The sequence below is a fragment of the Indicator indicator genome, chromosome 5, assembly GCF_027791375.1.
Source record: "Indicator indicator isolate 239-I01 chromosome 5, UM_Iind_1.1, whole genome shotgun sequence".
NCBI lineage: Eukaryota > Metazoa > Chordata > Aves > Piciformes > Indicatoridae > Indicator > Indicator indicator.
Genome location: NC_072014.1, coordinates 23,249,668 through 23,310,615, shown reverse-complemented (window position 1 = coordinate 23,310,615; position 60,948 = coordinate 23,249,668). Strand labels below are relative to the sequence as shown.

At 38.0% G+C, this 60,948-nt stretch overlaps 1 protein-coding gene across 1 annotated transcript; it reads right to left on the bottom strand.

The window, feature by feature from the left end:
• Positions 1 to 406: 406 nt before the first annotated feature.
• On the bottom strand, positions 407 to 41,522 carry COBLL1 (cordon-bleu WH2 repeat protein like 1). Its single transcript, XM_054381228.1, has 13 exons — positions 41,479 to 41,522; positions 40,744 to 40,923; positions 31,402 to 31,603; positions 30,271 to 30,499; positions 26,656 to 26,750; positions 26,287 to 26,526; positions 17,400 to 17,544; positions 16,045 to 16,113; positions 10,334 to 10,592; positions 7,719 to 7,804; positions 3,812 to 5,418; positions 3,033 to 3,215; positions 407 to 582 (listed from the first exon to the last, which is right to left on the bottom strand). Exons 1-13 carry the CDS (start codon positions 41,520 to 41,522, stop codon positions 496 to 498), a joined length of 3,426 nt encoding a protein of 1,141 aa, XP_054237203.1. The 3' UTR covers positions 407 to 495.
• Positions 41,523 to 60,948: the final 19,426 nt, after the last annotated feature.

Genomic DNA, 60,948 nt, shown 5'->3' with positions numbered 1-60,948 from the left:
CTACTTTCAGCTGGAAGAACAAAACCTTATTTTTTTAACAGAAACAAAGTATTGCATATAATTAATATTTTCTACTAATTACAAATTTAATTTAAGTAATATGGAGGCAGCATGTGGATTTAAATTCATACAATCTGTTAGACTAATACACAATTGAAAATTAATGATCTGCAATTCTTAGATTGCTTAAAATCTGTAATTTCAGCATAGTGCCACATATTGCTAAAATAAAAAATTTTTCTCATTTTAACATAAGCAAAAATCATCTGCACCTGCTCTTAAACCTTTTTAGCAGCATAGTCAGAAAAAGGCAAAAACGTTACTGTAATTTACATATTCTAATAATCTAAGGCATCAAAGGACTTGTCTTGAAATTCCTGTAAGAATTGACAAAAATATATTAACATATACTTGCATTTACACTTTCAAAAATTTTAGTTAGTATTAAATTGGCCTAGAAAGCAGGAGTAAAGTGCAAAGTATTTGGTATAATATTTAGTGATTAGCTTTCGCTTCTGTGGAATACAAATGAGTAGGTCTGGCTCTTCCATTGACAGACACGGTGTTTGATGGAGGACCAACCTGGAGGCAGGGGGAGAAAACAAAGAAAGTAAAAAAAATATGACCTAGCCTTTCAGATTATTCTCTCTGTAGCATGTTACATAGTATTACTTGAAGGAAACAAATAATGTTACTTCCATTAGCATTTTTCTCATTGCAAAGCCTCCTATATGATTTCTGAACAAAGCACATATGCAACAGAGGAGGAAATAAATTAAAACGTACTTTAGTCTACCTAAAAATTCTCTGTATAACTATTGAAAACATGTATAACTGCTAGTCCTTCCCCAGACTTCCTTGCAAAGAAATATTTGGACAAAAAATTTAAAAATCATTAAACCAAACACTTTTTGTTTAATATTGAATAGAGCTGATTTATTACAAAACCTTGTAACATTCCTTTATATCATGGTAATGCTTCTTTCATCAGGAACAAACTGACTTCTAAAATAGATATCGAAGACCTGATTTTCAGCAGAGCTGCATAAACCAACAACTTCAACTGGAGTCAAGGGGAGCTGCTGATGCTGCATGCTCATGTGAGCCACATACCACAGCACAGTTTACTACACATAATGGAAACATTCTGAAGAGGAAAAAATGGTTAAAAAGAAACCTCGCTTGATCCATTTTGAGTTAGCAGTTATTGAGAGCCCTACTGATCAGAAAAGGCCAGCAGTTAAAAAGACTGTGGATCTCAGCACTGTACTCACAACATACTAAGTAAAATAGGGGGGGGAAAAATAAAGAATGTGGCTACTGGTGCCAGCGTTTTATTTTCTTAATGATTCTCTCACAAAGCTGGAAGAAAGGAGAGTATGGTAAGAGGTAAAAAGAGAAGCAAGCACCTGACACAGCTCTTTCACAATTCAAACGGATCAGGTTATTACTCCTTTCACAGAGTGCAGCATGACAGTGGAATCTGAGGTGAATGCTTTTAAAAAGTCCTTTTCATACTGGAAAGACCTTCTAGGTCCTAACAAGTTATTGAATCAAAATGCTTCGTTTCTCTTTCCTATTACTGCCAGTTCTCCATGTAAAATATAAGATGAGACCATGTTTTTATTAAAATCTCTTTCTGCTGTCAGACATACCTGCACCACATGCACAATTTTATGTTTTGCAAAATTGCTGTGGGCTCTTCACTGCATTTTCTGTGCGTTTCAGGGCGGGGTTTGAAGGCTGTTTCAGGTTTCTGTGTTTCAGAATGCTTTTCTTCCTGCTTCCTACAGCATCTCCATTATTGCAATTTCTCCTTAAAAAGTATAGCTCTCTCCTCAGCCCCAGCCTCAATATATACTACACTAAAAAAGAACATCTCCCATCCATAGAAGAGAAATGGAGGTGAAAAAGGACTTCAGTTACCATCTTTCTCTTCTTACCCATGCCATGCTTGTACTGAGACTGATAAAGACTATATATATGTCAAATCTACCCTAAGAGCACTTCTATTAGAAATTTCTTCATTTTTATTCTAATAGAAACAGACCAATTTTGAAAAACACATTAATAGCTTTATTTTTTAAAATAGTTAAAAGTTACTGTGCTAACAGCTATGCCTATGATCATCTTCCATAGAATCATAAACCAAAGTTCACACACTATGCAAAATAACTAAGTTCAGTATTATTCAGAATGTAATTATGCATTGAAGGAAAAAAAAATCCCCAAACAATAAAAATATATGCAAAAAAAATCCAAATAGTATTTCTGGTAGAACAGAAAGGTTTGACCTCTAAAGGACTCTGAACAATATAACATTTTCTTAATCTCATTCTGTTTTTCAGGTGGCTGTGGTTAGAGACATGTAATTAGAAATAATACTGAAGTGTATTATGCACCACTTTTAGAGGACAAAACTACTTGTGCACACATGTAACATTTCTGGGAAACTGAATCTTCCTATTCAATATAAGAAATTATGTAAGGTCTACAAGCTGCAGAGAGGTTGTTGCAGTGCTATGCTGAGACAAAACCTTATGTATGAAATTGATTGTTCTAATACGTGATCATCCTCAGAGATTTTGAAATTAGGACATCAGAGATTTCTATGACTTCTAATAAATACAAATCCACAATCTTCAGAACTTCTGTGTGTTATCTGCCTGCAGAAGAAAGCAGCTACTTCAGGTCTAGGGGATAGATGCTTAATGTGTCTAAACCCATACCACTTTCGAAGCATATAAAACATAGATAAGTGAACCTATTCCTGATTTTATGAAGGACAAACTTAATTGATAACTTTGAGATTTCTAATTAAGTTCAGAAATATTTCTGATTGGATTTGTAACGTTCGAAAATAAGGACATGAAACTGTGCATGCACATTCACCAGTTAGTTCTGCAAAACTCAACTCTTTTCCTCGCCTCCCTTGCCGTGGTTTGTGCCAAAGCTAACAGGCGTTAACTTGGTAATTTCAAAGGAAGTGCCATGAGTTCACTGTTACGGATGCAATGATGAAAAGAACTCACCCTTTTCAATTTGGCAGCAGCTTCTCCAGACCGGATTGCAGCCAGTAAGCTCTGGTGGATCTGTTCTGGGTCAGAGCATTGGAACATCATCGCAGTTTGTCTCTTAGTGACAAGGGGTGGGTGGTCAGTGGAAGCACCTGACTGCGCCTGACTCTTCTGCTCATTATCCACATTGCTGCTTTTCTATATAAAGGGAGAAAGTGGGAGGAAAAACTGAGTAAGTCAAAAATAAAAAATTAAGTCAACCTGGAACAAGGCTGCAAATCAAAACTGCTACCATTTTAGTGTTTGCTTCATTCAAGATTTCAGAGATCAGCCACGTTTCCACTATACCGTGGAGCTTTTCTCTCAGATAACTATACTAACAAAATTTTACAACCCCATTCAAGCTGTGCTTGTGCCATGATCACTTAAAGCCAAAACTCTGAATTATATTTAAGAACACCAAGAACCATAACAAAACCCCCATAAGCACTCAAAAAATAAAAATAAGTATACATAGCATAAATTATTCTATTTTATCCACTATTCTTTGAAACAGGGTATGCTAATCATGGCAAGAAATAATTATTTCCAACGAGGTTGTTTTCACTTTAACTTTTCCTGTATTCCTTTAATGTACTCTGTACAATGCTGTGCTACTGCTAGACACCACAAGATTTTCATGCTGGTTAAATACAATGCTTTCCAATCAGGGAGCAGTTCAGAGAGTATCCTCTAGACTAGTCACTAGAAGACAGTGGACAGACAAGTTAACCAATATTAGAAATAAAGCTTACCTTATCTGTTAGACTATTTTGTGACCCCTGTAAGGAATGGGTTTTCACTTCAGGCACGAAGGTAGCTGAGGAGAATTCAGCTGCCGAAGTGGAAGAGGAGAGCTCAACAGAAAAATCCTCTTTCATTGCCTGGCTGGTGATTGTACGTGTCTTATTGAATGACTGGGACCTTTTGACTGCAGATGAGACAGCGAGAGCAAAAGGGGATGGTCTTGAACTGGAGTATGGCTTTGGAACTGCAAAAGTTCTTAGAGTTCTTAGGTTCAATGGTGCTGGCAGACAGGAGGGAAAACTTGAAGGTTTATTGCTTGCAACATGATCAGGGGATTCGATTTTTTTTCCATCATCAACTTTTTCTTCATCTTCTGGAGGAGAGGAAGTACTTGTTTTAAGTAAAGACAAAGTTGCATCAGATGATGAAACTTTTTTCCCCATCTCTGTATTCTTAGCTTTGTTTGGAATGGAATTAGGAGCACAAACAGTACTTCTGGCAATTGCAGATGTTACATAATGACCTGAAGCTCTTCGTTGCATCTGCAGATAAAAAGAACTAGGCTTCATTGTAGGGCTTAATGCATTTGATTTGTCCTGAGTCTCGGAAGAAGCATTTGTATTATCCAAGCTTAGCATCAGTGGGACATGCTGTTTGGAAGATTCTGCTTCTGTCCAATTGCTTTCAGTAGTAGTCTCATCTCTAGACATCACAATGGGTTCAGAAATGCTGTTCACTCTGTGCAGCAGATCGTTTTCTACTGCAGGTTCATTTTGTGAACCAACCTGTAAATGACTTGGACTTTTTGGAAGATGAGGAATTTCAGCTTGCTCTATCAACTCTTTGGGGTTTCCATGCTTCAGAGAGTTTTCCAAAGTAGGTACCTCCTGATCCTTACAATCTGAGGGAATTTCTGATTCCCAGCTCTTCATTATTTCTAAGGATTTTGGAGGCACTATTTTGTAAGTTGTCATTCCAATTTTTGGTATGTAATCCCTTGTAATTTCATTAGCAGGCTTGGGTTTAGGTTTGCTATCCTGTCTATAATAAGGGTAACCTTTTACAGGAGAGCCATCTGGGGTTTTTGCAGTTGTTTCTGGTGAAGCAGAACTACTGCCATTTATGCAAACGTGACTCTGGTCTTTTATGGGGATTACTTTTGCATGGGTAACTTCTTGTCTCTCAGAATTTTGTTCTGTTGTAGTATCTTTATCCTCTTGTATTCCATGCATCACCTGAAGAAGGGGGTTGTTTGTGTCCATATTGTGTTGAGGGAACAGTCCTCTGAATGTGGATGATTCACAATCCTGAAGAATACTAATTTCTTTCTGTGTCGTCCTTCCCAAATTGCTATCTGGTGGACCTGTCTGGATGGCAACATCCTGAGTTTTCACTGTGTCCAAGCTACTTCGATTTGTTTTCTGATCTCGCTTTTCTGGAATCAGATGAGGATAATTCCTGTGACTTACAGAGATGTCATTTTTACATGCTTGGCAGTTTGATAGTCTGTCAACTTCAAGCTTGTTATTTTCTCTAAAATCTACTGTTTTAATTTTAGCTGTCTGAAGTTCTTCTCTTTCTTCTGTTGTTGGAAGGAGTTTTGTATCACTGTGATCTTTAAGTTAAAGAGAAATTGCAGAATAAATACAAATGCCAAAAAGATTCAACCTTCCCCCATACATCATGAAGCATTTAACTATGAAGACTGGTTCCTCACTGATACAAAAATTTTCCTGAACGGTTATTTTTAAAGACTATTTAAAGATATACATATCTTTGAGTACAGTATATTGCCAAATACATTGCCAAATATCAGTATTCTAACTCAGGTGTTCTTCCTTAATAACTAAGTGGCTACTGGTGCCATGCATCAACTTTCTAGAATAGGTTTTTCTATCATTATTTGAAAGTGCTGATGAATTTTGATTACGTAGGCATCAGAGACTGAAGAGCTCAAGGCATATTCGGTGACATGGACAGAGGCATTGAGTGCACCCTCAGCAAGTTTGCTGATGATACCAAGCTGTGTGGTGCAGCAGACACGCTGGAGGGAAGGGATGCCATCCAGAGGGACCTTGACAGGCTGGAGAGGTGGCACAAGCCAACCTCATGAGGTTCAACAAGACCAAGTGCAGGGTCCTGCATCTGGGTCAAGGCAATCCCAAGCACAAATACAGGCTGGGCAGGGACTGGCTGGAAAGCAGCCCTGAGGAGAGGGACTTGGGGGTGCTAGTGGAAGAGAAGCTCAACATGAGCTGTCAATGTGCACTTGCAGCCCAGAAAGCCAACCAGATCCTGGGCTGCATCAAGAGAAGTGTGGCCAGCAGGTCAAGGGAGGTGATTCTCCCCCTCTACTCTGCTCTGGTGAGACCCCACCTGGAGTACTGCTTCCAGTTCTGGAGCCCCTATTACAAGAGGGATATGGACATGCTGGAACGTGTCCAGAGAAGGGCCACCAGGATGATCAGAGGGCTGGAGCACCTCTTCTATGAGGACAGACTGAGAGAGTTGGGGCTGTTCAGTCTGGAGAGGAGAAGGCTCTGAGGTGACCTTATTGTGGCCTTCCAATATGTGAAGGGGGCCTACAAGAAAGCTGGGGAGGGACTTTTTAGGCTATCAGGTAGTGACAGGACTAGGGGGAATGGAATAAAGCTGGAAGTGGGGAGATTCAGGCTGGACGTGAGGAAGAAGTTCTTCCCCATGAGAGTGGTGAGAGCCTGGAATGGGTTGTCCAGGAAAGTGGTTGAGGCCCCATCCCTGGAGGTGTTTAAGGCCAGGCTGGATGAGGCTCTGGCCAGCCTGCTCTAGTGTGAGGTGTCTCTGTCCATGGCAGGGGGGTTGGAAGTAGATGATCCTTGTGGTCCCTTCCAACCCTGACTGATTCTATGATTCTATTCAGTATTAAGTTACATGCAATTTTTGTTTAGTTTTATACGTTTGTGGCTTCTGTTCTTTAGTTTTAACATTACAATTGTTATTTGTCAACCACACCGTATGTATTTGACAAAGAAATGACTGGAAAACAGATGGACAAAAGCAATTTTCAAACTGTTTAGCAAGTCTGATAATTCCATTTTCTACCCCTGGAGTAAATACGTAGTTCTCTCCAAAACACAAAAATATTTGGGTTAAATAATTTTAAATACTGTATTAGGGAAAAAAAATTCTTCAAGAATAATCATTTGGCATGGTATTAAAAAAAAAAAAAAAAAGTCCTAATTTGAAACATGCTATAAAATGGCAATTAAAACTTATATCACATAGAAACAGAATTCATGCATTATGTTGTTATTATTTCTAAACAGAGGTGTGCTGAATATAAAAGACTATGGAAGACCTAATATATAAATCTGAAAATCCATGTCACAAAAAGGTAGAACAAATTGGTCAGGCCATTAAATCCACAGAAACGTTTATGATCCATTAGATACACAGGATGTCATAATTTCATTTCAAATCAGCGTGTCACTTTGCTCTACCAGTGTTTAAAGACATTTGCATTTTCTTGCTGAAAACTCATGCTAATTTTGTAAGCAAAGAACAACTGATGTCCTGTACTCCCCCACTGTGGTGCAGTGCCTGTGTCATACCATGTGACAGAATAATCTGCGTCCAGCCTTCCCTCCCCTCTGCACTACTCCACCCATACTGCATACAGCACAACGCAGTTTCTGACTACTGCTGTAACTAATAAATAAATATACTCCCCCACCCCACTCAATCCAAAACTTTGGTCATCTCATCTCAGAGATAATACACTAAAGAGAGAGAAAGTATATATACATTAAAAAAAAAAAATCTAATGATAGCAATTCAAGAGTTTATTCTACTGTTGTGGGGTTTTTTTTGTCAAAGGAATAGAAAAGTTCTCTTCAGCCTTGCTTTGATGTATTAAAATGAGTGGGAAGTACTCACCATCACTTTTATTTTGACCCAGAATTTGAAGCTTCCTGTCTTTTTCAAATGCAGCCTGCTCACTGCTTATCTTAGTCTGTAGTCCTCTGCAAAGCACAACAGTATGTTAAATATGCTGGTATCATTCGTTTCAGTAAACACAAGAAATGATGCAAGAGAACTGGCAATATTCTCCAAACACAGATGGACAAAATAGAATTACTCTGCCAAACACTGGAGTACTCAAATATTAAAAAATAAAAAAAAAAAAAAAAGGAGGAAATGCTGATATGTCATTTTGGTAAAATGACATGCAGCTTCACTCTTCGGTGCAAGGTAATGACCAGTTTTTCTTTCTTTTCTCCCCCTCCTCTTGCTTCCTTGTGCAGTTTGAACAAGTCCCTTTCCAGTAACAATTCAGTTTCAGTGAAGCCACAATGGTTTACCATTCATATAACAGTGTTCTTCGTGTGAAGTGTTCTGACAACCCATCCCCCTTTAAAATGTGTCCTTAATTTTGTCCATGCCACAATATACAGGAAGATGCAAGAGATTTCCACTGCCTGTGAGTTTGTGAACCGTGCAGTACAGACTTTCCAAAACAGTAAGTTTTCGGATCCTTCCAAGAAATACCTTGAGTGCAACAAAGAAACATGTAAACATGTTACTTGTATACTAAACATTTTGTAAATGCATGCAACTTCTGTCCTCTGATCATGGGGGTGGGGCAAGAGAACTGCACAAATGCTGAATAAAACCTTCATATTTTTGGTGGGAGATATTATGTCCTTGGTTTAAAAAGGTAAATGAGAAAGGTCAAAATATTTAACATTTCTCTTTAAAAAACATTATTATAACTTCAATTTTTGTTTTCTGTAGTTACAAATACTAGCATTATGAAGATTCTGGTTCATTTGCCACATCAAATGTATTAGTTGTCAGAAAGCAGCTCCTTGAGCTGAAACACCTGGTTTGAATAATTTAAAATTATACATTCCTCAATAACCATTGATCCTCATGTTGCTAATACAGGCCAAAAAATACTGTAAGTGTCCAATAAACCACTAAGCAGGAGCATATGCTGTCAAGATAATTTTGGAAGAAAGTTAAAACTCAGTCCTGCACGCTGTACTTTTGCTTATCTCCATTCCCTTGACTGCAGCTGAAGCAAATACAAATATTCAAAACAGGCTGAACTGTTTATAAAAAAAATAATAAACAAAACCAAAAGCTACAGAAGACCACAGAGTGCCACAATAGAAATCAGTGGCTTTGACTGGAATGTTACACATATCCCTAGTTTTATTAAAAAGCACTTCTTCAAAGTAACTATATCTTTTATAAAAGATCTGGATTATCAAAAGGTTTTCAGCAATATAATATCAGAGAAACCCTAATCCTTATTCTGAAATCCCTGTGATATTTCAGGAAAGAAAGGATTGCCAAGCTCTAAAGCTAGAGTACACTGCATGCTAGAAGATACTCACCAGTATTAAAGGTCACAACAGGCTATTACAAGTTTAGTGGGGGGCAAAAAAGAAACATCCCCTGGACAACTGGCCAACCTGGCTCAGTAACACAGATCCAATAATTTGAAAGTTCGAGACAACTTGAAAATAACATGTCTGATCCTCCCCCTTGTACATCCCCATAGAGATGACATATTCAAGCTACTGGAACAGTATTTGTCAGGATAGAGCACCAACAATTTTTGAAAAGCCCCACTAGGCTCTGAAGTGACCAAAAAAAAACCCCAAACCCTTGAAATACAAGTCAAACCTTTCCATAATACCTTGAAATTTCTCAGCTACTATGGCTGTCACACATTTCGGCTTCAGTACAATAATTGAAATAGTTCTTTCAATTTAATTTGGGAACAGTAGCCAGTTTAGTTGCCCCAGGGAACAGAAACAGTGAATTACATTAACACAATGGGACTTCTCTGGACAATCAACATTTATTTCAAGTAGGCACTAATTCATGTTGGAAACCTGCTGAGTCAGGTAGTTTAACAAACATGCTGAAGGGCAAAGGTACAGCATCACCAGAAGGGAAAAACAGCAGTTAAGGAAACTAATAGGTTTATTCTTTAAAAAAAAACAGAATTAACTTGTTTGCCTGAAAGCAGATGGATGAAGACAGGTCCAGAGAACAGCCTGATATAAGAAAAGATATAAGAAAAATGCAAAAGCAAAATTTAAACCAAAAGAGATATTGAAGTAATAGATAACTGTGCCCAGAAGAATAGAAATCGCTGATGTACTCGTTTTTCCCCAACTCTAAGAGTGAATTTGTAAATTTTCATTTACCTAATCAATCTGAATGCTTTTGCACCTCTAGTGAATATGCTGTGTATTTTAGAACTGAGTTCAGCTGTTCTGGGATCTGGCTGTTTGAGCAGTAAGGAAAGGGAGGCTTGAACAGAATAGCCTGCAGAACATTTCTTTGTCATTTTTGTTGAAAAGCTTCATGAATTGCTATGCACAGATGAGTGCTACAATGAAAGCTAAGTATATTAAGCTCAATCCTCTCACAATTCTCTATTCTGTACTCCACAATGAAAGAGCACTCTACGTTTTATTTGCCTCACCCATTCCCTCCCCAGTGCTCCGTTCTTTGTCACAAAACGTACTTACTTGCCATCTGTGCTCATATTTTCTTGTTTTTCTTCCTTGAAGCCTTGTGAGTTGTCAACAGAAACACTGCCAGGAACTGGAGCTGATGAAGCAGGATCATTTTTTTCAGTTTCCAGTGGTACCTCAGCAGAGCTGAGGGCTGCAGTAACCTCTCCTATCCCAAGAGAGGTATTTGTACTTTCACCTTCCTCTCTCTTTTGCACATTCACCTCTTCCTTTTCATCAATTTCTTCCAGGTTGTAGTCTGAGCTCTTTCCACCTACGCTCCAAGAAAGAAAGAAAGAAAGGAAAAAAAAACACCAAAAAAACCACCAAACAAACCCACATCTCTCAATGCAGGGAGTAGATACAAAGAAACTGATGAAATCAGCCTACGTAGTTTGAAGAAGGAAAATTGAGACGTCTTTCCATAATTCAGGTTAAAAAAAAAGGTAATAAAAAGAAAAAATACTTATGCAGAGTTTTAACTTCACAGCATTTTCTGGTTCTTTCCAATTCTTTCTTTTTACACATGAGACTATGCTCACTGCCATGCTCCTGTCCATCTGTTTCTGCATCTGCAACTACTGTATAACATTTTCCTTGTTTAATCCAAGTACTGGATTAGGATAGATAAAAATATATTTGCCAGTTTCATAATCACAAATTTCATGGAGGCAGGCATTTTATTTTACCCATATTTCTTATTACTTTCATTAACTCTCATGTGTGTTTTAAAATACACAGGTCCTTTGGATCCGAGTAGGTATGCTAAAGAACTAAAGAGAAAACAAAATTTGATCATCACTATCAAAAATTTCCCACAATTATCCTAAGTGTAGTAAAACATACTTAGAAGTGTCTTACGCAGTGCCCTGTGTTACAGTAGAAATGCACAAAAATAAAGTACATACAAAAGTGTTAATCCATAAAAACAATGAACCTTTCAGCTAAGGCATAGTTAAACTGAAAGGTTTAGTTACTGGATTACACGTAAATCAGTGTTCCTGAAGTTAAACTAAGTAAATCCAACCGTTTTGATTAACTATCTCTAGCTTCACAACCCTGCCAGAAATCTGGATACAAAATAATGATTCACATTTTTCAAGTATTAGCAAGTAGACCATACAGTTAGGCTCCTGGCTTTGCAACTTGCATTCTGTAACACAGAAAAGCTAATTCCATCTATACAGTGCAAAAATGGTGCCATAGAAGGTTCCTGGCAACAACTGAACCGTTCAAGCAGTGCACTCAGCCTGACCTGAGCAGGGTATTCCTGTCAGGTTTCTACGCACCAATACTTGTTAGATACAGGCCTTGCACTTGGCCAGTTACATTTCAGACTTTTCTGTGTTGTATCAGTAAACTGCAAAGTGTAAACCAAGGGTAATAATGAAAACAAAGTACTGCCTTAAAGCAAGCACACTAGAAAATAGTAGATCCCAGAATATGAAGAAACTTAGATTGACTTTCTTGGTATAGACTGTTATTGTGCTATGCTTCCAGGACTTCAAGAGAAATACACCATTATAGAAACATCATAGGAAACTTGTTTGTATTGGAGAAAGGCTCAGTACAGAACAGAAACTTCGATTTTTCCACCCGGGTCATTAGTTAGGAGTTCAGCAATACCAAAGTTACTCATTCGGTTACAGAGCAACTACAAAAGCCGAACATTTTACCATTCAATTCTATTTTTTTGTATTGCACTTTTGTAAAAATTCTTTATAGTTACACATTAAGCAATGCAATCAACATGTATTACAGTGCTGAATGCAGAGGTGGTTTAGATCCCCAGGGAAAAGAGGAGTAAGACTGCAAAGTGGTGCAGCTGAGCTGCTTCCATTGATGTAAGCACAGGTATATATGCCACCCTGGTGTTAAATGAACTCCATCAGAATTTACTATTAGTAAGGCCTTCTCTTCTTTTCCCACCCTACCAAAGTCTTCAATCTCTATCTAGGAAAAAGTCATGCCATCAGCATCATACTTTGGGAGATGATTTAAGTGACAGCAGTACAATTTTGTGTAAAAATAAAGATAAATGTCACACAGCACAAACAAAGCATAACAGAATATGGACAAACATCATGCCTGCTCAAACTATTTCATAGCCCATAACCAGCTCACAAGAACACTGTCTCCTTCACCAAGTTGAATGATTATGCCATGGGCCTCAGCCATCACCAGCCACAGGAACAAAGAACTAAGAAGTTCAGGCTAAATACTCTGTGGAAAGCTGAATTATACAACAAAGCACAGCCAGGACTCCTGACAAGACAAATGGAAGCATTCTGGAGTTACTATGGCTTTGTGCCCAGGCACTGCTGTCACCTCCCTCCTTTTCCTCTGAAAAGAAGTATAACAAAGGCTAAGTTATATCTATACTGATGGGATGGAAACTTAGCTGGGGTTGACAGGAGACATTCCTCACATTCCTGCTATGTGAAAGCCTGTCCTTTGCTGTGCTAGGAACACTTCCAAGTTTTGGAGTGGACTAATCTGACCTACAAATGTATACTACCAAAGAAAACAAAGCCTCACACGTTCTCCAAAGTGCTTTACTTAATTTGTCAGCATAATATCAAGCTTGCTTGGAGTTTATTTCAACTAGTGGTTTTTCATCTGTTACTGGATCTCATTCCTGACCCAGGCCACCACTGCTGCAGCACAATGAAGTCTCAATGCATCTGATGCATACACAACATTTAAGAGTCATCCTTCAGTTAACTCCCCAGAGGGACAGTTCCAATTTTTATGACTTGTTTCCAGATTTTTTATATGAAACATCACTAGGAAGTGCTTATGGAAATACTGGCTAAGTACTGCTGCCTTATTGCTTTTATATTCTCTATAAGTCCATGTATAAATTTAATTTTTGTCTTGTTTAATTTATTTTCTAAGAAAATTTGTCACTGAGTTTTAATAAGCCCTAAAAAACATTGTTAAAAGCTGCAGGATGACATTACAAAGACATGCCTGATAAGGTGACTAACATCCCAACTGCAAGTCTCCTTTGAGTCAGTAAGAACACTCTGTGCACTACAGAGAATAGGCTAGCACTGCTCCATGAGCTGTTATGCTTGTAAGCACCAAAGCCAGAAAGCCTGACCACACCATGCAAACCTGCCACGTTTTTGTTCTTGACTACAGTCCTTAACGGGGTTCTTAAGAGATACTGTAGCCAAGATTATATAAAGGAATTTGTTTTCAGCAGTTGGGAAGATAAATGGGAAATGATTTTCAAATCTGTAATTTTAAAATTATTTTTTAAAACACCGTTTCACTCTCTTCCCTGGAAAAAGAGACAGAGCATTAATTACTTTGGGAAGGCAAACAAAAAAAAAATCGTAATTGAGGGGGAAAAAATTCTTTACAATCCCAAATGTTCAAATTAATTCTGTGTCAATGTTTATTCTAGTAGATGCATGCCTTTAAACTACTTTTATCAAGGTACAGGCTGGTTTTATATCATGGGAAAATTGTCATTTCACAACAGAAACGTTTGCCTATTTTATTTTCTGCTGCACAGTTGCACTCCACATATACATGTCTATTAGCTATGCACTACTTCTACACCGAATTGAACATTTGTAATGGTCCATTATAGGGCAGAAAGCAAAGCTTTACTGAGAGCTTAACAGTTTAGTTATTTGCTAAAGGAGCACTGAATAACAGAGCCACTTTGGGAATGCCAGTTACAGCTGAGTAAAAACTCCAAATGCTTCCAGAAGCCTGACAACCAAAGCAGTATTAATTCAAATGGAAGAAACTACCAAGTTTATGTAAAGTTAGAATTACGTCCAACTTAAAAAATTAAGCTATTTAAGCAATTTAAAACGATACCCACATGTGCATCATTTTCAGACTAGGAACAGGACAAGCATACTGCAATTGATTTTGCTGATGGCAAATATTGCTTCTCACAGCCTGATAGGCTTTGGCTAAATGGACCCTTTACACACAGGCCTCAGGACAGTTTCAGAGATGCCACCAGAGAGCAGCAGTATCACATGAGAAAAAGAAGTAAAAAAAAAACAACCAACCCCAAACCCACAACAATGAAGCTGTGCTGTGTGACTTGTTTCTGCATTTAAAACAAATACATTGCATTAAGTCTTCAACGAAGAAGATTGTGTGAAGACATAAGCAGCAGATCTAGAGAATGAAGACTGTCACTAACTGCTGAGGTAAATCCTAGGGCTCGGTACAGACTGTTCTAAGCCCAGTGAATATATTTTTCTTTTCTTTCCATTACATATTGCATTACAACACTTAATTAAAAAAATAAACTGCCTCGAGCACAAGTTCCTAGATCTATGGAAAAGCAAACAAACCATTTCTGTGAAGTTCAGAGCTGTTTATCTATGCAGCACAGACATTACAGTAATGGGAAATGCAGAAATTCTAGCATGAATCTACAATCTCTAGATAGAAACAAGCTCATGAAAGCAAGTGAACAAACAAAAACTTAATTTTAAATTACTAAGTTTGCTCCTCATCTTGGACCAATTACATATTGATAAACACAGTTTTCAACACTGAAAATTAAGCACTAATAAACATCACTAAGAGCCACTGAGAAGCAACTGCCCTTCATCTGCTACAATAGCAAGAAATAGGAAAGGTTACAGCTTCACTACATCTTCAACTTCAGCCTGCACAGTATAGGTTCCTATTTTCTATTTATTAAATTACGTATTATTTCTATTGAAGATCTTTTCTGACAATTTACATAAATCACCCTAAACACAAACCAAGCCCAAATTTACTAATTTTTCCCCCCCTTTTGCCAGAGGCCTAGGGTGGCAGGTGACTCTTGTGGCACATTTGTGTTTTACCACCCCAAGTCAATTTGAATGGCATCCTGAATAAACAGCTGGAAAACTACTTAGGTGTTCTTGTCAAGTAGCACAGAAACTCAATGTTCAGCCTCATGTAGTGCCAGTGACACTCCACATGCTTAATATTTATATATTTCATTCTTACTGAAATACATTGAAAAGTGTTTAATTTTGGTTTATTTTTCCAGAGTGCACTGGCACTGAATATTCTAGAAGGTTTTACAAATTTTAGAAGACTTCTAGATGCTTCATCTTGTATCTGAACCCTACTGCCCAATGCTTACAAGTAAGAGTACTTCATATCAACTACACAAATTAAAATAGCATTGCATTCAGCAGCTTGAGAATTGTATTTTAAACAGGAATACTTTTATGCACCACTTTTTTCCTAATAAATAATTGAATGTATAAACATCTATTTATGCACACAGTTTATATTTACAACTTGGGTTTTCAAAGACCGTTCAGATGGGAACCAAAAAGCAGGAACAGATTTGGTCTTCCCCTAGGTTATGCAGGTAAAGGGTAGCACAAAGGGGGGGTTCTAAAAATTAGACTGGGTCTTAGTTTTTGCAAGGTCTACCATAAGGTATATAAAAATCACAGAAGTTCTGACTTGCTCTTGTCTACAACTTGTGGGGAAGGAGAGAAAACAGTAAAGCAAAATACAGAGAGCTATACAAAATATATTGTATGTGTTTCTGATGATATTAAAGGTAAACCATCTTTATTTTAGAAAGCTGTATTTGTACTTCAAAGGAAAAGATAACCTGAAACACTAAAATTAGTTTAATACTTAAGACATTAATAGTATAGCAATTTACCCGACAAATTATCATAGTTTGCTATGAAGTAGATTTTTTCAATGTATTTGGAAAAAGAACCAACCTGTTTCAGATGGTACTTCAGGAGGTCTTTCTTCTACTTTAATAGGGGCTGATTCTGTATACCGTGATACTGCAGTAAAATCAAACAACAAGCTTTGTTATTGCCTCCCAATTTCTGCACCCTCAAAAGTTCTAGATAAAATGTTAAACTGTGATCTTACAGACTGCCAAGTTCTTCAAGAAAAAAATCTTCTCTTAAGCAACCGGTGCTCACTGTAACTTTCCCCAGATATTTTTATCTCAACTCTCAGGTATTTTTGAATCAGAAAACTGAATTTTTCATCGAACAGAAGAATTACAAGAGAAAATACAAAACTTTCCCTAAAATTCTTCTTTTCATTCCATTTCCCCTTAAACTCTCTCTGATCAAGAGAAGCTAGATCTTTTCTCTCCATCCCAAGTATCCACCTCATTAACAGAGATTAATCATTAACATCACAATTGCTATGGTTAACCTAAGTATAACTAATTTGGTTTTTTCCAGCTTTTTTTTCCCTGATCTGTGTGCCCTAAAACCCGTCTGATATGTCATACTCATGGCAAAATAACAGCAGATTGGCAAGAATGATTGTGAACATGCTAAAGTGACTTGCAGCTGGGATGCAGAAAAACACACACCATACTAACTCTTGTTTAGCCTTAGGTGTTTGACAAGTAGAACACCTGTGTTCAGATAACAGGCATGTGACAGACTTAGGGGCACCCTATTGAACATGCTTGCCCTGCTGTGGGAGAGAAAGCACAGTGCCTGTATGAATCCCTGATATTCAGGTGAAAACATGAAGAGAAACTTCTTTCCAGTGAGGGTGACAGGGCCCTGGAACAGGCTGCCCAGGGGATGTGGAGTCTCCTTCTCTGGAGACTTTCCAAACCCACCTGGATGCATTCCTGTGCAGACTACCCTGGGTGATGCTGCTCTGGCAGGGGGGGGTGGACCTGATGATCTCTGGAGGTCCCTTCCAACCTCTGATACAATGTGAGACTGTGATGTGAGACTATGAAAACAGCATGTTTGGTGATCCTTTAGCTTGAACTGAGCCCCACTGTGCCTGCATCCCTGCCTGTGTGCCTCTGCCCGAGTGACACTTCAGGGATCGCACCGCTGGCACGGTAATAAAAATAAATTCATTCTGCATTTTATCCATGGTTTTGTGGTTGATGCTGTGTCCTGCCTGTGCCAGCTCACACACATTACATGAGCCAATCTGAAAAAAGCAGTATTACCACTCTTCATGAGATGTTTGGTACTCGTATTTTTACTTGAGGTTCTTATCTTAGAGGGTGGATTTTCTTTAATGTTTAGCCAAATGGCCGTATTTTCTGTTGCCTTCAAATTAAACTGCATGAAAAGATTACCAGTCTCATTACTGCTTTCACTTTGATCTTCTGGTACTCTAGTGGGTGGTGAGGGTGCTTTGCGCTTCATCCTCCGCAGAGAGGAATTCACAGAAGCAGTGTCACTGAGTGGCAGAGAACCTTTCCGTACTAATCCTGAGGGGCCCTAAGATGGGACACAGGGGAGGAAAGAGATTATTAACAATCAAAAAGGAACAGTAAAATAGCTCTAGTAATTATTCTCCAAAAGTATTTGTAACATACATTTGGGAACGAGACAATATATACTTATTACCAAACATATTACATTTCTCATCTTAATTCCTCAAGGAGTAGGGCTTGGTTGTTAAGAAACAGACAGACAGAAACCAAGAATAAGAAAAAAAAACCAACCAAACAAAAAACAACAACAAAACCCCTAGAGTAATTGAATATATTCACAAGGTACAAGATACAGCTGTAAAAGAAAATCAATTGTTACATACAGTATAAAATAGAATTTGAATTATTTTATGCCCAAAAGCTATTCTACAAACCCCAAATAATTCTCTTCTAAATGCAGATAAAGTTTATTGATGGAAGACGGTTAACTATGGCCCCACTGCAATGACATGGCGTGTTTCCTTCACTCCTTCAGCAGCAGTTCTAATTTGGCTTTATACATAATTGTTAGGATTTATTTTTTCCTACGTGAAATACTTCCAAAAATGTCTATTAAAGTTGAATGCCAGCTTTCAAGGCTTACCTTGGAAAGTACAATTACCTTAGAACCATAATACATTTTAACTAAAGTATTAGTTTTAAAAACAATAATACCTATTCATGTTGAAGTGTAATAATGTCCTCATTATTGTAGCAAAAGACAAAATTCACAAATAATCGAAACGATTAAAAGACAAAGGCTATCTGCTGAATGCTTCATAGTTTTGTGATACAGCAGTCCAACTGCATTGTAAATTGTTTTAAAAATATAATCTGTCTCAAAAAGACAGTGGTTGTAAATTTACACGTTGTTCTTAACTGCAGTTTGCCTTATGCTGAAGAAAATTTGTATTTCTGTATCTGTTGGAATGATAACACTCATGATCCAAGCAATAAAGGGGTGCATTTTGGCACTAGACACAGCTGCTTGTTTCTGTAGTAATTCTGACTCCTATCACTGGTCTGCTCAATGGCATAATAAAAATCCATCAGTGATATTCATTTAGGAGAAGGATCTACACAGCAATTGGTTGTAGAGAACTTCCCTGTGCTTCAGTTAATCAGATCACTTCATAAAGGACATAAAGACACAGACATGACAAAAATACACCTATAAATTTTTTGTTTCACTGACAATCCTTTCAAAAACAATTGTTGACTATGTCAACATCCATGGACTAAGATGCTTGTCATTTAGAAAACTACCAGAGAATAAATACACATTCTATAGCAAGGGCAATATTGAAGACCAAAAGCTAGAGTGTTTGGTTGTACACAATCAGACTAAAAGAAAATTACAGACAATATAAATGATACTCGCACAAGAGGCCTGTGAAGCAGTGGTTGGCAGTTCCTCTTAGATGTCAAGAGAACACCTGAATGAAAGAACTGGGATGGTAAAAGCCATCCTCTGAACTACCCTGGGCATACTCAGTCATCTGTTTTGTCCCTCCATGATGTCGGGTATGAAAGATCACTGAGGTACTTTACCGCACTGTAAGGAGCAACTGTCCACAACGCTCACACAATTCTTATACCAGACAATTTAATGCCAAAGAAACTGAAGCCTTTTACAGCTAAGCAGGACTCAAAAGGAGAAATAAAGTATGAGGTGAAATGTTCTTTTAAGAACAGCAGTGGATATGGACAGAAGACTCCACTCCTAATTAAAAATACTTCTGTGCTTGACTAGTTTTTGAACTAGTGAGCTCCTAGATTAAAATGTCACATGACAAAAATCACTTTACACTTAACCACGTTTCCCAAAGAGTTCTACCAAAACAAAAAAAATTAGGAAAAAAACCCCAAAAACATATTCAGCATATGAATGTATGCAGGAGGGGATGTCAAATATATCATTATTTCCCTAAATGAGGCTTTTTTTACTGGTAAATCATCTTCCTCCTTGCTGTTGGGTAGTTCTATTTTTCTCCTCTTTGGTAACTGCTCTCCAGGCTGCAGCGTCTCTGCTCTGCACAAAAACACTGTTCCTCTGTTCAAAGGTCTGCACCCTCATCTGCTTTGCTCAGGCTTCCTCAGCTGACTTGGCTGGCACAGTTCTGCGCACCCTCTCTCAGTTAAACAGATGTCACCAGAGTTCCCTCCTGCATAGGAAGAGTATGTATGTATGTAGAGGGGAAATGATGTTCTCAGCCTAAGAGTGCACATGCTACTAGAAGATTTTTTATAAGCCTTTTCACTGCCCTTTGCATCCACAGAAACAAATGATTTGCAAAGATTTTGCGAAAGTACTAAATGTTCCAGTTAAGGTTCAAGTGTTGAACAGATTTTCTCAAGAATTATTCAATGTATGAATATTAAGAGCTTCCAAATCCTAACAAAGGCTGCAATGTGAAAATAGTACTTGAAACAGATGGGGAGGGAAAAAAAAAATAAAATAAGTGTTAAGACATATCTGACAAAGTTTGGGAATATACACCTGGGTGCTCATGTGTCATACCAATTGCTAGTGCTAACCAGTGATTGATCAATCACACTTGCACTAAAATTCATGTTAGAATCATTGAAGTCAGAAACACTAGTGAACTGTCCTAACTTCCACAACATATCCATGAGTTCCACTTTTTACACTACACAGTCTCCTTATCCTAGAACAAACATGGGTGGATATGAGGATTTTTAGGCTCAAGTGTAAGAAGCAAGTTTGACAACAAATCCCGCACCACTCCAAGCAGATACTTGCAAAGACTAGTGCTTCCAGATCTCTACAAGCAGTGGCAGACACAGTGCCTGGCCCTAGTTATAATTTCAAAGTCAAAAGAGAGGTAATTAAGGCACAGTTATTTTGCAACTGGAAGGAAAAAGGAAAAAAATAAATTAAAAAAAAAGGTATTTGGGAAAAAATGGAGCAGTAGTGGAGCATTTCAGTGTGCTGGAAAGCACACCTCACACCAAGGATCACTATATACACGTTTTCATACCAGCAGTACCTACCTCTTGCTCCATAAAGAACTAGGTTTAGGTGATTGAGATTTCAAAGCACATTGATAGCCATAACGCTAGTAGAATCTATTTGGAGAAACTCAGCTAGTGTTATTCTGTTCAAACAGCTGATATCACTATTATCTCTTACGATTTATCTGCCTACTCTCCAATACAGAAGTAAATACAGTAAGAGGACTTATGCACTTGGTGTACTGCAAAGTGGATGAATGCAATGTTCACCACCAGTTCTGAATCATAGACGTTTCCTATCAAGAGATCTTCAAACAGGTAGTCCTGAGCATTGTCTTTGCCAGGTAACCCAGGCTCTATTCAAGAGCCCCCTGATGGTCATAGTGCTCACTGAACCATTGCCCAGCCACTCCTTTGAAGGGGATGAGCATCGTATTTCAGGCAATTGAGCCCCTGGTGTAAGTACCTGAGCAAGGAACTCATCCCTCCCAGAAATCTTAACTAAGCTGTTTCATGACAGTGGCTAATAAATCCATTCAGAAATAGCTGCTTCTCACACCCCTTCTTCATTCTCCTATCTTCTCCTTTTCTAAGAGGTAGACTGGAGTTTTGTAGTTGTTTAGGAGCTGGCTTGTGCAAATGAAAGCAAGCTTACTGGTTCTATGCATCATTTAAACTTTTTGAGTTAGTTTTTTGACTAAAAACTCCACTTTATTGTTCTACCAAACGCAGCTGATGTATGCCTCTTTACAATAACTGAAAACAGTGTAAGAAGAAAAACATTAATGATATAAAAGGAAGATATCACAGTCTAGTTTTTATAACTAAAGCATCAGGAAGAAAATCAACAATGACATTTTGGACATAATAAAACAAGTTTCTGCTAAAAGATTTATTTTTTTTAAGAAGTGTTATTACTAAAGAATTGCATCCACTTTTATGAAAACTGTGAAGATACACATACTGCATTACACAACAGCACTTTTTGAAAACCCTTGAGAGTCCTCTCTACTTGCAAGTGTATTTAAACTTCCCACTTCTACACATACTTCTGGCAAGAGCTATCATGCCCAAAATTAGAACTGAAAAATAAATTGAGAGATTTCAATTTTAGAGACCAACATTTCCAATCTGACTTAGCACAGAAATTTGCTGGACAAATATCAACTATTTTACCTTACTAGCAATCTTCTGACTCTCATATAGAATGAGTAAATCATGGTAAGTAATCAGTCGTAAAAACTACCCTTTTTACTAGTTTCTACCCTAAAAATAGGAATGTATCTCCAAAAACTAATTCTAATATCACTTTGAAACTAAGACAGAAAAACATCCAACCCTCATAGCAGAATGTAGTTGCTCATAAAATGAGAAAGCAGTTTCTTAAAGGGAAAAGAAGTAGAAAAGCTGTAGGAGGTAAACATAAAAAACCTTTCTGATACTGTGAGAAACTGGAGTATAATACACTGTAGACAACAGCAAGAACTCTGTTCCCTTAGTTGGCTCATTTCACTGTTGTCTGATTGTTACTACTTGGTATGTTTCTATCAAAACCAGGCAAACGGTTTATCCAGGCAAAACTGACATTTCTCTTGGTCCTCCTTGTGGATGTTACAAAAGACTTTTATCCATAATAAGGTACACGCAGAAGGTCATCCTGGTCCATAGAAGAAACAATGTATCCAGTCTGCCAAACAAACGGAAGGGCAGGCTTCAGATGCAGGGGTTCTTAAAAGCACTATCAATTCCAAGGAAATGCTTCTTGGAAGGAAAAAGCAAGTAAAAAGCAATCCTTAATTAACTTATTGGGGTGCTACAATATGAGTGAAACTCCCCTGCATATTAAACAGCCCAGCAAACACCAATCAGCCTGGTGAGCAACCTGAAAAATACTTTAAATCCTACCAGCAGGACACACATTTTCAACAGTGAGGAAAATAATAAATGAAATTCTTTTGTTTAGAATGGAGTAATTATGTGACCATTGTACTTGCTTCATTATTGAGAACTGGCTTGGATTAAACAAGTGTAAATTGGTCACTTTGGGTTGAGAAAATATTGAAGGTCATAATACTGATGGAAAAATGCTGCACAACCATCAAAACTGAATTTATTCTACAATGCTTATACATTTCATTTCAAAAGCCATATATAGGATTTCAGTTCTTGGAATAAAGACTGATTCTTTGTTAGTTCTGTACTTAAATAGTGACCAACTTCATTTATACAATTGCAAATCCTATAAACTAAATTTTTTATTTAAGTAACATTATCTGACATTGTCACTTATCTAACACCTTAAGGGAACTGTGCTTTAAGTGAAACCAGAAGTCTCAGTAGCTAGAGATACGTTTTTGGTTATTTTAGAGACTCAAGTGGAAGCTCTGAGAAAAATTTTCACATCTTTCCCTTGCCATCATTACTAAGGCAGTGCTCAATCCAAGTATTTTTTGGTTTCTCTTAATGGCAGAGCCTTGTTCTACTTTTTTTGTTCTCCTAATTATGCACACCCAGTTTTGAAAAGGCAAGAGTCCGATTCACTCTTGTGAGCTAGAAACGAGGTCTGTGGAGATCATTTGGTCCAACCTCCTGTCAGACACAACGCCTTAGATTAGGTTACTGCACAAGCCTGACAAAGCACATCTTGAATATTTCCAGTGAGGGAGCTTCTACAACTTCCCTTGGTAGACCTATTCCAATATTCAGTTGTTCTCACTGTGATGAGTTTTCTCTTGAATCTGAATGGAGTTTCCTGTGAAGCAACTAGTACTCACTGGCCCCTACTCTGTCACTACATATCCTTGTGGAGAATGTACCTCTATGTTCCATGTAGCACCTTCCTAGGTATCAAAAGGATGAGTAGGTGCCATCTGAGCCTTCTTTTCACTAGAACATTTACATTCTCCAACCTTTAAATAGTATGGCAGCTTTCCACTGAATTCTTGCCTTTTTTAATCTCTACCTTGAAGCGCAGGTATCAAACAGGGACAGAGTATCACTAGTATGGCCTAAAAAGTATTGAGTACACTGGATTCAAGGTGGGCCGTACAGAGAGACCTCAGCCTCTACTGGTGTTTGGGATTACTCCATTCCAGATAGAGAAATTCACATGCATTTTTCTTAAACCTCATGCAGTTCCAGCCCAGCTCTTCTGGTATACCTGTCTCTCCACCAAGTTTGGTGTTAACATCAAGTCTGTGGAGAGTGCATTCAATTCCGTCATCTAGGTTGCTCATAACCTGGCCATACTACCCATCTACAGTCTCACTTTCAGCCACTAACCACCATGATTTGAGCTGGTTAGCCAGCTTTTGTCCTATTTTGATGTTCATCAGTCTAGTCCCTACCTTATTTTTCCGACAAAGAATGCTGTGGTAGACTCTGACAAACACCTTGGATTTCTGCCTGCCACAAACTCAGGAAAGCCATTCATGTTGTTCTTAACATCTCCTACCATTTTGAGCTGCAGGGTTGCCATTGCATCTCTCCATGTCCAAGAAGTGTATCTATTTCTTTTGGGGAATGGCTCTGGCCCCTTTCCATCCCTTGGATGCTTACTTTTGCACTTGAGCTCTCTCAGCAGCATGTTTAAACGACACTGTTTAGTTTTGTGCTTACTCGTTTCCCCACTTAGGGAAATGGACCACTCTTGTGCTACAGGAAGACTGTCTCTGAAAACATCTCAGCACTCTTACAAGAAGCAAGTTTACCCTCCAAGAGAATTGCTTATAATATCCCTCCTAAGAGTTCCCTGATCAAGTTGAATAATGTAGAATCACAAACTTATAGAATGGTTGGAGTTGGAAGGGACCTTAAGGATCATCTAATTCCAAGCCCCTTGTCATGGACAGGGACAACTGCCACTAAACCAGGTTGCTCAAAGCCCCATCTTTCCTGGTCTTGAATACTTTCAGGGAGAAGTAATCCACAATTTCTCAAGGCATCCTGTTCCAGAGTCCTTACTACCCTCAGAGTGAAGAGCTTCTTCCTCAGTCTTTCTCCTCATTTTAAGTACTAAGAGGCTGCTATTAGGTCTCCATAGAGCCTTCTTTCTCTAGGCTAAACAATCCAACTCCTTCAGCCTGTCTTCAGGTGTTCCAGCCCCTCCAGCCATATTTCTGGCCCTCCTCTGGACTTGCTTCAACAGTTCCATGTCCTTCTTATGTTAGGACCCCAGAGCTGAACACAGTACTCCAGGTAGGGTCTCATGAGAGTGGAATAAAGTGTGTGGGGGGGAAATCACCTCCCTCGACCTGCTACCCATGCTTTGATGCATATGTACGTTCAAGTCCAAATTCATTCACTAGGTGATATTTATTGGAAAGTACATAATGAAAGACAAAATATTTTACATTAATTAATCAAATTCAAGGCACAGAGCAAATATTTGCCCACATTTAAATACTAAGCTGTGTATTAGCTGATAAATCACTGTGCAATCAAATCAGAATGAAACAGAAGTCAACTTAAAAAAAAACACATGGTAAAGGTTTCTAGGTTCTAATGGAGTTGCACAAAGTAGTACAAAATAGAAAATACATACAGAAATATAATTTAATCTGGATTTTTGTCCTTCCTTTCTGAGCTATTCAACTTCAGTCAAATCACTTTAGATGAATAAAAAATGTCAGCACAAAATAATAAATTTAAACAATTTTGTTGAGTGACAGATCCTAGCCCAGCAGTCATACATTACTGTTATACATAATAGGATATTAATCATTTAAAGCATGATGACATTAGTTTTTTTTTAATTTAAATTCAATTAAAAGACAAACATGATGAGGTAAAAAAGATCATGATTTCCCCCCCCCCAAAGGCTCCTTTTATTAGAATATAGAAAGAAACCTTTGTCTTCTTCAAATGATAAAGCTTTTCAGCAGGACACAATACATAAATTCAGAACTTTTGCTAAACAGTGCTCTCTTGTGGATCTGTACATCAATGGAAGAGTAAATCAGTGCATATAGATAAAGAAAATGGCAGTTTGAAATGTCTTGTTTCTCGAGTCTAACAAAATTAATCCCTTAGACTGGTATTGCACTTAGTTCTGCATTTTATTTTTCTAGCATGGTAATAACATCATTTATTATAGACCACACTTTAGATACTGTATTCAAAGCAAAGTATGAAATAAAGAAATAAATAACCCCAACACATTTATAATAACAATGTTAGCCTTGATCTTTAATTGGCATTCACTACGTGCAATATCAGGATAATACTTAATTCATCAATACTCCCCACTTCTTTCAGCAGAATTTCTGCACTGCATGGGTGCAGACTATTTAGGTTACCTAAATAGTCCACATCTCATAGCTTCAATTAAATACCTCCCTACTTGATTAAAATAAAAGCCTTATTCTGAGTTGCTAGGAGCACAAGAATGTTGGGACTGTTCTCCAAGATATCCACCTTTTTCTAGTAATGTAATGTAAAGAAAACTGTTTGTTAAAACATCAAAAAAAATGGAAATATCAAAGCATCACTTACTAGATACGATAAAGTGAGACAATGTTCTCGCGTTTAAGTACATCAAGTATTAGTCCAAAAGAACAAAAGGTGCACACAATACCAGCTTATGTAAATTGGTTTTACTTTTTCAAAATGCAGCAGCTACTTTGGATACAGGCTATACAGTCTGAGAGAAACATATCTTTCAATTTCTGTAGTTAAATTCCCTACATTTTTATTTCACATGGATGTAATTCAAGCCTCAGCAGGTATCAACAGGGTTATCAGTACTATTATGTCTAAACTTCTGAAAAGAAGTGAAGCAAATGTAACTAACCTGTTCATTCCTATCAAAGCTGTTTGATTTCACAATACCAGATGCTGGTCTGACTTGGGCTTGTGCAAGTTCCTGGGGAGCACTCTGAGAATTTGGCATAGGTGGTAAAGGAGCTCTCCGTTTCTTTGGCATTTCAGATGGCAGAGTGTTTGAATCATACTGCTTGCTAACAGTGTTAGATCTTGTGATAAAAGTTGGCCTTGGCTTGTTCATCAGTGGGGTTGCTGGGGCACTGGCAGCCTTGAGGTACAGGAAGAAGAAGAGAAAAAAAATAAATCAAAATTAATTATACTTTCTGGAAAACAGTCAACAGGATCCATTGCTTCATATGAATGTTTCTAGTTTTGCTTATACAAAGTTACAGCTTACTTGTTCTCTCTTCTTCTTGCTTCGCTGAAAAAAGCTGAAGAATCCTTTGTTTTCTTTCTCCTTCAGAACATCTAAGTTTTCAGACTGGTAGGAGTCTAAAACAGAAAACAATAGTTTTAGATGTTATTTATTGCACAGATTATTTCTCCTGCATCCTTACTATTTCACTGTCTGTCATAAGCCCCCTGAAAGGATATAAAAAACACACCATAAATCACCTATATTAATAGTTTTTCTAAATGCTGCAAAATGGGTTTCCTATTGTCTATGTTCTTCCTGCCTTTCTCAGACCTCAGAATAGATAAATTTCAACTCCTATTAATACCCCTAGCACTTACTCCAGCCCATCCCACTTGTCCTATATTATGGTTCATATCACAAAGGCTGTAAATGGGAAAAAGGGCATCAGCCTCTACAGGCCTCAATTCCTATCAGTTTGAATTCATGGCAAAGTGTAAGGTGGGATAAGTCAGGCACAAACCTGCATGTGGCATGGGTAGGGAGAAGGATCACTGAAACACCCAGTAGGTGCTGTACACATAACTGCATGGCAGACATAGTAAAGACAGTCAGGTCAATTCCAGTATTGTGCAGATTTTATGCTCCTTGCATCATCTTATTCATGCAGACAATGTGTAAATATAAAGGTTGTCTCTTCTTGATTTTTACTAGATTTAACTTTCTTAAAGATACACCATTGAATGAAAATGCAATGAGCAACAGAAATCAGCAAGGCAACTCTGGGCTCCTGCTACAAGTATCAATAATAACATGAATGTAAATTTAATCAACCAGCCTAGGGAAAACTACACAGAAATACTTTATATACAGCTAGGTATATCCACTTCTGTATTATCTTTTTAGATGTGCATTAATAATGGGACAGAGATAATTGCTCATGTCACAGTCAAGCAGATGTTATAGTAGGAGCTGATGGTTATGTCACCTAAGTGCAACAGTTTCACCGCCTGTTTCAGTAAATCGTACCTTGCAAAGACGGTAAATTTAAATCAACTGGTGATGTGGCTACAGAAAGACAAAAAGAAAGACAGAAAAATGTGAATCTGAATCAAGGATGCAGTTATAAAGTTACAAATACAGAGAGCCAAGCTGAATCTTCACCATGAGGAAAAAGTAACTATGTATTTTCCAAAAGGGTGTGTATCCTGACTACCTAATACTACAAACCAGTTAAAAAGTTGAGCCTGAAGACATGCAGCACAGACTGGAATCCTGTAAATAAGGCAAGAGCTAGCAGTACATGGAATAGTTTGCTCTGTAATTTTGGACTGCCTGATGATCCAAACTTGGAAAACAGAGAGGAATGTAAAAAGTATTGTGGTAGTTTTAGGCTGTGCCTTTAAAATTTCCCACAGATCTCAAACAGAAAGTGGTAAAATGTAAATAAATCACTATTAGGTGTAAAAAGGAAAATAATTATAGTTCTAAACAATCCCATTGGAGAGATATCTACCATAAGAATTAGTTCTGTAAACTCTCTCTCTTTTAGCTTCCTCACTCTGGGAGATACTAACTTGCTTCTGCTTGACCTTGGTTGTGTTCTTTGTTTTGGCTGAGTATCCCAAAAAAAAAAAAAAAAAAAAACTATCTGGTTTTTAATCTTGTCCCTTTGTGTCCATACATGCCCTCTTACTCTCACCTAAGGATTTTTGGTTGCTGATTCAAAAGAAGCATGTGTCATACTGGGCAAAAGGCAGCTTTGCCAGGCTGTAGATGAAAACAGTAGCCAGACAACAAACAAGACAATCCACTATGGGCACATACAGTCCAAGTAACATGTTTAAGCAAGTTAAAATCAGTTGTTTTCCAGTGGGAAATAGAAAAATACCTAGTTTTTGTCACTTCCATTGGAAAAGTAAGTATTTTCCAAATCTGTCATTCTCCTGTTGTTCAAGAAACCCTGCCTTTGAGAAGCGATTGAGAGAACTCTTCAAACTGTAACCATCAAATGGTAAAGGTACTGTATTTAGGTAGAAGCACAAACAAAAAAACCAACATAACCTCTCAAGTGTTAAAGCAGAACGAAAATCAAGCAAATGGAACAGTGGTCAAAAAGAAGACAGTGTCAGTATTACTGCATTCTATATGCAAGTAAAATGTCCACTGATCAACATCTGAAATAGATAAACCACACCATATAAAATTTTTAATCACAATACAACAGACCCTTCATAAAACAAAAACACACAACAAAAACCCCCAGGCTTACAGCCAAATTAAAACCAGGCACAGAAATGTCCAAACAAATACAACAAAGTCAGTTTATTTTGCCCCTGTTGGACCACAATTACAAAGAGAATTATTATTCCTTCACAATTTATAAAATTAGCAAACAACACTCAAATTGTGTACATAAACACCATCACAACATTCTAACTCTATTTTAAATAACCTGAAAATAAAACTAAGTTTCTCTCCTGTTTCTGTTTTCAGCTCATCATGACCCTATGTGTTTTCTATGAGTCTTTTTGGGGAAGGTTTGTGAGGCAGGTTACTTTTAAGTTATGATTTTGTACTTAGCCATCTTTGCTGGTACCTGCCACTTTGTTAGAAGATAAAAACTTTATATAATACTTTAGTGATAAGCCAAGGAGCAATGGGTTCAAACTTGAACATAGAAGATTTCACCCCAACATGAGGAGAAACTTCTTTACAGTGAGGGTGACGGAGCACTGGAACAGGCTTCCCAGGAGGCTTGTTGTGATGGTTTGAAACTGTCTTTTTAATTTTTCCTTGCAAAGTTCATGCAGAGAAAGTGAAAGAATGTAAATAAGTCACTATTGGGTGTAAGAAAGCAAAATAATGATTGTTCTAAACACTTCCATTGGATAGATAGAAATGTTTAAGAACTATTACCCAAAACAAAGTGGGGCACTCTGCATCTGCAGTGGGGGCAGTTGCTGGGCTGTCTGGCTGCTGTTTTCTTCTTCTCTTCTGGCAGAAGATAACATGTACTGACCTTGGTGAGCTAAGTTAACAACTTTCTGCTTTAGCTAACTCTGCTTTCTGCCAGGGGCGTCTGGGGGGGAAGCCCCTGGGAGAGAGGCCCCTTGGGAAAGGTCTGCTTTGGGGGGAAGCAAAGGGAGCTTGGTTGTGCTTTTCTGTTGATTGTATATATTTGTAAACGTTGTGAATTTTGTATATTTGTACATATTCATTGCATTTCATTGTAGATTTTGCTTGTAAATACAGCTTTCATTTGCTTCCAGACTGGGCTAGCCTGGTTATTGTCGGTGGGGGGGAATTTCAGCTCACACTGACAGTTGTGGAGTCTCCTTCTCTGGAGACTTTCAAAACCCACCTGGATGCATTCCTGTGCGGATTACCCTAAGTGATCCTGCTCTGGCAGGGGGGTTGGACCTGATGATCAGAGGTCCCTTCCAACCTCTGATCTACTGTGATACTTCTCAAACACAAATACAGATAAACTTGTCTCAGTTTCAATTTTGTAGAAGACTCATGAAACGTACTAAATTGCTAGAAATTACTTTCTTACTAAGAAAAAAAGAAAGTAACCAACAACAAAACATATAAATTACTGTAATACTGAACAACTATCTTTTCTACAGCTGCAATATGCAAAAGCTGTCTTACCTCGACTGATATCCATGGCATATAATTCTCTTAGTCCAAGGTCATTAAGAGATTTTGTCACATCAAGGGGTTCTTGAGACTGGTAATTCTTCAACAGCAGAGTGTGCGAAGGATCAAACTCACATTTACTACAGATAATTGGTACGAGTTCTTGAAGAGGTGAATGCGGACTAACTCTTACCACTGTCTTCTGTGTCTTCTTGTAGTTTATCACTACTCTTACTGTTTGCTAAATAGAAGAAAATTCCAATAAATACCAGCACAAATTCTGAAACTCACATTTTTATAACAGCCCTACATCAACCACAGGAATCCCACTTACAGCAAACTTCACCAGTGTTACAGATTCAGAAACATTACAGAAGAAACTAACAACTTTGCAGTTCCTTTCTACAGAAGGAAACAGTCTGGTGCTCCTTTAGCATCTGTCATTTGCCTGTCCAGCAAGGTACATGCCTGGAGTTAGATGTCCTGCCAGGTTACATTAAGTAGCTATAGAAGTCAGCCAATGACCCACGAGAGTGTGTCTGTGTGCATACACCTGTAAGACACAACGGCAGCAGAATTCCTCTGGCCCTATGTAAGTACTTTAGACAAACTAAAATACAATATTCTACATAGCAGAAGGACAACGGTAGAAAGAAAGATTTAAGCAACACCTAGAGGTTGCTTTAGTACTTCTAAAAGCTCTTGTCATCTTAAGGGTGTATTATAAAGGCTGAGTAACAGCAGAAAAGTACAAGATGTATTGAAGGAAAACTAATATACAATCAGAAGGGATATACATCGCAGCTTGACAGGTGGTACGAGCTGTCGACTATCAGTTTGTGAAAGGCTGTGTTCAGCCACATTTCATCTGCAGAATTTGTCAAAAAGGACAGTAAAGCATGGGATTTCAAATAATATTGTAATGTTTCCTTCATTCAGTAGCAAAGACGTTCACTGAAACAAATGGAGACAATTTTACCTAAGAACAGCTTATCAAGAACATGGAGCCAAGCATTTCACAGAGGTGCCTGGCCAGAGGATCAGAGACAACAGGAAAAGATGAAACAAGAGGTAAAACTACCAATTCACTTGCTGAATACAAGAGATTCTAATTTCTCACCATGCTTTAATTTTATTTCTCACCTCTGGTATAACTGGAGCAGGTTTCTTCTTATCCATTTGTTTTGGTTTTAAAATCACCTTTTCCACTTCAAGCATTCCCACTGGTGTGTTTGGTTTGAATTTAATCTGACTATTTTCAGCTGATATCAATTCTATACTATAACTTGATGGATTTAAATGATACTGTGCACACAGAAAAATCAGCAAGTCCATCATGGGCTTCCTGTAAAAGACAAATAGAGATGTCACATCAGATGACAATTAAGCAAGCTATAGCAAAACATGATGCTAAACACTTAACCCAAGTTATCATTTCCCTTCCATGACTAGTAATCACTGCACAGCCCCAACTTCAAGTATCTTCAAGATCATTAAACAACCAACAAAAATCTCCACCACCAACCTAAATCCAAACATAGCCACTAAAAAGAAAATGAAAACCCCATGCACAAAATATGCCAAGTGCTTGAGCAAAGGGGGGAGTTTTTTGCATGTGTGAAGTGCTGCTTTCCCTGAGGTCAGCAGGGACATACAGATTAGCCACCTCATTTGACATATAATGGGAACTGAAGCAGTGATGCTAAATACCCTGCTATTCGGTGAGAACATTTTTCAAAGCCCCCAGATTTTTTTATCTATTCTAAGGTAACAAAGGACTTTATTTCAGAAATTCTGAGCATGAGCTATTTAGAAGAAGCAGGAGAAATTAAGTTCAAGGAAGTCACCTTTTAAGGTGGTCTTGCAGTGAGAGACGGGTGTTTATTAATAAAGACAGGGAAAGAAGCCGAATGACAAGATAGTAGTTGAACACAGTTTCTGGAGAAGTTGTGTAATGTCATACATGTCCTAAAGCAAAGCATGGCAAACCAAATTTTTCGTATGTAGTCACTATGTCCTTGTTCTTTCAGCACTCAGTGAAGAGCATGCAGAACATCACACAAAGATAAGATGAATATATCTGGTTGCTACCGGAATAAGTTTCTTAAAGCTGTAGTTTAAAACAGAAGCGTCAGGGAAGTTTAAATAGACCAAAGGAGAGTATCCTAACACTACATGCTACAGCAACAGAATGAGGTTACGGTACTACCAGGTCACTGGAACTGGTCATTCCTCAGTTTTTAGAGTTGGTTAATCATCTGTAAGGAGCATTCAGATTTTGACACCCTCTGCATCTCTCAGTTACAGCTATAAACAGGGAAATTATCACCTGCTCTGTCTCACAGGGATGATATCATGAGGTAATTTAAAAGTCTGTAAAGCAATCAAATGCTATATTGAAAATAACACTGAAGCATCCAAGAGAAAATTTATATAGAGTTTCACTGGTATAGCATTATCAGAAACCTTAAATTCTAGACGTAATCTAGATGTAATAGATGGATATATTCTGGTAGCAGAGCCGTATGTGGAAACGCATAGCTTCTACGAGAGCCATCAAGCTAAGCAGAATTCTATACAATATGAAGATCACAAATATGTATATTAAGTAGGAATTTAAAGCAGACTTTTCATATAATATGGTTCTGTAAAGAAGAATTTAAAAGAATAATTATTCGCTGTCAGACATTACTGTGAACACTGTTACCTTCCCCTCACCCCCTTAATTAACCCTAGAATATCATTCCTGTTTTCAGCTGATCCTAATAAATACACGTTTGTTAGATGAAGCATCTTCTAATTTCTAGAAGCAGGCCTAAGCTCTGTGGTGCACATGGTGCACTTTCAGAAGAATGAAACAGTTTGAAAGCTGACAGAAAGAGTTAATGCACAACTGTTACTTTTTTCCCTTCCCCCAGAGGGCAGTTGCTGTCTGCTGAAGTGGCAAGGGAATACTTACCTCAGAAGACAAAGGCAGTAGGAACAATAAAACCAAAAAACATACAGAAATGATGCTCCAAGGTGTCAAAAAGCAGCTATCAGATGGTCTGAAGAAGTATAGAAGAATCTAACATATTCCCATGCCTTCACCTACATTACATGTATCAGGCTGAGAAATGCGCTGAGCACTGCAGAAAAGTAACCATTCCTTCCTTTTCATGCAGCTAAACTAGAGAGTTTAATTTGGTTCTCCTCTTGCACCTATCACAACCTACTCTGATTAGAAGACAAAAGAAGGAGCTGTTTTATTTGTTGTGCTTCTAACCCATAATAGAACAAATGCATCTGTCTCACCCTAGTAAGAAAAGAGTTACAGGTGCAAATCACATCATTCCCCCATCTCACTGGGGTCAGGGCAGGGGAGGAGGAAGCCATGAGACAGAGGACTACTACTGTAATGACCTTTCTGGTTATCAGCCTACCCAATAAGTCACCCATTACTTTTTTCTGGTGCATTTTTACATGCTGACTAGGTTTAAGAGATGCCTTTCCTCTGGTTTTCTGTTACTAGAGAATGGTGAGAACATTGCAGAGGATAAAGTCAAGAATTCACAATCAAGGATCATAGGAAGCTGTCCTGTAGAAATGCATGGCAGTGACAGGAGAAACTCTCATATTAACCAGAGTCACAAGAAGTGACAGGATGGAAATGAAAAACATAACTGCTCACAAACAACAGATACATGCAACTTAGTATATGAAAACAGTTATTCAGTGCAAATTTTCTCTCTATTGGTACTTCCAAAAATGACCTCCTCCTGCAGGAGGACAAGACACCTTAAAGAACTGCTTTAGATAGTTCTATAGCGCTACAAAAGTAATCACATTCTCCCAAACTTGTAAAACTGCTTTTTGCTAAAGCCTTCAATGATTGCAGGCAGAGGATTCATGTATCCCAGTAAATCTAACAGCTTCCATAATTAAGTAAAACCCCAAAGAATAGCCATCATTTGTCTCATTCAATTGCCTTCCTTTATCTAATGTCAGTAAAATCTTTATTTGCAACTTCTTTAACTTCACTGCATTGCTTAGTTTTCTGGAAATCTCTAACCATAAATGTTATTTCCATATTGCTGCACCTCTTCATCTCTTACCCATTTTTCTCTGGTTATTCTTCCCTGACTAAATAACAATAAAAAGCAGCTAACAGCAGCCTCTCATTACATCACATAACTGATAGTTAAATGATGAACCTTCACCTAGAATGTACATTATGTTTGTAACCAGTGAAAGGTGTCAATTCAAATACTGAATCAAGTGTTAAAAGGAAAAGCAGCATCCAATTTCTACAGTCCTCTCCAAAAATGGGGGCTAGAAACTTGCCACTTAAACAAAAAAATCTATACCAAACTTTAGAACAAGGTCTTCCTATCATGAGACTCCAATTACTGAAACCCTATGGCTTAATGGCCTTCCTTGCAAAAATATTTAATCCTATTCTCTAAAGGCATTTATTAAGAGTACTCTAAAGACTGAAAATACTCAAGAATGGATCAAATCAAAACTCAAAGGACTCTTAAGAAAATAAATTCAAAGCAGCTAAGGTCTCTCTGAAAGGTATCTGAAGCTGAAGCCCTACACATGCTGCCTTGCAAAACTATTTAGTATAATTTCTGTATAAAATGCATTTCACTTTCATATTTACTGATGCTCAGAACTAAAAATATTAATTCATTTTCCAAAAAAAAAAAAAATAAAATCACAAACTCTGCATTTGTTCCTTGTAGGGAAGCAAAAAACTAACTTACAATGATCAAGCTGTTAAATAAAATAGTTCTTCAACAGTTCAATTTACTTTTTTTCTTTGCAGAAAATTTTTCATTTCTATGCTGTATGTAGAGTCAATGAAGAAGACCCAGAAGCTTTACTCTGAAAAACATTCAAATTAAAACCCAAACAAACCAACCACCAAAAAAAAAAAAATGGACTTCACTCATCCCTTTCTTCAATTCCTTACACTCATTGTTCTTACTATGGTTTTGGGGTGGGTTGGTTTGTTTTTAAACAATTGATTGCCTGGATTCCCCCTGCAGAAATCCTGGTGACAGGTGAACACAAACGCACAGATTCTGCACAAAGGAAGTGAATCACTATCATCAACTACTACAAAATACAAATTGGTGATTAGCTTTAAATAAGAGAATCCACATGTGCCTGCAGTTTCAGAATGAGAAATAAACTATTTGATTTCTCCATCCTTTTATCAGCCTCTCAGTTTTTTGCTTTAGTTCTTCATAGCTGCTTCTGTCCCCCCACTAGCTATGCCTGATGACAGCATAAACATGAAAATCCAGCAGATTAATGCCTGGCTGCAGGACTGGTGCCAACGGCAGGATTTTGGGTTCTTTGATCACGGGCTGCTCTACAAGACCTCAGGCCTGCTGACTATACATAGGAAATGCTTGTCTCTAAGAGGAAAAAGAATTCTGGGACAAGAACTGGCAGGGTCAACTGATAGGTCTTTAAATTCATTTTGAAGGGGGAAGAGGGAAAAACCAGGCTCACTGAAGACAATCCTAGGACAATTGTGAGGCAGGGTACCAGCTCCACTGCTATCTCAGGGGCTGTAAGGGATGGTGGACTATGTGACACCCACAATGGTAACAGATGCTCCTCTGCTACGTCTCTGAAGTGTCTGTATACCAATACAAGAAGCTCAGGAAATAAGCAGGATGAACTAGAAATCTGGGTGCAGTTGCAGGGCTGTGATCTTGTCATAATTACAGAGACAGGTGGGACAGCTCCCATGACTGGAATGTGGTTAGAGACGACTGTGTACTTTTCAGGAAGGACAGACTGACAAGGCAAGGTGGTGGAGTTGCTCTCTATGTGAATAAGCAACTGGAATGTGTTGAGCTTAACCCAGGGAGAGGTGATAAAAGTGTTGAAAGCTTATGGGTAAGAGTGAAGGGACGTACAAACATGAGTGATATGGTTGTGGGTGTTTACTACAGAGCACCAAACCAGGAAGAAGATGTTGATGTGGCTTTCTACAGGCAGCTGGAAGTAGCCTCAAGATCAAGGTGCCCTGGTGCTCATGGGTGATTCAACCACCGATATTAGTTGGGAAGATCACACGGCCAAGCATAAACAGCCAAAATGCTTCCTGCAGCGCATTGATGAAAACTTTCTTCTGCAGATAGCTGAAGAACCAACAAGGAGGAGTGAAATGCTGGACCTGGCATTAACAGACAAAAAGGGCTGGTTGTAGATGTTAAGGTTGGGGGTAATCTTGGTCGTAGTGACCATGACATGTTAGAGTTTAATACCAACAGACAAAGAAGCAGGGTGCTAAGTAAAATTTCAATCCTATACTTTAAGAGGGCTAACTTTTCCCCTCATCAAGACTCTACTCAGAAATAGCCAGTGGGATAGGGCTCTATAAGGAAGAGGGGCCCAAGAGAGCTGGTTACTAGTCTAACATTACCTCCTCTAAGCTCAAGAGAAATGTATTCCCTTGAAGAAGGAAAAAAAAAAATCCACTACCAAGTAAAGGAGGCAAAAGACCTGCATGAAGCAAGGTAAAACTCAAAAAAGGAGGTTTACAATATGTGGAAAAAAGGTCTGGTCAACTGGAAGGATTATAGAAATACAGCCAGAGAATGTACAGATGCAACAAGAAAGGCCAAGGCCCTCTTGGAACTGAGTCTTGCCAGGGAGGTGATGTATTTTTCAAATACATCAATGACAAAAGGAAGAGCAGGGAAAAGGGGGGCCCACTACTGAGATAGGGGAGATATGGTAACTGATGATGCAGAGATGGCAGAGCTGCTGAATGCCTTCTTTCCCTTAGTCTTTACTCCTAAGACCAGCCCTCAGGAACCTCAGTCTCTGCAAGCAAGGGAGCAGAACTGGAGGGAAGAGGACACTCCACTGGTCAGTCAGGACTGGATTAGAGATCTCTTGTACCAACTGAAGACACAGATCCATGGGTGTGATGGTTTTAAGATTGTCTTTTTAATTTTTCTTCACAAAGTTCCAGCAGAGAAAGTGAAATAATATAAATAAATCACTATTGGGTGTAAGAAAGCAAAATAATAATTATTCTAAACACTTTCATTGGAGAGATGTTTAAGAATCATTACTCAAAACAAGGAGCTGGGCAGTCTCAGCTTGCTCAGCTTCTGTCTGCCTGCTTCTTTTCTGGCTGAAGATAATATACTGACCTTGACAAGCTAAGTCTAACAGCCTCTCTGCTTCTGGACTCTGCCTTCTGCCAGGGGGTTTGGGGGGAGTCCTTCTGGCTGGGGGGGAGGCCCCTTGGGAAAAGGCCCCTTGGGGAAGAAGCACAGCCCCTCAAGGGGAAGAGGAAGTCAGGGGGCTTGGTTGTGTTTTTCTGTTGATTGTGCATATTTGCAAATGTTGTGAATAGTGTATATTTGTACATATTCATTGCATTTCATCATAGATTGTAGTTTTGTTCGTAAATACAGTTTTCATTTGCTTCCAGACCGAGCTAGCCTGGTCATTGTTGGTGTGGGAGGGGGATTTCAGCTCTCACACTGTTACAATGGGCCCTAATGGGCTGCATCCACAAGTGCTGAGAGAGCTGGCCAATACTGTTGCTGAGCCTCTCTCCATCATCTCTGAAGTGTCATGGAGAACAGGAGAGGTGTCTGATGACTGGAAGAAATCAAATGTCACTCTGGTCTTCAAAAAAGGCAAAAAGGAGGACCCAGGCAATTGCAGACCAGTGAGCCTCACCACCATCCCTGGAAAAATGATGGAGCAGCTCATCCTGGAGATCATCTCTAACCACATGGAAGAAAAGAGGGTTAGCAGGAATAGCCAACATGGATTTACCAAGGGGAGATCCTGCTTGACTAATGTGATAGTCTTTTATGAAATCATGACCAGATGGGTAGATGAGGGAAGAGCAGCAGATGTCATATACCTTGACATCAGTAAGGCTTTTGATACTGTCTCCCATAACATCCTCACAGAAAAGCTCAAGAAATGTGGCATAGATGGTTGGTCTGTGAGGTGGATTGAAAATTGGCTCGACAACAGAGTTCAGAAGGTTATCATCGGTGGCACAGTCAACTTGGAGACCTGTGGCCAGTGGCATTTCTCAGGAATCAGTACAGGAATCAGTTTCATTTGATATCTTTATCAGCAACCTGGATGAGGAGATTGAGAGTACGCTCAGCAAGTTCACTAACAATACAAAACTGGAGGGGGTGCCTGACACCCCGTCAGGCTGTGCAGCCATCCAACGAGATCTGGACAGGCTGGAGAGCTGGGCAAAGGTGACCTCATGAAGGTCAGCAAGGACAACTGCAAGGTCCTGCATCTGGGGAGGAATAACAACAGGCACCAGTACAGGTTAGGGGCTGCCCTGCTGTAAAGCAGCTCCACAGAGAAAGACCTTGAAGTGCTGGTGGACAGCAAGTTCTCCATGGGACAATAATGTGCCCTTGTGGCCAAGAGAACCAATGGTATCCTGGGGAGTATCAAGAAAAGCGTGTCCAGCAGGTCTAGGGAGGTTCTCCTCCCCCTCTGCTCTGCCCTGGTGAGACCACACCTGGAATACTGTGTCCAGTTTTAGGCTCCCCAGTTCAAGACAGACAGGGACCTGCTGGAGAGAATCCAATGGAGAGTCACAAGGATGATTAGGGAACTTGAGCATCTCCCCTATGAAGAGAGACTGATAGCCCTGGGGCTGTTTAGTGTTGAGAAGACTGAGAGGACATCTCATCAATGTGTATAAATATCTGAGGGATGGATGGGGCCAATCTCTTTTTGGGGGTGCGCAATAATAAAACAAGAAACAACAGGTACCAGCTTGAATATAGAAGATTTCACCCCAACATGAGGAGAAACTTCTTCACAGTGAAGGTGATGAAGCACTGGAACAGGGTGCCCAGAGAGATTATATAGTCTCCTTCTCTGGAGACTTTCAAAACCCATCTGAATGCATTCCTGGGCAGACTACCCTAGGTGATCCTGCTCTGGCAGAGGGGTTGACCCTGATGATCTCTGGAGGCCCCTTCCAACTTCTAATGTACTGTGATAATCAACTTAATCTCTCTCGTAATCCTTTTCTCTAAAATCCCCTTTAAATTTCATTCTGATCCTCTTCTGCCTACTTCTACTCAGGATATTGATCTATGTAACATCTTGGTTTGTTTTATACAGCTCTTGCTATCCACTAGGCCAAAGCAGGAAGCAGAGCACCCAACTTATCTGAGAAGAGTACTTTCTTCTAATGGAGTATGGTATTTGAGCACATGGCTGTACAAGCCCACATTTTTGCTTTTTCTACCATGATACTTGAAAAGCTATTCTCTCCTCAGGAGCTTTGAGACTGTCATCAGTGATTTATAAGCAAGAAAGAAATGAATTAGTAATTTAGCTGTTTGCACTATTTCTAGAGGGATCTTTGCCTATTTGCCCACAAAACACAACTATTAAGACCGTGCAGAACTAGAAGAAAAAACAGTTTGAAGTATGTTTCAGGTGGACTGCAGGTCTTGTACAGTATCTCCCCTCACTCTGAGTGAGCCTAGCAGGGCTAATGAAGGTTCTTATTTGCAAGGAAGTCATTCATTAAATCAATCACATACAGTATCTTGATTGAACAAAAACCACAACAGTAACTGTGGGATAATAAAACTGACTGGGAAATGTGTGCACTTCCTGATAAGCCTGGGAGGCCTATCTTAAACACTGTAATTTAACTGAGCAAGGATATATGCAACATTCTTTTCTGGCAGTCTGTTCTGAACAAAGAAAGAGAGAGGGCACATGGTACTCCTGAGTATGGACAAAGGGAGTGAAAAGAAAGAGAAGTGTCTGGCACTGTACGCATGGAATCTTACCTTTAAGAAATTCTGAAAATAGAGGAAGGAACCATATTTACAGACAGCAATATCCCTTACTGTAAACATCCTAGCAAGAACACCATGAAGCATCACAGTCATCAATTATTTCAGAAAATTTCTTCTGAGAAATATATTCTCAGATTTAAGTTATCCTGAAAATCACATGGAACATGGGTGAAGGCGAATCTATAAATTTCAGCCACTGCAGCTCTGGTACTTGAGGTCTGAGCAACAACCTCATGAACTCTAGCAAATGACAAAATGCATGAATAGATTCCAGACAGACTTTCCCTCATTAAGAGGTGAAGCAGATGTAACTACACATTTACATAATCTGATTTACATCAATCAACAGCCTGCTTACTTTCAGTAGCAATGACACTGAGCATACACCAAGCACAACATGCAGATAACTTCTTTATTTCACCTTAGGGAAGTAACAAAGTGGCGTACTAATTGTTCTGATCCATACAAGGCCTTACTCCAGTTCCCTCAGCAGCAACTTGTAAGACTTATTCTCTAGACCCTTCACCAGCTTTCTTGCCCTTCTTTGGTCACACTCCTCATGTATTTTACCAAGTGATTAAAAACTGGATGAAGGCTGAAGTAACCCACACCAATAAAAGAAAGTTAAGCAGAACTGTCATACTGTGTAACTTACCTCCCATTAACTGTAGTATGCTTGATTACATCTCCTGGCAGGACCACCGACAGTTCAATATCTTTATCAATTACATTCTCTTTCTGTTCCATTATGAAGTTGTCTGATTCCGTGTCATCAAACGGAGAAACAGCAACAGGTTTTGTTTCAGATGGAGGGGGAGGTGCTTTGGATTTTCTTCTGAAATAAATGGATAAAAACGAGAAGTCAAGTATGTATTTATGTATATGATTCCATACTGACAAACCAAAAAGAACAGGAGTGAACCAGTTAATTCTTTTCACCCTCACTGTGTAAGTGATACATGCAAGGAAGGGATGAGACAATGCTTTAAACATAAAATTGGTGAAGACAATAGACTAGGGTATCATATTTTAAAAAGCTATCAAGCCCAAACATTAACAAGTGAATTAAATACTTTTTCTCCTTCATTGGGTTACACAAAGGACCTTACTTGTGTTTTCTCCAAACAGATTTACTGGATTAGTATAAAAAGAAATACTGTACTATGCAGTACGAAGCTAAATTGCACTAACAGTATACTTATTACGAATAAATCACACTTTTCCTCCTCAATTTTTTCTTTCAATTATGCAAACAAATCCTACCAGCTCTGGTCTGTTTTTTTTTTTCTATAAAGTAATGAATACTAAAGCAACCAGTATAATCAATACTAATGTGTTGTAATATTTCTTGACATTTCAGGCACAACATGCTCTCATATTTTCCCCTCACCTATGCTGATTTCCTATTTTAATTTTCTCACTATCCTTTACCATCTTAGTGACAATCCAATGTACCCTTGAATGCAAAGAGTGAAAACTAAATAAGTTCCACTTACTTGACTAAACAAACAAAGTCCAAAATGGTATAAAAGGAAAACTCTCTACATCTCTTCAGATATTTATGTTACAGTAAATTCTGAAGGCAGGACTCTCATCATACCATACAACATACAGTTCAGCATCCTCTTTTACTCAAATAACTTTCCATGATTCGCTTTTCACAATTCACACTGTGGAGTTACATTACATCATGATAGCTTTAAAAGACTATTTGTAAGAAATGAAAGAGCTTGAATGGAACCACATTTACAGAAATTTAAAATACGTTTCAAACCTAATACACAAAGATTCCAAAAATATGCTTGCAATTAGATTCTGGAGCTGTACCAAACTTTATTTACCTTAAATGTAACCAAAGAAATTAACTTTTGTAATTGTCATACAGAATTTAAATGAAAGATCTAGCATACAACAATTAAAAATACACATTTCTTTGGGGGGAAAACAAAGTTTAAAGTCACTCACAATGAAGAGCAAACAAGGTCCAAAGCAGCACTGCAAAAGAGGACTGTGTAATGAGACTTCACATGACTGACCAGTTGCTGAAAGTGCTTAGAGTTTTGAACTTCAGAACTCTGTGCTGAATAATTAACTATTCACAGCCCCTCCAAGCTAATCAGGAATACTCTCAGACCTCTAAATATGCCGAATAAGGATTTGCCATCAAAAGTTATACATCCTCTGTGTTAGTGTTTTAAATTAGTTTTGCTGTATGCAATTAAAAAAAAACAAAACAAAACAAACAAACAAAAAACAAACCCAAAAAACAACAACAATCTGCAAATTACACTTTGGTCTCTACAGCAGCTTGCCTGGGTTGTTCCGGGTTATGCGAATGTTGCAAAATGTATGATTCAGATTTATTTTTACTCCTCCCCATCCTGTTTGGATGTTTTCTGGCATGATTTTTAGCTTTCATGTAACTACCAAAAAGAAATTATTAGTCAATAAAGAGCATCAAGAAAGTTACTTCTTTTTTAATCAGAAAGTTAAAAAGTCAGCCTATGACCCCAAAAATCCAAACCCAAAGCGAAGCAGTACTGCTTTCCCCCTTCTTTACGTGACTTCAATGACCCTTAAGGATATTTACTGCAATTGAACTTCGAATTTGATCTTTGAAGACTAGATGCTACAGGAAGATTTGTTTGCAAATGCTAGTGGACTCTATTTTCTATTGAGTAGACATTTGGCCATTTGATTGCTAGAACTCTGCTTAATCACCCACAGTGATAAATGCATGGTCCACATGAAAAAAAAAAAAAAACCAAAAAACAAACCAAAACAGATTTATACAATGTTTAACTTAAACTGTAGAGAAATAAAACTGGTAAAATACTCTTGTCCAAATTTGTGTGTGATAGCTAGATAGACAAAAGTTCCATGTATTTATCAAGAACACATACACACACATACTTTGAGTCAGGCAGTTTAATGAGGTTGGCTAAATTCCCCACATACAGAGCTATCTATTCTGAGCTATCTATCATCTCTAGCACATCTGCATGTTCCTTCTGGTTAGCCATGCTTATGTTTCCTGCCCCATACGAAGGTGGAAAAATCTCCAAGTACAGTTTCTCAGAATTTATGCTGAGATTTTGGCAGCCTTTTATTAAACAGGGATCCATTACTTTCATTTTCTGTTTCCAGATGCTGTGTCTCTTTTTTCTTCATTTCTCAACAATTCTCTCGCATTCTTAGCTTAAAGTATTTACACATTTGATCTCACAGCTTTGTTTCTTCTTTGTTTCTTCTGTGTCTCTGCCTTGCCATAGGAAAGGCTGCCTGACAGGTAATGGAAGCCCTGCCATCCCAGTGTCCCAGGGCTGGCATTGGGCAGCAAGAACAATTTTTTACCATGATTACATCTACAGGTGCACATCAAGAGCAGCAAGTAACAGGATGTTGGAAATACACTTGCAAGGCTAGTTTTAACCCACAAACCTTTAATCTCCACTCCTCTTTTGCCGTATGGAGCCTCCAATTAGTTGACAGAGGTGACTTCTCTCACAAAGGCATCTCTCTACACTATTTTAGTCAAACACCACTAACTAAACCCAGCGTCATCCATGTAACTCCAAGTCCATGCCATCATATAAAACACCTATCCACTATACAGAAGAAACAAACAAAAGACCAGCTCTCTCTTGCCTCTTTGCCAGGTTTCTAAAGAATTTGCAAAAATGACAGAGTGGTTAAGGCAGCATCCTCTCCCAAAAAGAGGAAAACCTTGACTTTTAGCAAGACAAAATACAACCAAAACAAAGACAAGTTCCCAATCATATAAAAATAGCACTTTAAGAGGTCAGGAAGAAGGTGTTCAGTAAGTGGGTTCTCTCCCAGCACCTTTCATGTTCAGATGTGCTAGGAGCTAAGCAGACATAATTTATGTTTATTCTAAACATGAGGAGTTAGAAGAAGCAAAAACACACTCTTTATTCCCATGGCTACTTCAGAACCAAAGGAAAAGTCTACTGTGATTCCTCCCACATGTTAACTATGACACGCTGGGAGTTAGAAGAGACATATCAACCAAATAAGGGCACAACTCATGATGAAAACTCCTCCGGAAATTGTGCTGCAGAATCCTTCACAATGTGGGTCCTCACTCCTCCCTTGTCTCCATGGGTCCTAGCCCCATCGATTGACTGACTTTCCCTACACCATACATTAAAACTGCCAGTCTCAACTCACTTAAGGACGTGCTTCCCACTGTTTATCACCAGATACAATTCCAGCTACCTAGTACACTGCAACAGCTTGAATGTCATCTGTTTCATCAGCTGCATAAGACAAAGCAGGTAAAAAAAAAAAAAAACAAACTGTTTCCAGCCCTGGAAAAGGCAGCCAGAGATGCACCCACAACACTCCTACTGTGTTCCACAAACACCAAGTGGTACAGCCTGTGCAGAGTTTGTATTCTGCTTCTTCCCAGTGCACCTGGAGTCCAGCTAGCCCTCATCACAAGAAATTCTGTTTTTCCAAGAGAATTGACTAATATCTCTTAGAAATTTAAATTTGTTAAGTCCCACATGCAATTCCCACCAATCTCTTGTGGCAGAGTACAGATCTTAAGACATGAAAAAAAAAATTTTCAGCAAAATGCAGGTACAAGGCTTTGTCATTTTTGTTAAGAAAAACAATACATCTTTAAAACTAAATGAAAGACCATAAAGTCAACATTTTATGTGCTACATATCCCACTTCTGCAGAAGAAAGTGTCATTGCTGTATCTCCACATATTTCCTGCTTGCAATAGTGTCAGTGATCTGAATGTGTGGAAGCACTTTTTAAAATAAGGGTCTGGAAGAGTAAATAAATAAAGCATCTATTCATTTGATTTTCAAAACATTCCTGTTGGAAAGCTACAAGCAGTTCATTTTTAACTATAAGTTAAACTAGAGAAAAGCACTTAAAAATAATGAGAAATATTTGAACTGAGAGTGACCTGGATATTCTGGTTATCATCAGCACTTCCTTTTGATAAGGATCACTTTCCCCAAAACTGTGCTATGTTTGTGCACAACCAAAAGCAACAGCATAGGAAAAAAAACAAAAGCTACCTCTTCAAATACTGATATTGAAGAATGTTGATGTTTACCCCACTTCCTGTTTTGAACACAATTACATGAGACACTAGACAGCTTGACAGATCTCACTAAAACTTTGATCTAACCTCCAACATCAGAACTGTCTCTCAAGTTTTCTATAGCAGACGTCTAGGACAGGAAAGGTCATAAGGGACTTCATTTTCACTTGTTGTCTCTCAGGCATTGAAAATGTTCATAAAACACACCATAATAAAAATCTTCTACTGCACAACAGATAGATTTGTTAATTTGACTTATGGCACTGTGAAGAACACTGCTTTCATACCGAACTTAGCAAAACCATATATACCAGAAGAAAATGCAGCCCTCCATTTTATTTTCACTCAAAGTCAGAAAAGGATCTACCACTAGTAAAATCACATCAGGAACGGAAAAAGGCCACTTCATAGAGATTCTTCTAGAACTTTCTTGCCTCTGACTTCTCACAGCAAGCAGTTATGTCTCAATGATCACAATAATCCTTCTCCACTGCTCTGCTATAGTAGCAGACAGATGAAATCTTGCATATTTCCTTAACCAAGGAACAGTAGAACAAGAGTTCAGGCATACATTAAATACACAATTTTCATTTTTGTTGTTCTTAATGTGAATATTAACAATTGTATTGACATATCTATTCCACATGGAGCTTTGCTCTTTCAGAACTAGGACGCACAGCTTTTCTTGTTATAGTAGCTACAGCAATGTTGTAAAGACACTGCATACCCTTGTGATAGGCTGAAATGAAAATACCCCAAAAACCAGGACCATTACTTTTCCCATCCCTACCCCCACCAGCACAGCAAAATAGTCCATATATGAGTACAGACAAGATTTATCTTAGAATCTCTGATCAGAGCTTGGAATGGGAAGCCCTTAAGTTACTTCCACTATCTTTACAGTTACACCGTCCCAATTTTAGCACCCTCAGTAAGCTTGTAGATGACACTAAGCTATGTGGTCCAGTTGACACAATGGAGAGAAGGGATGCCATCCAGAGAGAACTGGAGAGGCTTGAGACATGGGTGCAAGCCAACCTCATGAAGTTCAACAAGGCCAAGTGCAAGGTCCTACACCTTGGCTGGGGCAATCCCAAGCACAAATACAGTCTGGATGAGGTGTGCCTGAACAGCAGTCTTGAGGAGGTAGACTTGTCAAGTTGATGAAAAACTCAACATGAGCTGGCAACGTGTGTTAGCAGCCAAGAAGGCCAATTGTATCCTGGGCCACATCAAAGTAAGTGTGACCAGGTGGACAGGAGAGGCAATTCTCCCTCTCTGCTCTGCTCTCTTGAGACCTCATCTGGAGTACTACGTCCAGTTCTGGTGCTCCCAGAATAGGCAGGATAATGAACTGCTGGAGCAGGTCCAGATGATCAGAAGACTGAAGCACCTCCCCTATAGGAGCAGGCTGTTTAGCCTGTGGAACTGATACTAAGTGACATGCCAGCAGTAATGCTACAGGTGATAAGATTATTAAACTTGAAGAGTATCTCTATAGGTTTACTCAGTGAGGTTCCAAACGACAAATCATCTGCAGATGTTCTCTTAATTATGCTTATGTTCAGATGACAGCTATTATGAGAGCAAAAAAAAAGTGTAATACCTGCATTTCCACTCTCTCTCCATAAATAAATCAGATCAAGAAAACGAGGCACCCCAGGAATCAAGACGTTTTCAAAGCTCTTGTTAACAAAATTTTTTCCTAGTCAATAGGAAGGGTGGAATCTCCCCAACTAGTCTCATAGATCTAAAGGATGTTTTTTTAAAAAGTCTCATCCTAGAGAGAAATAAATTGCAGAACTGGGACGGTAACCATGACAGTAAGGTGAAAGCTTAACAGAATCTTCAAACGCCTGGTTCATTCTAAAAGGGAGAAAGCAGCAAATGAATCCTCCAGTTCCCTCCAGACCATTTGAAACAGACACTGGCCTGTCTGATTTGTCTGTCCCCATGGTAGTGGCACTCTTGAAAACAGAAGACACTGTATTCGAGCCATAATTCCTGCAATGTTTTCTCCTATTACAAGGAAAAAAGGGTAATTCAGAAGCAATGTAAACACAAATCTCCATGGTATAGGCATCTTTTAAATTGTGCTCTTATCTTTAATAGGGCAGCAGCTGCAGTATAAGCTTATGGAACATAGTTAGATAGAAGTAAAATTCTTCTAGACAAAGTATTTATTTGTTGCTCTGCAAAGCCAAATCATAACTATTATGATGATGACCTTCTCAAGCTCAGTTAAAACATATGAAAGGGCTACCCAACTTCTAAGCAGTCAGTCACTGACTTTTGTCTTGCACCATCTAATAAAATATTAGCTGCTCTCTAAGCATAAGAATTGCTTTGCTCTTAGGAAGACAGCCAAGACCTTGGAATCCTAGCAGGCAACACAGGATTAAAAAAAATACTTCACGCTACAAATAATAAACTTTGTGCCTATTACTGCTGCAGAATTGTGGAAAAGTGTCCTGATACAAAATTTCCTTTACAGCACATTCTGTTGTGCCAAAAAAAATTTACTTTTCTCTTATTAAAAAAAAAAAATGTGTAGTGGAAAACTAGCTCAAGTGATGTTACTTCTAAGGAGGTCAAGAACTGAGACTTTTGAAGTAAATGGAGCTAACAAAATACAAACTTGGCATATCCAAATACAACACACCTCTGCATCAAGCAGATAATTATACCTACAACATTTTCACGAAGTATCAAATGGGAAAAAAAATATTTACTACCAAAAGAAAGTACAAAACCATTTAATGACATTCAAAACTATTAAAGCTTTATATAACTCACTTAGCCTTTATTATATTTAGTGTTATGAAAAGTGTCTGACAAAACAGAGCAGAGAAGAGAAAGCAGTAAATCTGTAACAGTAATTGAGTAATATATAACTGACTGAATAAACAGGAAAAGAAAACAAAGAGCAGCTTCAACTGAAAGGGGGAGCTTAACCTTTGATACACTAATAAATCTAGCAAATGCTTAAAACTGGAGCACAAAGGAACAAACCTTCAAATCTTTTTCAAGAACTGCTAAGAAAGGATGCTCAAAACAGATGTTTTTCTCCCACAGCCAGTAAGAAAAATTCAATTAAGGGCTCTCAAATAGAGCAAAACCCAAACCTGCCCTTCTGGCTGTTATCTCCTAGTCATGAAAGCAGGTCTAACACCACTGTCTTTTCAAAGCTTGCAGATGAAACACCTAGATCTGCTCATAGTTTTTTCTGCTGCTATTCCGAACATCAATAGAGACAAGAATTGTCAATTTATGTAAGCTTTTCTGCTGCTGCTTTTCTCTCCCATTGAAAACTGTGTTTTTATAAGAAACACTGAAGGCAAGCACTGGATGAAAAAGGAAAGAAAGGCAGAGCCACTCAGTATCCAGGAAAAAGGATCATTGGAACCTTTTAGTTTTGTAACTTACATACACACATGCCTTAAATATAGCTACCTGGGTGAAGGTGCAGAGTGGGCAATAGAAAAAAATAATTGAGGACAGCAGCTAGGAAGCTCTGAAGTAACAACAGAAGACAAACTACTTCCTCTTCCTTTTAGTTGCTATAGAAAGTTGGGTTCGGCTGCAACAGTCCTATTTCCCAGCTGAAGATTTACTTACAGGAAGAATAATCGAACACAGCAATAAAACTTCAGAAAACACTGCAGATAATTTCTAGCTGGCTTGGGGTGGGTTTTTTTGTTGTTGGAGGGGTTGTTTTTTATTTTTCCCCCCTCATGCAGGTGTTTGTCATAGAATAAGCATTTCTTCCTTGTAGAAAGCTCTTTAGTCACTAGGAGACAGATATCTCTTAGCAGTTATGTCCTTAAACTACCTATAATTTGGCAATGCTTCAAAATGTTTCATTCATTTGCATAACCAAGAAATAGGAAGGTTTATTAAATTGGAGACCAGACATAGTATGAAGCATTAGAAGGGAATGGGAAGCAGGAAGAGTGTCCTATCCTGAGCTAGAAGCTTATATATATACATATATATAATATAAATAAATATAATATTAATAACAACAACAAAAAACCCAACCAAACAAAAACAAACAAAAAACCCCCCACAAAACCAAAACACACAGATGTTATATGACACATGAAGAACGGACTGAGCTCCTACATAGACAACCATGTCAGCAAACAAGGCAACCCAGTTCATTACAGGAAAGCAAATAGAAAGGAGGCTAAGAAATTCCACTAAAACAAGCATTTTCTTTACAAGACAGTTGACAGTTAATATGTGGAAACTTAGGATGTAATAAAGAGTACACAGCTTTAGTTCCCCAAACAGAAGCAGCAAGCATTTTCAGCTAATACTCCTTGCAAAACTAAGAAGAAATGCTCCAAGTGCCTCTCTGCCACCAGATCTTCCTGTTCATCTTTCACAGCTCACTCCCATCCCTGCATCCCCCTCAGAACTCCTCTTACCTTTAGGAACAGGGTCACATTTGCTACCTCCTCAAATGTCAGTACTGATGCTGGACCCCAAGCTTGACTTCTTACGCACTGTGAGGGAAGATGAATGGTACCAAGCACAGCCAGAAGTTCTATCCCAGCTGTCTTCATGGTATAAGCCTGAGCAGCAGTTTTCATAGCCACCTGTGCTCTGCTGACAGCAGAAGCTCCCTCCCCTTTGCCCTACTTTACCTTAAACTCCCTCATTGGTTGGCAACTGAGGGTGCCAATCGAACGCAATTTCCTCCCCAAACTCATCCCCATACAAGAGCTGTCATTAGCCCTCTTCTCCACTTTCTTCTGCATGTCCAAAACCTCCCAGATCCATTTCTTACTAGGTTCTTGTAAGAGGCAAGGAAAGAAGGAAGAAGATACTTCTTCAAAAGAAGTATCCCTGCATGATGTTGGTAACAACAAAGCTATTTTGGATGACCCATTACTTCCATTACAAAGCCTCTGAATAAGGGTCCAGAACTTCAGCATCAAATATAAAGTAGGAAAAAAAAATCTTTAGGAAAGGGAGAAGCCTGCTTCTTACTAACCTTTGTAACAATTATAACCAGCAGGAGCAGTCTGCTCTGGGGAATGTAGAGACTCTTTCTTATACAACTATGCTGATTAATAATTTGTTGTAGCCACTATACTTCACTCCTGCCTCAACCCCCTCATCCTTCTTAATTTTCACTATCACAAGTTTACTGCCAGTATTTTTTACTGAGTTTTTAACACATACGATTCAGTGCCAAAGCATACTTTTACATGAAGTTCAAAGTTCAACTAACCAGGATTTCTTAAATTCTTTCATTTTTACTCTAAGTACATCTTGATATGGTTTCTTTATTTATATATTTAGTAAATTGAGGTACTACAAAATTTTTATGATGCTTTCTATGATAAAGTGAGATAGAATATTCAAGGAATACACAGCAAGGGCTATACTATATTAAACACTACAGGCATTAAATTCTACATGCTATTATAAACATGATTTAATAAAAATCATAAAAATAATTTAATTCCAAACAAAATTTTAGATCAAAAATCAGATGACAGACAAAGTCAGAAAAGCCTTACAGTCTGCATGAAATAACATAATTCCTTGTTTAAAATAATCTCAATAACCTCATTTAAGCTTCTAGGCCCCACTTATCAACTTAAAATGAAATACACAACAGCTTATATACCCAAAAATGCAACATACAGATAAATTTACAAGTCTTTATAAACACACTCATTTTTGATCCAGAAACAGAATCAATAAATAATGGTTTGTTTTCTTGTTTGTTGGTTTGTTTTTAATCTCAGACAAGAATTTCAAACTCTAAAAACACAACAGACATTACAGTTTATGTGTGATTTATTCTGCCTTCCCTAGAAGAACAATGACATCAGTGCTGCTGTAGATATAATGATTGGTAAATATTTTTCCTCACAGCAGGTGTTAGAAAAAGTTCAACCAAACAAGCAAGGAAATGCCATGTAAATACCAATATTTGCATCCTAGTCTTGTAAAATGTGTCAATTCACATCAACAAACACTTCCAGAATTCCCATTTACACCAAGCACAGGAGTTCTGTGGGTCACTTTTATCTGTGTATAGCAAACAAAATTATTAGGTTATTATGATACTCCCCAGTAAGATAACACACAAGTATTACTTTGAAGCCTTTCTGTTGATCATCTAAGCAAGGAGAGGGAATTGATTACATTGCTTTTTTGCTTACCTCCATGATAAAATAGGTTTTTCTTCTCCATTAAAATCAAGTGGATTTCTTTCAATAGCATATCTAGGTAGAAGGGAGAGTGTGTGTGTGCATGGCAAGCTCACTGTTGTGCCCTTCTGCTACTGGTGACATCAGTAAGCCTACCTATTTATAATCCCACCACCTGACCAAACAGCCTTCAGAGTACATCTGGAGATTTGTATAGCCATTAATCTTGACATACCTACTCCAGCCAATTCAAAAGAGAGCATTAAGTAGCTTTGTTATTTCTTCTGTGGCCTTGTATCATAAAAAGAATCCAAACATGTTTTCTACACCTCTTATTTTTGCAGGACCAGTTTAATGGGATGTCTTAAAACATTTTTTAACATATCCTATTTCTCTGTAAGATATCTGACTAAACTGTTTAGGTGAGCAAATTTTAGTGATCGATGGACTACTTAGGCAGCAAACACCCATTTATTGCCAGTTAATTTGATCATCAGTACTACCTACAAAATTATTGAAGCTTGACAAATCATTTTTTACAAGTGAAAGTACAGTATTTATGCTATCAGAAAAACAAAACAAAAAAAAAAAAACTCTGCAGTGCTTGAAGCACGTTAATTTACAGACACTTGACATTACAGGAGCTGTGTAACAGCAATTCTGAACTCAGTTACCTCTTCAAAAGTCAAACCTAACACACACAGCCATGTGAGGACTGCTCACAATCAAGCCTTCCCAGGGAATGGGAAGGAATGCAGTGAAACTCTTCGGGGCAAGCATTATCATCAACAGCAACACCCTGAAGGCTCCTGTCACTGATAAATGTTGCTTTTACACCTTTAAGAGGCCACACAGCTTAAGTGGCTTGTGTACCACTACAGTGAGAGGATAACATCTGTGTCAGTGCAGGCCTGCCAAGTGAAAAACACTCCTGACAATTCCTTATCTAGTCCATCTTACCTGAGAAGCCCTATCACCAGCATCCATCCACTATCATGTCAGGCCAAACAGAAATCTAAGCCAGTTTTATCTAAGGTTGAATGAAACAATCTGATCAGCTGGCTGTGTTCCAAGTCAATGGCACTCTGCAACCAAACTTCAAGAGTTAACAATACAAAGAATAGAAATCCTTGAAGCAATTTCAGTTTTTTGAAAAGCTGCAGAAAGCCAGCTGAAGCAGACAGACTTGCAGGACTAGATCACCAGTAGTAGAAGTTTCATTGCAAACAGGGTATCAATGTTACCTGAAATGCCAACACATTCCCTATAGCTAGTGTGTCCTACACAAGACAAAAATATGAGAATTCCATTTGGAGGCACTGATTACTGTCTGGGTAGCTAAATTAATAGACATAGTAGATTTTACATACTGTTCATCTAATTAGCAATTCCCTTCTTGTGGCTTTCACATACTGAGCCATAGATTTACACTGTTGAAAAAAATCACACCATTTTTCATCCAGGGGGGTGCCGATGAAATTTAACCTATTGACCACAATAAGCAAGTGCCCAACATTGCAGATAACCTGAAAGGGAAGACAGGAAACACTTTCCTTTCCAAAAGTGTGTACCTGGCTATTTCTGCTGCACCTCACAGAAGTTACTTTTACTTTTTCCCCAACTTATATCATTTAAATCTTTTTTCTCCTGTAATTCCTGTAACACTCGTGAAAAGCAAAATGTTGAGAAGTTTAAAAGATGGGGTGAGAAGCGAGCTTAGGGTAGAAGGAAAAGACCCTCCAAACTAAGAGAATGGAATTAAAACATTTTGTTAGAATTTCTTTAGCATTAGAAATTTAAAATACTTCTTATATTTCCATAAAGCATCTACTTATGCGTTGAGTAAACAGTCCCTAAAAAGGAAGCGTTAACTGACTGTTTTCAGCAGCAAAAAAGGAGTACACGTGAATGGATCATAAACATGGAATTCATTCTGTTTGTGTGTATGCTTTAAAAGTGAACAATCTAGTTCTGCTAAATACAATAACACTATAGTGCTAAATACAAAATACCTTCTAAAGAGGTCCCTGTATAGGTTGTATTTTTAGCACAGATGTTTCATGCTCTTTAATCTACAGAACTGGTTCAAGATCAAAACAATACAAAGACTTGTTTTCCTAGTGAGAGCAGTAAAACAAAAGCTTCCCAATATTTTTAGATCTTTAATACCTTCAGATTCACTTGTCTGCCATTACCCAGAGGATTGGAATATTTCTGCACTGGGAAAAAAATCCCACTAAAATATCCAGAAGTCCAAGAGGCTGGTAGAACTCCATGGATGTGCATCAATTATCTGCCTATGGAAAAGCTGGTCAGAATTATTTGTTTTTCAACAGCCCCCAGTAGGGACATATCTGTGAAGCTGGAAGCTCTTTGAACCTATTGTCTCTCTGTAATAAACAAAAGACTGTTTTTTTTAAAAACTGATACTTCATCCAACCCTGAAATAGTAATGATTATTTTTTTTAAATAATATCCTTGAGAAACTAAAGTCTGAAAGCAGCAAGAATAGCAGGAAACCTGGATTACTAGGCTAAGAATAGGTATTCCTCCAGATTAAATTCCTGCTTTATTAAATATTCCATTTCTTCAGTTGCATTGTACCTACTGTGAGGGATCAACAGTTAAAGCTCCAGGGAAAGGCAAATAGTTTTGTCGTATCAAAAAGAACTGGAGAAGAGAGCACAGACAAGAGGCTTCCAAATGGCTTGGAAGCAGACCAAGAACTTGTTTTTCCTATGCAAGTCACCCATCAACAAGGAAAGTTGATTATAGATTGTATAATCACTCAACATTAAGGGAGGCTTAATTGTTTTTCCATTGTTTCACATTTGGGTTAAGGATTTTATGCAGCATCATGAGACAATTCTGCTACATGTTCTCTTTTCACTTACTTGGAACAGTCAGAACAACAAATTAGCACATGTACAAATGGTAAACCTAAGAACACAAGAGGCCACATCATTATGTCCCTTATATGAAAGCCATATCATATCTTTGAACATCCCTGTTAAACCTCTCCAGTTCTACTCTATCTGCAAAATACCAGTAAGACTAAAAAAAGTCTGACATATTATTAATATGAATATTCATGACATTCTCCAGTACTACTATGTCATTATGGAATGGACAGTGACCAGACCTATGCACTGTATGGTCATTATAGGTTTATATAGTAGTGCAATCATGTTTTTCTTTCTGCTCCCTTAGTAATACTCAAGGCAAACTGATTCGTATTACATTTATCTGAAGTGGCCTTCCCTCCCGTTCATAGACCATTTCTCATACCTCTGTTCTTATTTTTGGGCAAATTTAGTCATGCAAAGTCTGTCATCTTATGCCATGTTTGATTAGTTTTCCTAAAGGGCTTTAGCTTAGAATCTAGTAGATGAGTCTTCTGAAAGACCAGAAAGACTATGCTTGCTGGCTTTCCCTCATTCATGTGGCCAGTGCCTCACTTAAACTTTATTTTTCACAACATTAAGACATTTACACAGTTCTTCATTCTATTCTAACTGCTTGTTGCATTGCAGCCTGTGGAGAAACAGATTTTGTTTCTAAGTTCAGTCACCAAACTTATAGTTTGTCTTGAATACTACGGCAAGTACTTAAGGCTTCTCACCAAAGCCACGCTGGTTGCTGTGCAAATTCAGGGCAAAAAGGAACCACCCACTCAGAAAACTTTTAGGGAGCAAAGGAAAAGCCCATACCCATATTTTGGGTTGCCTGTCCACAGCATGACTTCCCTTAAACTGTTGTATGACCCTTCCACCTCTCTTATCACAACTCTGACCTTTTATCCTCATTTTCACATCATAGATCACTCCTCTCTCTACTCAGCACAAAAGGTAACATGCAGACATCAGTTCACTTTATGATCTCAGCTGCAAAGGATCCACCTCACTACCCCACAGATGTTTTAGCATTTCTCCTGTGCCAATTTTCTTCCCAAGAGCAATTTTGGTAACTTTTTTCATGGAACCCCCACCTCCTTCTCACCCAAGACCATCTGCACTACACCTACAAACGCCCAACAATTAAGAATCTGTAATATTTCTTGGTAAGTGTGTGGTAATATATTACAACTTCCCTCCTTTTTAAGACCAAAGAGAATCACAACTCTAAGGACTTGGGAAAGGTGGTACCCATTAAGCTCTATAGAAAAACACAAGGATTAAGGCAAAAAGGACAGCAAAACCCCCAGTGTCTGATGAGAGAAAATGCTTCAATTCATACTTACTATTCAGAGAGAGTACTAATAGATATTATCCAGAAAATTTTATTTAATCAAAGCCAGAAGCACAATAACACTGCAAGATAATCCCCACCTTCTGAGTTTTGGTAGTTAAGACATATTTTAGAGAATGTGAAACTGAAATTTAGGGGTCATTACCCTTTTGGAAAGTCAGCACCTCTTCCTCTCTGCAATCTCTATGTTGTAACTTCAATATTCAAACTAAGTAGATCAAGAGGTAAATTAATAATTTCTATGGTGGTTGACACAAAATATAAGAAATGAGAGAAAACTGAGGTTGTAAATTGGGGAATTTTTTTTCTTCTAATATTTTTGTGTCAACAAAAATAGGTAACAGATGGTATATTATGTTTTTCCTGCTTTAACACAACTTAAAAACAAGTTACAGATGGCTATAATGAAATCCTCATTAACACATATTTTCACAATTTAGTATAGCAATAATGAAACTTTCAGGTCTGGAATTTCCTGTTGGTTAATTAGTGGTTAGGTTAATAGCATTAGGAAGTGCACAACCCAAAAAGTTTCCTTATTGTTTAATCATATAATTACTGTATGCATATTACTGGGAAAGCTCTCAAGATAGATTTAATGTCACAGTAAAGCTACCTTTGTAACCCTTGCTCTGTGAAACAACTGTATTATTTTATTTCACGTTGTGTAGGCAGAAAAGCCATGAACAGGCCTAATTCAACTATATCCAGGAAGTCTCAGCCTGTTTTTATTTTAGCTACAAACTTACACTTAGAGAATTTTTCCAATACACATTACACCAAACACTACAGAAAAGCAAGGATCAACCGTTCTTGGTCTGTTGCTACAATGTTACCATAAAACTATTGATTAATGCTTAAATCATTCCTTTTTTAACAACAACCCAGTTTAGAACCCTCCAGAAAAGTTTGAAACACATGTTTAGCAGCACACCAGCATAGCACTAAATCTATGCTAGAACTAGAATGAGGAAAAAGAATCACCACAGACCTTGCACTCTAGTTATTTCCATAAATTATGTTGTTTCTCTAACACTAAAAAGCCCTCTGGGATTTAGAAATCCACACATCAGTTACTAACTGATGACACTGCACCTTCATTACTGTTACTTACACTACAAAATTAAAGCTACAGTGAATAGCCATACCAATGCCCCAGGTATGGTTTTGATGAACTATATAGGCATGTATCCAGATAACTGATACCTATGCTAGTCCTCTAGCACAAGAAAACTAGCAGTTTGGCAAAATCAGGTCCCTAAATATTACTTCAGCAACAACATCCATGTTTTCCGGGTTTTTTCAACTGTCATCACCCAAAACCTACATTGAGAAAATGAAGCACTCTTGTACAAGCACAAACATACTAAATTACCAAGCAAAGGCTAATGGTAACAACCATGCAGCTTTGAAAGTACTAGAGGTTCACAGGAGAATAGCTACTGCCAAGCCATTATGAAAGGAACATAATGTGGAAAACTTGATTTGTGACTGAAGTTACGTAGCTAAAGAGGGACAGTATCCAACTACTTAAAAGTTGCAATGCTAAAAATATCTTTTAATCCTCCAAATGTATTTACAACAGAACCTCAGGGAAAGAAAATTTGGATTTGCTAACAAACACATTAAGGAACACATCATTATTATGACTGTTTTGTAAGACTCTGGAGCCCTCCCATTCTTCAAAATTTATTTAGACAAGATTAAGGAGAACTGAAACTATTATCTTCCTTAACCAGAGGAAACAGGAGGCATGCACAACAAAGACTTTCTGGAAGACTAGATGTCACTATGGGATTCAACAATCCAATGTACCCAAAACCAAATAATTGGAAAAAAGTCCTCCACAGTATTTTCAGTGATCTGCAAATTATAGCTCCAAACAGAATTACTGCACTTCCTTAAAGCACTTTCAGAGGCCTAGAAAGTTCATCAAAAAGTGACAGACAAAATAAAGCTCCTGCAGTGATTCTCTTTGGGAAAAAAATCCCATGCTTTAATTCAGAAACTTTCAAATCCAGTTTTTATGGAACTGTTGCTATAAGGGTCTTAGAGGTAGCCTTGTTCAGAATGTTTAAATGCAGTACAATGTTGTTTTTAAAAACCTGTACCTCTAGTCAATTTTAGCAACACTCATTCTTCTCCCCAAACAAAAAGTTTAAAATAATTGCAATGTTTCGATGCTAAACAGTTTGTGAAGCAAGGACACCTTGTGTTTGCTTCACCCAGCAGTCCCTCATTCTAGTTACAAACTTTCTCAGGCAACTTTCAGATACTTCATTAAAGTGAAGTAAACATGAAACAATGGTTAAATTATACAGTTAATTGCACTGAGATCAATGCTAAAATCTGTAACTAAAAGCTTTTCCCTTTTTTATGATAATATCACAAAATTCAGATCAGAGTTCGTATTACAGAAGCTGAAACTGATTTACAGGAGGGCCTTCATTCCAAAGGGGTAAAAAGTCACCTGGGGAGCAGAAGGCCACAGCTGCAAAGATAGCATGCTGGAAGGAACATGCCTTACATTTCAAGCAACTCTTAAGACAGGAATGAGGAAGAAAAACGCAGTGTACTTTCTTACTTAATATGCACACACACAAGCTCTTTAGTTCAGCTAAGCACGTATCTTTGGAATCAGCATCATGGACAACTAAAGTGGCAGCATACCACAACAACTTCTGGAAAGGACAGATAGTTATGTTCGGGGATTTTCTCTAGCACTAAAAGAAAAATGTACAAATCAACAAAGTTTAAAAAAAAAATTTAAAATGCAAGTGCCAAGTGCTCTAGTCATATTCTATCTCTAATGTATGTTATACTACTGGGATTTTTTTTTAATTTATAAAATCTGTATTATAATCCCAGAAAAATACTCCTACCATAAACTATTATCTCAGGGCAAGCCCCATATTTTTCATTAGCAAAAATTAACAGAACTTGTGTTTCAGCTTCCACCATTCTAAGCTTTTGCTGGAACACCCACTTGAATGTAGAAACCTTCCCTGCACTACCTCAGCAATAGCTCATAGGCTCCTTGAAATTGCTACTAGATAAACCAGATAGTCTAGAAATTATGTACAACACCCTACATTGTGTTGCATGTGTGTACAGCTCATCATATTTGTGTAGATTGTCTCCTGTGTACAGGACAGACGCTTAACAAAATTTTGTTATGTTAAAACATCCCAAGTTCTTATGAGCTCTTCAGAGAGCAAGACTGTCAGCTTGATTTTCTACCCACTCAGAAAAGGTTAAAAAAAAAAAAAAAAACGATGACAAAGAGGTGATACAAGTAATCAAACCTTCTTTTTGCATGGAGTACATGGAGTACTGAAATCCTATCAAGTGAAAAAGTTTACAAAGAACAAAATGAATGAAAGCAGAAGGAAATTTAAAAAACCACCAACAGCACAATTTAATGAAGCTGAATTCTGCTGGGAAAAAAGTAGTGAGAGAAGAAAAATAGAAAAATATTTACACATGCAGTACAGACCTCCTATGGCATAGTAAGCTTACAAATATTTCTAGGTGTCTTGTCTTGATGTGCTGCTAAAAAAACATTCCATTTTGTAGAGCAATAAACCAGTCACAGAATATTTGGTCTAGTTACCTAATATTCTCTGCTTTTAAACTTCAGCATACAATACACCCAAGCTTTTATGATTCAGTGTTTTGGTTTAGCCCTGTAAACTTTGCAAGCCTTCAACAGAAAGGCAAACAGGGTAGGTGGATACATCTGGAAATTTTTTTTCTCAAGCAGTCCAAGTTAGATACACAATATCCCACAACTGCAGCAGCTATCAAATAATGAGGGGTTTTGTTTGGGTTTTTGTTTTGGTTTCCCTTCCCCCCTTGTAGGTTGTTTATAAAAACCAAAAAGTATCTTTCATAAGTGTTGCTAAAGATAGAAGGTTTTACAGATGAGCTCACAAGATGTTTAAAATTGTAAAGAAAAATATAAACATTACCTATTAAAATGATGACAACAGTGAGGACAATTTTGCTTCCCAATGAAATAGAAGTGCTGTCACAGACATTAACAGACTTTTATTCATAATTGCTGAAGTCTTACTAGAATTGGAATCATAGAGTATACAAGTTTTTAAGTATACTTCCTTAAAATTGCAGTCTTTAGGGTATGAAGCAAGATATTTTGCTAGCCAAAATTCTAATACAAGAAGGACTGCAGAGCAGGATCTGTGATACACAAAAAGATGCATGCATGTCTATATTTCAAAACTCTGTATTAAGAATGAGTAAATCCATGAGAATTGTCCATGATTTACATTTGAGTAATGTGAAAAACATCCACTAACAAAACCCAAGATCTAAAGCATAAAGAACCTATTTCTTCCACTGTGATTTATAGCAGCCATAACAGATTCCACTTTTAAATGTCTTGAATCACAGACACTTTAGAATTACACATCCACGACACTGCTGAAGTCTGATATGCAGTAGAAAGAGGAAACAAGCTTCCTAAATAAAGCGAAGTAACCCAAAAAAATTCCATTATTTTCCCCTCACATGAACTTTTTCTATCCTTGATTGCTACTACCTGAAAATCCAGGCTTCCAAAACCATGTCTCTAATGCAAGTATTAAACCACTCTAAACTGTTTTACAGAAATAGTCCTTTAAGTGTTTAAGTCTTTCTTTTTTCCTCATTTTGCTTAGCTATACACTGCATTTATATTCAACTATTTTAAAAAAATGCAACATTTCATGTTAAAGAATGGAAATCCTTCTGCCAACACCAAAAATAAGAAAACTCTGCATTTTTAATTCTCACTACTTAAGACTTCACAACTCAACATGAACAGTACAACCTACAGGTATGGATTACAGTATCCACATATTTCTACTCCTGGCTGTAGGATTCTGCAAGACCCTAGATCTCACATTCACAAGCCTCTACCTGTTGTTTAAAAAGCAAAATGTGCATTCAGAAAAGAAACATGCACTTTCCAAAGAGACCAAGTATAACTTCTGTAATTCAGACACAAGCAAGTTTGTAAGAATGTGCTTACCAGAGAAAGGCTACAAATGTTAAATACATAGTTTCATACTTACCAAGCTCTCACATTTTACATTTCTATTACAGAAAAATACGAAGCCCTCAATGATGACGCTGAAGCTGAGAGGTACCTAAATAACACATGATGAGGCTTTGCTAGCCCAGACTCGATTTGTTCCCTTAGTCACTCATCCTGCCTCTGCACCCTCTGAGTAGCTCTGGGGCAGGCAGCTGCCACTCTGTGAAAGCAACGAAACCAGTGGCGTGTGATCTGGCCAGCAGCGGAGCCACACATGTGTGCAAAGTTCAGTTCATTAAAGTATCTAACTTTTGT

Coding starts and splice junctions, on each gene's coding strand:
- COBLL1 (XM_054381228.1), bottom strand. CDS start 41,522: ATGGTAAAGGATAGTGAGAAAATTAAAATAGGAAATCAGCATAG. Junction 31,604..40,743: donor CATACTACAGTTAATGGGAG/GTAAGTTACACA, acceptor TGTCTTTTACAG/GAAGCCCATGATGGACTTGC. Junction 17,545..26,286: donor GCTTTGATAGGAATGAACAG/GTTAGTTACATT, acceptor GTCCCATCTTAG/GGCCCCTCAGGATTAGTACG.